General features: G+C 34.6%; 7 protein-coding genes and 1 long non-coding RNA gene across 16 annotated transcripts in view; 6 read left to right on the top strand and 2 right to left on the bottom strand.

The window, feature by feature from the left end:
* Positions 1–2,907, top strand: part of LOC110942401 (transcription factor bHLH96) — a 3,348-nt gene extending 441 nt beyond the window's left edge. The window contains exons 1-3 of the mRNA XM_022184154.2: positions 1–115; positions 1,256–1,669; positions 2,716–2,907. The exon at positions 1–115 is cut by the window's left edge and continues 441 nt beyond it. Coding sequence (XP_022039846.1) covers positions 1–115; positions 1,256–1,669; positions 2,716–2,814 — 628 coding nt within the window. The 3' untranslated portion in view covers positions 2,815–2,907. The remainder of the gene's footprint in view (positions 116–1,255; positions 1,670–2,715) is intronic.
* Positions 2,908–21,693: 18,786 nt separating this feature from the next.
* Positions 21,694–28,997, top strand: LOC110942400 (protein DETOXIFICATION 26). The gene is made up of 8 exons (XM_022184151.2): positions 21,694–22,061; positions 24,342–24,883; positions 25,818–25,904; positions 26,074–26,130; positions 27,426–27,664; positions 27,735–27,853; positions 27,932–28,018; positions 28,726–28,997. Exons 1-8 carry the CDS (start codon positions 21,780–21,782, stop codon positions 28,771–28,773), a joined length of 1,461 nt encoding a protein of 486 aa, XP_022039843.1. The 5' UTR covers positions 21,694–21,779; the 3' UTR covers positions 28,774–28,997.
* An 8,243-nt stretch (positions 28,998–37,240) lies between these two features.
* On the top strand, positions 37,241–42,750 carry LOC110942399 (centlein). The gene is made up of 6 exons (XM_022184150.2): positions 37,241–37,577; positions 39,186–39,458; positions 41,481–41,641; positions 41,919–42,024; positions 42,184–42,306; positions 42,387–42,750. Exons 1-6 carry the CDS (start codon positions 37,386–37,388, stop codon positions 42,522–42,524), a joined length of 993 nt encoding a protein of 330 aa, XP_022039842.1. The 5' UTR covers positions 37,241–37,385; the 3' UTR covers positions 42,525–42,750.
* Positions 42,751–44,374: 1,624 nt separating this feature from the next.
* Positions 44,375–48,706, bottom strand: LOC110942397. 9 transcript variants are annotated; one of them, XR_004893708.1, is made up of 7 exons: positions 48,079–48,706; positions 47,770–47,813; positions 47,533–47,601; positions 46,229–47,209; positions 45,510–45,627; positions 45,072–45,147; positions 44,375–44,796 (listed from the first exon to the last, which is right to left on the bottom strand). It is a non-coding gene; the product is annotated as an uncharacterized LOC110942397 (long non-coding RNA). The 9 variants fall into 9 exon arrangements; XR_002594821.2 differs by lacking the exon at positions 47,770–47,813 and adding an exon at positions 47,376–47,411; XR_004893707.1 differs by having other exon boundaries at positions 46,229–47,601.
* A 1,031-nt stretch (positions 48,707–49,737) lies between these two features.
* LOC110942396 (28 kDa ribonucleoprotein, chloroplastic) lies at positions 49,738–55,377 on the top strand. Its single transcript, XM_035990450.1, has 4 exons — positions 49,738–50,190; positions 52,262–52,360; positions 53,739–54,029; positions 55,060–55,377. The coding sequence occupies exons 1-4, from the start codon at positions 49,828–49,830 to the stop codon at positions 55,204–55,206; spliced, it is 900 nt and encodes a 299-aa protein (XP_035846343.1). The 5' UTR covers positions 49,738–49,827; the 3' UTR covers positions 55,207–55,377.
* A 2,979-nt stretch (positions 55,378–58,356) lies between these two features.
* Positions 58,357–59,788, top strand: LOC118492441 (blue copper protein-like). Its single transcript, XM_035990449.1, has 2 exons — positions 58,357–58,567; positions 59,191–59,788. Exons 1-2 carry the CDS (start codon positions 58,402–58,404, stop codon positions 59,595–59,597), a joined length of 573 nt encoding a protein of 190 aa, XP_035846342.1. The 5' UTR covers positions 58,357–58,401; the 3' UTR covers positions 59,598–59,788.
* A 3,285-nt stretch (positions 59,789–63,073) lies between these two features.
* LOC118492440 (classical arabinogalactan protein 5-like) lies at positions 63,074–63,616 on the bottom strand. The gene has a single exon (XM_035990448.1). It carries the CDS (start codon positions 63,527–63,529, stop codon positions 63,182–63,184), a length of 348 nt encoding a protein of 115 aa, XP_035846341.1. The 5' UTR covers positions 63,530–63,616; the 3' UTR covers positions 63,074–63,181.
* A 6,737-nt stretch (positions 63,617–70,353) lies between these two features.
* Positions 70,354–71,238, top strand: LOC110939507 (39S ribosomal protein L41-B, mitochondrial). Its single transcript, XM_022181075.2, has 4 exons — positions 70,354–70,432; positions 70,530–70,684; positions 70,804–70,868; positions 71,106–71,238. Exons 2-4 carry the CDS (start codon positions 70,540–70,542, stop codon positions 71,187–71,189), a joined length of 294 nt encoding a protein of 97 aa, XP_022036767.1. The 5' UTR covers positions 70,354–70,432; positions 70,530–70,539; the 3' UTR covers positions 71,190–71,238.
* The last annotated feature ends 482 nt before the right edge of the window (positions 71,239–71,720 follow it).

Below are 71,720 nucleotides of genomic sequence, written 5' to 3'. Positions count from 1 at the left end.
GGAGTTGGAGAATCAAAGGATGACTCATATCACGGTGGAGCGCAACCGCCGGAAACAGATGAATGAATACCTTGCCGTTATCCGGTCACTCATTCCATCTTCTTATGTTCAAAGGGTAAGAGTACTGAAAATACTATTATGTTCTTTATGGTACGTGTTTGTTTGTTTGTTTTGTTCTACTCGTAGTACTTTTCTGTGCATGTAAAGATACTAGCTAGCTAGGTGTACAATCAAAAGAACTTTTGAAATTAATCATCCACAAATCAGAAAGTGACTAGCTAGCAGTGGTGTTTTTTTTTTTAAGTTAAAAAGTGTGCTTAAATGTATCTATGCCTCTCTTTTTCTTCCATTCCATGGAAACCAAAAAATAAATTAGTTAATTAGTTGTGTGCTTGGTTGCTTCCAATGATATAAAGTTAGGGGCTGTTTGACAATATGTGAATGGTTATGTGCTAAATTAATATGAGGTTTGAACCATTAAGTGCTGAATTAGTAAGAGATCTGAACTATTAAGAGCCTGTATAATGCTTAACTGTTTAGAGGCAAATGTCTGACCAATTCAGATTAGTGGTCTTAACCATTCAGACTCTGTATAATACTTAATCATTCAGTAGCAAATGTCTGAACCATTCAGACATTTGCTCGTGAAACAAACAGTCTGAACCATTAAAAGCCTCATTAAGAGGTAAACAAACAGCCCCTTAGGCGGCTAGATTGCGCAGATTAGGGTTGGCGGCTAGGATTCGGAAAAGGAGAGAGAAATGATATCAGTCTGATACCATGTAGGGTTTATGAAAATTTACCAAGGATCATTAGGTACTCGGTTCGATTTTCACAACAGGGGTTTCCCAGATTTATTGAGTTTCCTCCTGAATTAGTGTTTAGTCATTATTGTCTAGTGAAGATGGATATGAACGGATGGTTCTACTGGTGACACGGTGATAATCCAGTGGTATGTCAGTGATCCCGTTCAAAAAAAGGAGTGAACTATGTATTATTGGTAACTTTATATAAGATAGCAATTGCGTTAACAAAAATGTGACTTAATCAAATACCATCTCCTATAGAGAAAAGTGATGATATGAAAATAACTAAATAATTTAACCCTTATCTTTAGTAATTGAAACAAACTATAATTTTAATTTTTTTTAAACATGTTTTATGTCCAAAAGCATAAACATGACAGAAATCTGCTTTACATAGTTTCATTAATTTAATTTGTTGTAAGAATAGTATTTGATCATTACTTTTTCAGGGTGATCAAGCATCCATAGTTGGAGGAGCTATAAATTTTGTGAAGGAATTAGAACAACAACTACAAACCCTAGAGGTACAAAAAAGAGCCAACATCAATGGATACTCTCCCCCACCACCACAGCCCTTTGGTGATTTCTTTACATTCCCACAATACTCAATTATTCAACCAGCTAGCAGTGGTGATGGTACTGGTGGTGGTGGTCCAGCCACCATGGCCAAGAACCGGCTACCGGCTATGGCCGAGATCGAAGTGACATTGGTGGAGAGCCAAGCAAACCTTAAGATACTATCAAAGAAACGGCATAGGCAGCTATTGAAACTAGTGGCTGGTCTAAAGTGTTCATGGCTCACTATTCTTCATCTTAATGTCACCACAGCTGAGGAAATGGTTCTCTACACTCTTAGTGTCAAGGTTAGTGTTCATATCCTTAAGCTTTAGTTTAGTACATTAATTAGACCATATGAATTGTAAGTGATAACAATGCCACTAGTTAAGTTAGATGATTATTGATTTCACCGGAATACATGCATCTAGATTCGCATAACCATAATATATATAAATAAATTTCTCTAACTGGTTTTGTATCATAATGAGAAAAAAGAATAAAGGGACAAAACATATTTTGGATTTTCACTTTATCGTTTTCAATTCTCATTCAAAGTAATAGTTTTTCTTTTGTAATCTAGCGTCTTGCTGTACTTAATAATGTTTAGCCGTTCAGACATAATATTTGCTTGCTTATAAAAAATGTTTCAAGATTAATTAATATCTATATTTCAACTAATTATATTCGCTTTCAATTTGACATTTGAGTATAGGAAAAGAATGACCTTAAATATCCATATTAATAGAAATTTAATAGACATTAAAGTATATTATAGATCAATGCAACATCCGGACCCTCTCTTGTCCACCATGTTTTTCTTACCTGTTTTCACTAACAAAGTATATTTAGAAAGATTAAAACCAAAGCAATATTTCCACAAGTTCATATTCTTTATTATATTTCCCTTATAAAACATAATTTAAAAGTAAACGAAAATTTAATCAATATCTTAAGGCTTTTATTTTTGAAATTAGCATTCATATTTAAAAGTAAACAAAAATTTAATCAATATCTTAAGGCTTTTATTTTTTAAATTAGCATTCATAGACTTCTGTTTGTTGATATAGACTTATTTTTCAAAATGATTTTCTTCCAAAAATTTAAAAAGCTGAAAAGGAATTAAACCTAAGGTTTTTCTGATATAACCAATTATAACTTATAGTCTATAGATGGTCTTTATATATTTGTTTGATCCTTACCAGATTTATATATTTGTTTGGTCTTTATATATACACTTAACTTTAGTCAATTCCACACTAACTTCTTAAAAAATATATATAGAATGGAATGATTAAAAACTTAATTAAGTCGGTTCTATTGTGATAGTAATTTGGTGTTATGGTGTTGACAGCTTGAGGATGGATGCCAACTGAATACAGTAGATGACATTGCAGATGCTATAAATTGCTTGCTGCGCAGAATTGAAGAAGAATCACTGTGTTCTAACTAATTAAGTTCATTTAAATTTGTTTTAATAGTATTTTTCTTATTTAACTGTAATCTCTCAAGGTTATCATTCAGTAGAGTATATTTTTCATCTGTCTTTGTTTTTTTTTTCTTTTTTCCTATAATTTCTGGAGCAGAAAGGTGTTGTTATTTGAATTGTGCATGTAGACCCTTTTGACAAATAAAAATAATGGAATACTTTTATGGTTTTAACTTGCTTATGAATAATCAAACCCAATAAATATAACCTAATATATGTTATAACGTGTCATCCGAGCAGGTTGAGAGGGAAAAGAAATAAATAAAATTGCTACACAAGCTGATGATGAGAAAAGAGGTTCCATAACCAACTAGGATTTGGTGTAGGGACATATAATTGAGATTATTATGTATTATGATCAAAAAAATTAAAAATTACAGTAATACAAAGTATAATAAAAATACAAAATATAATAATTATAATAATACGATAAGTATAGTTAATATAATTATCATAATCTTTAATAAATAATGTGTAATAATACGTTATTGTTAATACTAACCATGCATCAAATTATTTGCAACAATTGTGACTAATTTACTATACTAGAATTGATTCCCCGCGTTGCAAGGATCAATTTTATAACCAGATTTGAGCTTGTTGATTTTTTTTCCAATTGCTTAGCTATGAAATGTAGACCAACTAAAAACATTCATAGAAATAAATATCAAAACTTATTATATTTTACATGAACCGTTTTTGAAAAAAAAAATATGTCTAAACGTAAACCAAATTGAACTTAGATCAATACGTACATAAAAATAAGCACGTAAAACTCAAAGGGGTTAAAATATCATTATGTCAAAATGTAAACCAACTTGAAGTTATACCAGCATGTACATAAATGTCAAAACGTAGACCAACTGAAAACGTCAATAAATATAAGCACCAAAATGTATTATATTTGACATGACTCATGAAACGTAAAGTAACTTGAATTTATACCATCTAATAAATTATATTATATTTGGCTCGACTCGATCCCAAATAAAATTTACGTTAAACGTACACTAACTAAATACTTCCTTAAAAATAAACACGAAAACGTATTATATTTGATGTGACTTATTTTTGAAAAATACGTCAAAATATAAACCAACTTGAATTCATGCTGCCCTGTTTATAAACGAAAAAGTCGGGGAAGTCAAAATGAAATTTTCTAAAGATGATGAGATACAATTGTAAACGCTTAAGAGTTAAAAGATGAATTTTAAAATTAAAAAAAAATCATGATAAACGCTAGTATAGCTAAGTGGTCATCTTATATTATATATAATAACTAGGTGTTGCCCCGCCCGTGTTGCGGGGCGATGGCCGAATAATTTTCAATCAATTAAAAAAATAATACCTTAGTTTTGATAGAAAGAAAAAGTAAAAAGAGTGTTAAGCAGCTCCTTGACACGATTTTTAGCTGGGGGCAAAGTCATATTTTTATTTTTACTTGGGGGAAAAACAAATTTTTTCCGAGGGTAAAATCCTAGTTTTTAGCTAGGGGAAAACCATATTTTTATTTTGCACCGGGGGCAAAAAACGCAAGTTTGAATTGAGGGTGATATCGTAATTTTGAACCGAAGGGAAAATCATAAATTTTAGCTGGGGGCAAAAACATAATTTTATTTTGAACTGGGGGGTAAAGACGTAATTTTAAACTGGTGTAAAATCGTAAATTTGAGCCGGGGGGAAAAATAAAATTTTATTTTGAACTGGGCGAAAACGTAATTTTAAAGTGGATATAAAGTAATAAAGTGGTGTAAAATCGTAATTTTGAGCCGGGAGAAAAATAAAATTTTATTTTGAACTGGGACGAAAACGTAATTTTGGCTGAGGGTAAAAGCGTAATTTTTTTATCGAGGGTGAAATCGTATTTTTGGTTTAGCTGGGTGTAAAGTCATATTTTTATTTTGAACCGGGGGAAAATCATAATTTTGAGCCAAGGGTAAAATCGTAATTTTGAGGTAGAGGAAAACCATAATTTTATTTTTAGTTAGGGGCAAAAGTAAATTTAAACTAAGGGTAAAATTGTAATTTTGCCCCGAGGAAAAAATCGTAATTTTGAGCTGAGGCAAAAGTATAATTTTATTTTGAAGGGGGGGGGGACGTAATTTTAAACTGGGGGCAAAACCGTAATTTTAAAGCGGGTATAAAATAAAAAGTCAAGAGTAAAAGCGTAATTTTTGAACCGATGGCAAAATTACGTAATTTTTGAACCGATGGCAAAATCGTAATTTTGAAATGCTGGCAAAAGGGTTATTATATTTTTTAGTTGGGAGAAAAGCGTAATTTTAAACTGAGGGTAAAACCGTAATTTTAAAGTGGATATAAAATAATAAAATGATTGGTCTAATAAAAGAGGGGTGGCGGCCCATTTCGACCAATAGCAGGGAAGCACTGTTCCCTGATGTTGAAAATATATATGTTGAAAATTGAAAATAATAACGTAAATGCAAGAGAAATCGTATATCTAATTTATATTGGACTATTTTTCAATTTTGGTGTTTTAACTTTTTGACCTGTATATTTAATTAGTTTATTATATAAATTTTATCAATCCTTTGTCACTATGTATCTAACCCTTTTCACAGCTGGTGACAGATGAAACAGTGTGGATAACAGTGTTTGCACATTAGTTCGTGCATTAGATGACAATATTTGCAGGCTGGTTTTCTTAACTTAGCATATTATATTAATAAATATTTTATGATTAGTAATTGCCATATGAAATGTGAAAATTAAGTGTTATCCGTATACCTCATGTAAACAAAAGTGGTCTCATCCTTCACACTTGCTAAGATAGGGTGTTGTGGGGTGTCAAGGAGTGTCACATTAGCTATGGCACAGGCGGGATCACCGCCACGGTGAGTGCGTGAAAGGAGGCGCATGAGAGTCCCCACATGCGTGAGGATAGTCACAAGAAACGCTAAAAGACCCTTGTATTTCGTACCAGATTCGCCGTACCGAATCGGGTTACAGAGTCATCCCAATCGTCTCCGGTACACGTACCGGATCGCTAATTTGGACCGTTCCTGATTGTGTACCATAGTAGTGTTCCAAATGTTGAATACACGTTTTTAATTAATAGGAAACGCGTTTCCGTTTGTAGTGTACCGGTGTTCCGGCGTTCCAAAAGTCAGATTCCGAAGTATGAAGATATGCGATGGGAAAACTTAGAAGGAGAAGAACTAGAGGAGAATGGCGACCCAACCGTAAAAAAAACAAAGGATAGATTGAGTTTTATGAAGTTTTTGTTTTGAATTTTGATTATGTTTTTGAAAATTTAATAAAAGATCTATTTTATACTTTTTTATATATATGATACGTGTACCAAACTACGGTGGTACGCCATAGGATACACCATACCATGTACCGAATTAGCATTCCCAAATGAACCTACACCCCAACGTACCGATTTTTAGAAAGGCCCGAATTGCGTACCCGTTTTCGTACCGCGTACCGGACCGTACCGCGTTCCATGTGACTATGTGCGTGAGAGAGAGGGAGATGACAATTGGGGTTAAGGGTGCTAAATGGGTCGTGTTTGTGGATTACCAGACCCGACCCGAACATTACCCAATCCCAAAAATCGTGTTATATATATATATATGAACCCGAACACGACCCGAATTGGTGGGTTGACCCGAACACGGTCCGTTCAACCCGAATTTTTTTAGTTTTTTTCGCAAAGTAATATATTAAAACTAAGATTTATTAGAAAACATAATTGTATATAATACAATTACATTTAAAGTATGAAATTTTATGTCAATTTCTCTTTTTTTAAGTTATAATTATCCAATAAAATATACACTCAATTTAATCTATAATATAAAACATATGGTAAAAAATATAAAAAATATAAACGGATTAAATGGGTCACTCGTCAATCTGAACGGGTTGACTCAAACAAGACCTGTTTAGCTAAACGGGTTAACGAGTTTAACCTAAAACTCACCTGAACCCATTTAGATAAAACCAAACCTGCAAAATTCATGTTATTGTGTCATGTTAGATTTATGTCAGAAATTCACACCCTTGGTGTGCTCGTTCCATGTGTTATGTGTTGACCTCTGTAAAAAAAAAAAAAAAAATATATATTCAGAAATTATATTCAAACCAAATATATTTTCCATTCAAAAATCATGCAAGTATCATCCAATTCAACTCTCAACATTATTTCCTATTCAATCGTCAATTTTTTAATTAAAATAATAATATGGACTTCTCATCATCATCAAATGTTTTCGAGGAATTTGAGTTTTTCATGGAGCGGGTAAAACTATAAGGGGACTGAGGTGGTCCGTGATGAAGGCTTCATTACGCGTGGCCAAGGCCAAGACAAGCACACCGTCGCCACCTACATCCACCACGCGTGGAGTTTGTAACGCGTGGAACATTTGCAAAATTTAAAAGCTGGGCTCTTTTTAACCGTTTTTTTAACGGTTACTTTTAATAGAAAAAAAAAAAAAAAAAAAACCTTTAAACCTTTTATATATATACTTCTCAATTTTAAACCATTTCACCCACACCAAAACACAAACACATTTCACACAATCTACATCTTTCTCAAATCGAGTTTCCTACGGATTCGACTTTTTCGATGGACAGTGATGGCGATACCCAGCCGTCTTCCGACAATGAGACGCTTAAATAATTTGTGTCAGTGTATAACGAACTTGAATCTAGTTCGTCCCGCCCAAAGAAGAAGATGGTAGATCGTGATCGTATACATGCTAACGAAGTGTTAATGAACGATTATTTTGTGGAGAATCCGCTCTACAATGCCGAAACGTTTAGAGATCGGCTTCGTTTACCAAAACAATTATTTTTAAAGATTGTTGGAGACATCAAAGCAAGCGAGGAATGGTTTCAAGAACGTTACGATGCGAGGGCAAACCAAGTTTCACGCTGATACAAAATTGCACGTCCGCCATTCACCAACTAGCGACAGGTAACCCTCCCGATCAATTTGATGAATACCTAGCTATGGCGTCCAGAACTTCCCGTGAATGTCTGCAATTTTTTTGCAACGCGATCATTAAGTTGTATGGTAAAGAGTTTTTACGTAAACCGACGAGCCACGACATCTCACGTATTTACGCCGCACATGAGGCTAGATGGCATTTTCCAGGGATGCTCGGTAGCATCGATTGTACACATATCGAGTGGAAAAATTGTCCAAGAGAGTTGCGAGGGGCGTATGTTAGGGGTGACATCAAGAGACCAACTATCATACTAGAAGCGGTGGCGTCGAATGATTTATGGATTTGGCATTCATATTTCAGTGTTCCAGGTTCAAACAACGAAATCAATGTGTTGCACACGTCGACGTTGTTTCAAACCGTAACGGATGGTACCGCACCCTTCTGTCCATTCTATGTTAACACACGATATTACAGACGATGCTTTTTTCTTGTGGATGGTATCTACCCATCATGGTCTGTTTTTGTGAAAGCTCCTTCCTTTCCTGTCGAGGCTAAAGAAATCGTGTTAAAAAAATTGCAAGAATCGGCAAGAAAAGATGTTGGGAGGGCTTTTGGTATTTTAAAGGGTAGATGGGGCATACTACGCCGACCGGTTCGTGCGATGAACAAGAAATCAAGACATAGCATAGTATATGCATGTATCATATTGCACAATATGATAATCAAAGAAGACGGACGTGCAATATCTCCAGATTGGGTGCCGAATCCTCCTACACAAGTTCAAGTTCCAGAAAATATGCAACAAGACTTGCGTGATGAAGAAACTCACTTTCGGTTGAGATACGATTTAATCGAATTAGTAGGTTCTTTAGGTTTGGAGTTTCATGAGTCGGACGAGGGGTAGAGTTTTTTTAGTACTTTTTTTTTTTTTGAATTGTAGCCTAAAATATTTCTAGTATGTTAAATTGAACTAGTATGTTTTAATATTAATGAAATTTATAATTTTAGTGTTTTATTGTTAATTTCTAATTTAAAAAAACAATTAAAAAAAGTTGTGAGTGACGGAATTCCATCACTAGTGATGATCACCGCCACTAAAAAAAGGCTTGTGAGTGATAGAATAGTGGTTGATGACATGACGGAACTTGATTGGATGTTTGTGAGTGATAGGAATTTTGCAAGTGATACCACCCCCACTCCCCTAATGAGTGTGGGATCTACAAGGTAATAATAGAAAAACAAGGGGTGTGGTGTGACGTAGCCAGCCATGTGAATTTTTTTGTTTAAACTATTTTAAATTTCATTTAATTAAAATAACACACTAATTAAAATAGTAGAGAAGATTACATATAACATTTTAAAAAACTATAAATAAAATAAAAAAAACTACATAAAATTAAAAGAAAAAAGCTACATAAAATGAAAAAAAATACTAAAAACTTTATGATTTCTCCATTATATATTTTATATGATTTCTTCTTTCGTTTCCAACGTCATTGCCAATTATGGGCCGAGTTTAGTAGTGAACAGTTCTTGTGGATGGCCGCGTGTAAGGGGTATTTGGGTCGGGTTTGGTGGTGGACAGATTGGTGACGGGCTAGGGTTCGGGTTTTCTTGGTATCCAAAGGGGTTGTTTCGGTCGTAGCTTTGGTTAAAAGGATGCATTGTAGGATGTTGTGGGTTGATTTTATAAAAAAATAAAGAGATCTGGTAGAAGAAGTAGAGCACTGGTAAAAAATATTAAAGATTGGTGGGTATTTATATTGGATTAATATGTAAAAATTTATTTTTTTAATTAAAGTAGCCGTTTGGCAACGGCTTGCCCCAACGGCTATATTGGACCAGCCAACCAAAGCCAACCATGTCACATTCCCCCTTGCCCCACACCAAGCTCTATCCCCACGCCAGCGGGGCAACGCCATGGCCAACGCAAACCTGGTGTGGTCTAGCCAGCGTTGCTTGGCAACCACCGCCCCAACTCACGCCCCACACCCCACAATCTAAAAATACGATTAGGTATGTTAGAGTAGGTGATCGCCTAATTCCATATATAACACATTCATAGACACCCATTAACCTTTCTAAAAACCTATACCACTTTGTTGCAACATATAAGCATATTTAAAAGGTTCACAAATACTTTCAGAGCTAATTGCAGTTTCATGTCGGTTTTTAGACAGATTTCCGGAATTTATTTAAATACTAAACGAGCTCATAAAATTATGATATTCTAACATAACGTATCGTTTAGTTCCCGAATACTTGTGTATTTTTCTCATGACCTAAATCTTTACAGAAAAATCAACAAAAATCATTCTTTACACCTAGGTCTGATTTACAACTTTCTGATGACAGTTTACGCCAAATATTATTTAAAAATCCTCATTCATTCTTTTATGAAATTCCAGTTTGCGATTTTCATGACTTCTTGGAGCTACCTACAGTAAAAATTTGAGATCATAATTCAATTCCTACATTGAGTTATGACATTCGTAACGGAATGCAAATTCTGACAGAAAGTACAACCTAGACCTTTGACAAACCTCACACCGTGCTGGAGGCCGGGCGTGAACTTCTAACATTCACTCTTTTTTAATGTTGATAGACATTATTGAGGGCACAAACGAAACGTCAGCATTCGGTACATAGCTTAGTCATTTGATGAGGGTTAGCTGCCTGAGTCATACTTAAATCAAAAACATTGTCAACTTTACTTTTATTAAACTCAAATTTGTGAATTCGCCAACTTTATAGTTGACACGTACTTGCATGCTTTGCAGGTCAGTAGGTACAACTTTGGACGAGCATTGCAATCGTCCTTACTACTTATTTCTAAATTTTTAACAACCTATCTTCTAAATTTTAGTGTTTTGACGTATTGATAGTTAATTAATTTTGCAGATTATTATATTTTAGGTTGAATATAATTAGTTTGTAGTAGTTTAAGAAAATGAAAGTAAAATAATTTATTGTTTAGGATGAATTTGAATTAAATCGAATTTATTCGAATTCGAGTCGAATACGAATTCAGGTAAAAAAATAAAAATTCGAAAAATTTGATTCGAATAGTTCGAAAATTATGAACACCCCTACAAGCAGGTATAAGACTAAAAATTAGCCATACCCGACTCATTGGCTTCCCTATGCATGAATGAATGTATGTTTATGTAGTGGAGGGAAGCCATAATTGAAGGCACAATGTGATGTTTAGAGAATAACTAGCAATTAGGGGATGAATAAAGGCGTAACTCAACGATGTTGGTGGTCGTTGATGGTGGTGTTGATGGTTGGCTATGCAATTCAACAAAAATAAACCAAACTGCAATCCACAGAAATATAATATGTCAGGATATAGAGTTTGGTTATTTAACTTGGATGATGGATAAAACATAAGTGTTAAGAAAACAAAATGATTTTAACGAGACATGAAAATTTCAATAAATGCACGTGACGATAGACATAATTTAGCTGTATTTTACGTAGATGAGGTATCTAGAGTTCAATTTTTTTAATCAAGAACAGGAGAATCAACTCAAAGTGTAATAATTGAACTTTTGAAACATTTTATGTCCGTACACATTGGGTTAAAACTCAAGAAAAGTTAAAGCCATATAGTGAAACACTCCTTTTAACATCAATAATGAATCCATGTTCCATAATGTTGTCATACTCAATTATTTTAAACCATATCTTAATATCAAGGTTGTTATATGTTTTCTTTCTTGCTCGTAATATTCTTTGTAAATCTTGTGGAAAACATGATGTCCCACGTATATTATTTGTTAAAAGCAATTTACTTTATAGTAACATCATGTGTCAGTCGTCGAACAGATAATATTAATTCCATAATTGTATACAGTTTATTTCCACACGAATGCATGCATGCACTCATACTCTTTGTTTACGGGCTTCGACCCTAAGTGAGGGTTTTCCCCGGTTCGAAGGCGAGTGTACCTCGATGTGGTGAATTTCGTCAGTAGCCCATTTGAATGATTCGTTCTCCGTTAAAAAAAAAAAAGCTAATGCGAGATTTTTTAATTTTGTAAAACTGTGTGACAAGAGAAAATAAATAGAAGATTAATAATAAAGAGTATGGAAGGAAGAGATAAAACTAACATAGTTACATATTTTATGTTAGTAACATTTTTTGTTGATTATGACCGGTTATTAGTGTACATTTTCATATTAATGATAATAAGAAGTAAAGATACGGTTATATTCGGTCAGTATTGTTTCGGTTCGGTATAATAACGTTATTAAAAAAATACTTAAATTTTGTAAACCACTTCGTTTTAAATAAACATTTATATCCAAATGTATTAGTACATTTTTATATTTTAAATTGTTATTTATATCAAGGATAAAACTAAATTTGCACGAAAGCCGAAACAATCAAAGGAATCTCTTTTTACTATTAAGATCGCCTTGGACGACATAAATTCACAAGAAAATATTTGGATGGTACTTTCCACGAAATGAAATAGTTTAGCTTCATGTTCAAAATCAATTAAAATTAAAAAAAAAAAAAAAACATGCATGAAAATGTCCATTTATGATTACATACATTGCTCCTTTCTCACGGTACAAATCTAAATCCTATATTTTCAAATGTTAATTGATTAGGACGGTTGATAATTAAGGTTGTCACTGTCATATGCTTATATCCGTTGTAATTGTTTAAAACAATTTAATTTTTAAACAAACACAAAAAAAATTGCATGAACATACATAGGGGCAGTTAATGTACAAGAAAATCACATTATCAAATTGTAAGAAGTGGACAAAGGCTTAAAAGACAATGGTATATTCGTATTATAGTAATATCTAATATTTTTGATTTATAAATTCATTTCGTCACTAACACATATAACTTTTTGATATGATAATATTTTTTTTTAAAACCAATTACAAACATTAAAGAGCATGTCCATTACTTGAGTAGGCTATTCCTTTAGAATTTTTATTATTATTTTTACAAGATACGTGAGTACGTGTTTTGTATAAGATTACGGGATTACAAGATTATGGTACCAGTACGTGACGACGAGGGCTCCCGAATGGGCTCCTCTTCTGGGCTTATATCTCCAAGTCCGGCAGGCCCATTACCGTTACATGAGAACTGGGCCCTAAGTGATGGAATAACCAGCTTGGTGGATTGAACAAAGAATCCGAAAAGAGAGCATGACTCTCATGGTAGGTCAAGCCACTGTTTCGGTAAGAATGCCCGGTGACAGGACCCTTCAGTGGCATTTATTATGCGAAGAGAAAGAGAGGACCAAGGCGGCGTGGTTACGTGGAGAGAATGGCCAACATTTAATGTGGGGATCTCTTGAGATCCCGGGCAGGGGACAATGGGCCAGTCTGTACCCGGACGTTCATTTTGTGGGACCCGACAGATAAGTAAAGGGCTCCATATAAGTCAAGCAGGAGATCAAGAAAAGGTAAGCATTCAGAAAACCCTAGCACAGACCACAAGCATTTACTCTTAATACAACATCCTCTAAAAACCATTGAATACGTGAATCGGGAATCCACACCATTCACTCCGACGGATTCATCGAGTCAAAACCCTATTTACCTCCGGCAAGTTTTCTTATTCTCACGCAGGAGCTTAGTCACGGACCCCCCCCCCCCAGGTCCTCCGTGGCGAGGCTAACGGTGTTCTTTTTTGTAGTTACCTCAAAGGTTGAACTTGGACGTAGACGAATCTCCATAGCAAGGCTTAGAACTTCTGGGATTCGATAGTACATAATTACGTAATATGCATTTTAGTCGTAAACAAATATAACCTTACGTTTGTAACGTTATGTGATTATGTACCCGTAGGTAGTTCCGTGATCGCTTAGTAGATATTCACAACTATTATAATAAAAATCACATAATTGTGTAATAATAGATAATCATGTAGTGTTATGTAATTACGTACTGGTACATAATCACGTAACGTCATACTTGTTACTGAATATAATGCATACTACGAATTATGTAATGTTATGTAATTATGTATTCACGTAGCTTGTAATTTTTTTTAATTAAAAAGAAAACTATATCTATAGCCTACTTAAATTAAAGAGAATAAAATGTTCGTTAATATGGTTTAATTTTTTTTATAAAATATCATTGTACGAAAAAGTTATAGTTGTTAAAAATTAGTGGGGGAAGTGGGTTAAAAGTCAACAATATTGGTTGTTCATATTTTGCCCTTTACCACTTGTTTTCACTTACGTGATTTATAGATTTGGGCATCACTCAATCTCAATCATTATATTTGCTTGATCAAAGGCTCACATTCTCTCATATATTGCACGATTTCACCCTATTATACAAAACCCTCTCCCAACATATATATATATATATATGTATATATATACCAACTGAAGCAAGCAACCAGCAGTGATATATGTAAGTACTGTAATTACGCTATAACTACTTGTATTAACGTAATTATAATTACTCTATCATAGAATATTAGAGAAACTATAATTATGCTACTTCAGTGTTGTAGTGTTATGTTATTGCTTTATAACCAAAATGAACTAGCTTAATAGCTATTACGCTACAATTTCGTTATAAAGAATTTTGTTACAACAAAATTATAGCGTAATAATAATTACACTATAAAGTTGTTGTAGTGTAATTTTTTGCTTAATAACATAGATTCAATATTAAGCAAAATACTATCATTTCCTTTTTCTCTTTATATATCTATATATTTAGAGTTAGGTTCATTTGTAAACAATCCCATTGGTAATGAATTGTGTGAACTAATACTAGCCCTTGATTTATCAATACACATGTGTAAATCAATGACTAATATTTGATAATGAAAATACACTAGTTCATTTTACAATTTGATGGTGTGTTTCACACCCTTAGATTAACATGTTTAGAATGTAACACCCCGTGTTTTCGAATGTCAAAGTCAAAGTCAAAGTCCAAGTCAACTTTGACTTCCTCTGACTGTAGATAGTCGATTTTGTGTTTTAGTTGTATTATGTGGAGTAAGTGTTGTAATCAGCAAGAATCGAAGTAATCGAATGTGTTGTAATGTGAACCGATCTACGACGGTGAATGATAGGAAGTAACAATGCGATAAAGTTAACCTAATCAGCAATCAAACCGGTCTAACAATCAAACGAACTCGAGACTCGAATTATGTGAATTATGGTATTGCTATACGTGTGTGTGTGCCTTATGTGTTAATTGTGCGTGTTTACTTTATGTTTGGTGTGGTATTCAAGCAATCAAATCGAAAATCGAATCGAAACTCGAAAAGCAATCAAACTCAATCGAAACCGGCATCGAAACGTGACTTAACGAAGATTGTATGTTAGTTATAGTGGTTGGGATTAAAAGTAATTTGACTAGGAACTCTATCGGAATCATAACATCATGCGTCGGAATCAAAACGTCGAAAATCGTCGCAAAATACTCAAAGTGTGTGGCGGATCGAACAGGAAGCATCCTGATCGAACAGGCCAGCCGATCGGCTAGCACCTTGCGAGCCGATCGAGCAGCCCACTCGATCGGAACTCCCAGCCGATCGGCTGCCACTTTCCTCTTTTGGAAGCCTATAAATAGGGCTGTCCTTGTCTTCATTTCCACTTTTGGAAAGTTCTGACCGGCCAGCTCCTATTCTTCACCTTTTCTCAGATTTCTCTCAATCCCGGTAAGTTTTCACTCTAATTCTTGTACGATCTTGATCATTACTTGATTCTACACCTTTCTATCTTTCAAAACTTGGATTCTAACCGTGAAATCACCAAGATCTAAGTGTTCTTGGGTGATGTCATCATGGTGTTCTTGAAGAACATCATGTTTTGGCCTCATTCCACTATGATTAGCTTAGATCTAACCGATTTCCACATAAACAAGTTAAGATCTATCAAAGATCTAAATCCACAAGTTGTGAAGGATTGAAAGAAGGAATTCCAACTTTCTTTCAACTCTTTTACACTCAATGCCTTCAAATCAATAGAAACAGAGCTTGAACCGGCTAATTAATCATTCAAATAGTTAAAAGGTTCAAGATTCGGGTTCTATATACAAGGTTAACCCGATATCGGTTAAACTCTAAACCGACATTCCAAACCGTTCAACCGGCCGGACTTGGGTGATTCCTGTTCGAGCCAAGGGAACAGGTGGGAACGAAGGTTATCATAGTTCAACACGTTGTCAAGATACCTTGAAAGAATGACAAATAAAAAAAACAACCAAGTGTTAGACGAAAGGCCGACCAGGTCAGAAATGCTGGCCGAACGGCTAGGCTGTCGAACAGCCCAGCCGATCGGACATGCCAGCCGATCGGCTAGCACATGGTCCCACACTCCCAAACTTTTGAAGTATAGTATTGACGAAGTAATGTTCAATCGAATGGGTCACTCGATGGATAAACATTACTGTTCGGATCATGAGATACTATGCTTCAACACTTAATCGTTTTCACAACTTGTTCGTAGTAGGGAATGCCAGCCGATCGAACAGACTATTCGATCGAGTGACATTCAGTTGAGGACTAACCTTGAAGCTCCTAGCCGACCGAGTGAGCTAGCCGATCGAGCGAACCGCTCGATCGACCGACTTGAAAGGTAGGAACACTTCAGTGTTCTCAAATACTGCAACAAAAACTTCCAAAGTTCAAATCCTCTAACACAAACACACCAGAGGAAGAAACAATCCACTCGAATGGTCCAGCCGATCGAGCCAACCGGCCGATCGAACAGGACTGTCCAATCGGATATACCAGCCGATCGAACAGGCCGTTCGATCGAACCTGTCGTTCGATCGACCAGTCCATTCGATCCACCCATACTTGTTTACTTTTCCGCGTTACTTATCGTTATGCTATCGAACTATTCAGGCTAATCTTACTCTCAGCGCTCCCTTCAATCCACAATCAATCACTGTGAGTATACTCGAACCCTTTTTGCTTTAGCACTTTTGGGTGTTACATACGTTACCTATCAAAAAAATCACAATCGAACACACTATACAAACTATTTGAACGCTAACCGATCGCATGTATTACGTGATTAAATGTATGCTTGTTATTATGTTTACACGTGGAAAGCTGTCTACCTGCCTTAGCAACGTAGTACTATAGTTTGGACTCAGCACCCGTTCACACGGGGGTTGTTAAGGACAATCTACTTGCATGATTTACGGTGGTGATCATGTATTGCGAACTGTCTCGGACAGTCAACTCGCAGTCACTGGTATTGATAGGTCCATGTCGATAATTTACATGCATCATTGCTCTCTGTGTACGTGCTGGTTATGCGTAAACTATTCAAACTCTGTATGCTATTATCAAACTTGTATGCTCACCTTTACATTTTATGTATTGACTTTATTTTAACGTATGTGACAGGTGCTTAAGTTGCTAGGATGCTTAGACGTGTGGTGATGAAATCGAGGCTAGGAAGAGTCTAGAAACCAAGACAATTTATATTTATATGTTTAAATCTGAGTTGTCGGAACATGTTTTGTTTGAAGAATATCTATGTCTGTAATAACTAGATTTATCTTATGGGTCACGGTATGGGACGTGATATTTAAAACTATTTGGTAATGTTAGTTGTTATGGAATTTCTTTGAACAATCTGTTTCGCTCAGTGCCGCGCCCCGATGATTCCGCCATCGGTTGGGGTGTGACATAGAAGAACTGTCGTAAAAAATAATTTTTTTTTCGAAATTGTGTTTTTCGGCCCCTTATAGCAGTTGTAAAAAGGTGATTACATAAGCATGACATCACTTTTTATAGCATTTACAGCTGTCGTAAATGAGTTTTATTTTTTTCGGAAAAATTGATTTTGTTTAGGATTGTTGGTAAAAAGAATTTGAAAAAACCTTTCGTAAGGCCGAGTTATCGAAGTTTTCACAACTCGTATAAGTTTTTGTTTTACCCTAACCCTATATATAATAATATATAGGGTTAGGTGTATTTGTGAACAACCCTCTTGATAGTGAATTGTGTGAACTAATCCTAGCCTTTGATTATCAATACAAGTGTAAATCAATATGCAGGATTTGATTATGAAAATATACTAGTGTATTTTACCATTTGATGATGTAAATCAATGGTCATGATTTGTTCACTCAGTTCATAAATACACTAGTGTTCACTGTGTGTCAGTGTGTATATATGGGAGAGATATATGTATACGGGGGAGATCTTTTAAGAAGGGTTTATAATATGAGAACAAAAAAATTAATTTTCATCTTACATTAATAAATTCAAAAGTTATTAATGATGGTGACTATTTTGTAAATGACGTCGCCATTTGAACATTATTTTTACTACCAAAAGGGCATTTTGAATATTTCCGTGGAAGATTTATAAATATAATAGTTAGTTATTATCTATTCAATTAGTTACTCAAAAATATTTTATGTTATACATGTTTAAATGTATTCGACATATACAAAAATTTATCCTACATATATTGAAACGTTATCCTACATTTATCCTAGATCTTATCCTACACATTACGTGATTGATGATATATGATAAAAAATAAAAATAACTTTTTGATTTGTTAATGCAATTGATGTTTTTTTATTTTTTGTAGTTTTTTTGTAATATACGGTTACCTAAATCTTATTTGAATTCAATATTTTGTAAAAAAAAAAAGGAAAGAAAAGGATACAGTTGGTTCTGAACGGACCTTGGTAACTCAACCCTTTAGCTGCTTATTCAATGAGTCCACTTTGGTTATCCATTAAGAGAGAAGGGCCCAACTGGCCCTGTGTGATTTTATCAATTACTCATCATTAGTGAGTCCACTTTGATTATTTTTATCTCTACTGGGTCAACTCAAGTTAATAAAACTGAAAAATAGCTATAATGAAAACGGGTCAAAATTAGTAAATATAAGTATTACATTGTATTATAACTTTTCTTTTTATAAACTGTATGTTGGATTAAACTTGACGGGTCAAGTCGGTTAAGTAGAAGTATTTACTCTAATTGGGTCAGTAGGTTTTTAATGGATCAAGTTTTCTTAATTAGTAATGTGTATTTTATATTGAAGTGTTTAGCAAGAATAAGTTAGTGGGTTATTGGCCCTAATTATTAGTTAGTGGGTCTTTGTTTTATTCTATATAATAATGTAAGTTTTAGCATGGATGAAAGGTTTTTTTAGGAAAGCAAAGTACACAAGTTTTGTTTACATGAGTTTTAATTTTGTTCTTGTGTGAGTAAAGCTGGAAAATCCAACACTGTATTTATTTCTAATGTAAGATTTAGGAAAAACATAAAGTAAGATGAGAATATGGATTTGGTTACTCTTGGTAGTATGGTGACATGCAAGTAAAAGATAAAACATATAATATTGGCCTTATGGGCTATTTGTTTACCTCTTAATAAGACTCTTAATGATTCAGACCTCTTACTAGTTCAACACTTAATGGTTCAGACTGTTTGTTTCACGAGCAGATGTCTGAATGGTTCAGACATTTGCCTCTGAATGGTTAAGATTTATACAGAGTCTGAATGGTTAAGACCTCTAATCTGAATTGGTCAGACATTTGCCTCTGAACGGTTAAGCATTATACAGGCTCTTAATGGTTCAGAGCTCTTACTGGTTCAGCACTCAATGGTTCAGACCTCTTACTGGTTCAGTACTTAACCATTCAGATGTTGCCAAACAGCCCCTTAGTACAAAACAAGAAATGGGCTACGATTAAAAGCGGGCTTGAACTAATAATAAAGTGGAAAAAACGGGTTAAGTGTAACAAATATGGGTGGTTATTTGGATCAATCGGATTAAAATAATGGTAGATTTTGAAAACCGAATTAATTACTCAGTTTGGCAAAGCGCCGTGAAACCACCACCTCATGTAATTGCGCCACTTCAGACATGGTGAAGCGCCAGAACCAGTGGCTCAGGTGTGAGACACACTTTTTAAAAACCAACTTTATATGTTACCATATATCAATTATATATCTTCTATTACTATAAGAAAATATTACAAATTTAATATATATATCTAATGCCAAGCTTCATTAGATATGATAGGTATTTTTGATGTACATGCCTCAATAGTTAGTTTTGGAACCATTCTTCGAAACTTGAATCTAAAACCAGTTACACAAAAATGATAAATATTGAGGAAACATATAGAGCCCACTTAGGCATGTCAATGGATCTTAGCTACTATAATCTGTTCCATAACTAACTAAATGGAAACATAATCTTGAGATGTTTACATGTCTGAGCCTATACAGTCGTGGTGTTGTCATTGATAGTTTTTTGTCTTTCTTTCAAAGCGCTTGCATTTGTAATTTGTGGGTAAACTTATTGCTTGATGTTTAAAGTTAATTGCACTTGTTGGCCGGCAACATTCCCAACTAACGAATTGCACTTGACCACTCCTAACTTTCAACTTATTTTACTCTGGCACTCCCAAACTAACCAAACCCTAAACCGGTTAATTTTGTTGCTAATGTGGCACTTGCTTAGTGATGTGGCATCTAATGTGGACTTTTTAATGACGTGCCATCTAATGTGGCACTTATTTAGTGATGGGGCATCTCACATGGCCTTTCTAATTCTAATAGCGTGGCATCTGATGTGGCACTTGTTTAGTGATGTGGCATCTAGGGATGTGCATGGTTCAGTTATTACATTAACTAAAACCGTAATCAAAGTCATTAGTTAATCTATTTTATTAACCATTCAATTTTCGGTTTAATGGTTCAGTTTATTTGGTTATTTTTTTGGTTATCGGTTCGGTTTGGTTATTTTCGGTTAATAACCGAAACCAAACTTGGGCTATACTTTTTACTTTAGAAATACATGTAATGGATGTATAAATACATGAAATAGATGTATAAATACATGAAATGGAGGCAGTGTTGTAGAAATCGGATTAGGCGGCCGATAAATCGGAGGTTCACCGCCCAGATTATCCCGAATCGGTCAACTTAGGCGGCAAAAGTCAAAATCGGTCAAAATCGTCTAAAATTGGACTAGTCGGTCAAAAAACAGGTCAAGATTGGATCATAATGGGTCAAAATCGGACCAAATCTATCGAGTAGAATGAGTTCTTACCTCGATTCGAACCAAAATCAGACCTGCATCCGTATCCATTGTTCAAAATCGAACCCCATTGAAGAAATAATTGTTTAGATGAAGGGAATTTGGGGATTAGGGTTTGTGTTTTGTTTTTGTATCTGATGAACGATGAAGATTTGCAAAAGAGCGGTGTGATGAATGTGGGTAAGGGATTGTTTTATTATGTTTGGGTTTTTTTAACATTTTACATCCCTCTATCTTTCACTAATTTACATATCTTTCTCAAACTTGTATTTTTATATATAAAATGTATAAAATTAACTATATGTTTTTATAAAATAAAGTCCAATCCGATTAATCCCGATTAACCCCTATTAATCCCGATTAATCACTAGGCGATACCTCACCGCTCGACTAGCGCCTAGCGATTTCTACAACATTGAATGGAGGTATAAATAAATGAAATGGAAGTATACATACATGATATGGAGGTATAAAAAATGAAATACACGAAATCGATGTATAAAATCTAGAAATATATGAAAACATGAATGGTTCGGTTCGGTAAATTTTAGTTAATCGAGGGTACGAAAAAACCGAGAACTGATTTTCGGGAATCGAACTAACAACCCCACACAAGGCCTATTCCAAATCCTTCATTGCCTATATCCACCCTAATATGACACAAATGGGAATTGAACTTGATTCTTCGTTGAAAAGCCAAAGTCTCCTACCAACTATACCAATCATACGCTATACTTTAATGTAGTATACCTAACCATCCATATACGTGTTATGTATAGATATTTTTTAACATATTTATTATGATGAAAGAACGTTGCATTAATTGGTAGATTCTAACATGTGTGGAATATGGACCGTAATCATAAATAATTTTCAAACGAATTGAATCCTCACCATGTAATTCACACTAGCCACACATAAAAAAATATCACATCCTCCGATTCAGTGTGATCACCGGAAAGTTGATATGGAAGAACACAACAACCACCACCGGCAGCCTCTCTTACCATCAATCTCCGACAACCACGAAGAACAACAACAATTAAAACTCGAAGTGTCGGTAATGGAACGAACATGGGTAGAATCAAACAAGTTTTGGCAAATCTCCGGTCCATCCATCTTCGCCCGTATTTGTTTATACTCCCTTGCTGTCGTAACACAGTCATTCGTTGGCCACATTAGTGACACCGACCTCGCCGCCATCTCCATCGCCACCACCGTCATCACCTACATCACATTCGCCTTCTTGGTAATTCAACAACATATTTTTTACTTTTAAGAACAATGGTGTTTTAGTTTCAATACTCTAAAAAGGGTGGACTCAACTTTTATGGGAATAAAGCGAATTCAAAAATTGGAGTCTTTTCGCAATAAATATTATTACTGGTTTAGAAAAAAGATCAATACGTACGAATAGGGTGAAAATGTAAAAAAAAAAAAAGCGGTGACATTTTTCGTAATTATTTACTCTTAGAGTAATTATCAAAATTGCTCTACAAATGATCTTTTAGGATACTTTTAATCTTGTAGAGTAATTTTGTTAAATGTTCTTTTAAGGAAATTTTAATCCTATACAGTTATTTTGTAGAGTATGATAAATACTATACAAATGATCTTGTATGATAATTTTGATCTTTTAAGGTAATTTTGTAGGGTATCATAATTACTCTACAAATGATTTTGTAGAATAATTTTGAATTGTATATGTTGTATGATAAATTTGCAGAGTAATTTTGTTATACTTTTAGAGTAATTTTGATACACTTGTAGAGTAATTTTGATAATTACCATACAAGATCAAAATTACTCAACAAGATACACTTGTAGAGTAAATTTGATAATTACCCTACAAGATCAAAATCAGGCCCGGCTTTGTGGGCTGGGCAGCCCGGGCAGACGCCAAGGCCCAAAAGGTTTATAGGGCCCAACAAAAATTTAGGGTCAAGATTTTTAAATGAGCACTGTTATCTTAAATGTTTAATAAATGACTTTGGTAACAAAGATGAAGCTAGTTCAATGGTTAAAATACTCAAATTTGAAAACCAAGGTCATGAGTTCTAAACCCTTCTTTTACATTTTTATTTCCTAAACAATTTTCAGTTAATCCCATGCATTTTTTATTTCCTAAACTGTTTTGAACTATCAATTCATTTAATTAATTGACTTTTCGATCTTGTTAACAAGATGATTATATGACTAATTAGTTAATGTTTTGGGTTATAATCTTGAGGTCATGAGTTCAAACCCCATGATTAGCATGTCGTATTGTGGTTTCTTGATATATATTTGATGAATTTATATTATACCAATTTTTTTGTTTCACCCAGGGCCCAAATTTTTTTTATCATTCTCGGAGACGGCCCTGATCAAAATTACTCTACAAGATCATTTTTAGAGTAATTTTGATAATTATTCTACGAGCAAATAATTACGAAAATGTCATCACATTTTTTTGGCTTTTTCATACATTTCGTACGTTTTGTACGATAACACACTTTATACGTGAACTTAACCCTACTAGTTTAACACGAGTAAAAAGTGCAAACAAACTAGTCGTATTAGAGTAAGGCTGCACGACAATATTTTTTGTATTAAAAACAATTAACACAAATGAAATAAAAAAATCAAATGCTTATTTGGAAAGTTTAGGTTATTCTAGTGCTTGATGTTAGGCGATATACGTAATGGTTAATGTCCCCTAAGGGGCATTTTTCACCACATCAACATTATCACGCCCTTTAAAAACGTGTAATGGTTAACCTCGCTTAATGCTCTCATTCCATCATTACTTTCCAATCTTGTTATCCTCATTGGACGTTATACTAGATTTTTCTTCCTCTTCATGCCTATATAAAGCCTACGGGGGGTGTTGGGGCATTATCAAACCACTTCACACCCCTGTAATACCCATTATTCATGATCTTATGCATATGCATTTATATAATTATGAGTAAAATTAAAGGTTATGATTTTGCAGTTCTTAAATTACAAGTAATTTGTGTCTGATGTTTTCAAATTTAGTGATACCGGAAACGTTTACAAATATCGGCCTATAAGAGCATTCATGATGGAACCCTTATATATTTGTGAGTGTATTAGTTATATCATATGGAATGGATGTGACTATTCGAGTAGAAGAGAGAGAAAATGTTAATTAATCCGTATATTTGGTACACCTCAATTTTCACCTACAGAATATCGTACATTAGTTGGTACCCTACAATATTTGTGTCTCCCGTAGTGGTGGATCCAGGATTTTTTTCCTAGTGGGATCGTGGGAACTCGGTAATTGGGGCTAGATCCGCCCTTGGAGGCCTAATATATCTTTTATAGTTAGCCAATGATCTTAATTTATGCATGATCCTACCTCTCTTCATTGAACAGCCTTAAAACGGTTTCTACAATACTTGCACAACACCTTGTATCATGGCATTATCAATACATGTTTGTTTACGACTAGAACTCTAATCCTTAAAAGCAATAGTTTTTTTTTTTTCAATAGTCGACTAAATCGTTAACTTGTTTGTAGCTAGGACTGTCAGGCGCTATAGAAACTCTTGGCGGCCAAGCGTATGGTGCAAAACAATATGACATGTTAGGAATCTACTTGCAACGATCATGGGTTGTTTTGCTTGTAGCTTCGGTTTTATTGCTACCACTTTTCATCTTTGCAACTCCAATACTCAAGCTAATCGGACAACCAGAAGAGGTGGCAGAGTTGGCTGGAATGGTGGCGATGTGGCTTATTCCGATGCATATGAGCTATGTTTTCCTCTTTACTTTGCTGAAATTCTTGCAGTGTCAGCTGAAGATGGCGGTCATTGCTTGGATGACCGGTGTAGCTCTTGCAAGTCACCTTTTTGTTAATTGGTTTTTTGTTTATAAGTATAATATGGGTGTTGTTGGGGCGGCGATCATGCTTGATGTGGCTTGGTGGGTGCCTGTTTTTGGGATGTTTGTGTATGTTGTGTTTGGTGGGTGTCGTGAATCTTGGACTGGTTTCTCTATGCAAGCGTTTTCAGGGTTATGGGAGTTCTTTAAACTCTCAGCTGCTTCCGGTGTAATGCTTGTGTAAGTTACACACATGCACACGCGCACACACGTATACATAGGACCAGATCCCTCATAAAGTGTTGATTATGTGCGAAGGCTGCGAAGCCACAAAAAGATGATATATGTACTTGAAGTCATGGGTATAATAGTCCATGTAATCGCGTAGTGTTACGTAATCACATAGTATTATATAAATCATCTAACGTTACATTTGTTCTGAATACGAGGCATATTACGTAAAATTACGTAATGTTTCACGTAATAGATTAAAATAACTTTTTTTAAATTAAAAAAAAAAACTATAGGAATAGTCTACTCATATTAAAGAAAAAATAGTCGTTTTTATGGTGTGATTTTTTTGAAAAGTATTAATTAATGAAATTATGACCGTTAAAAATTATGGGGGAAATAGGTTTAAAAGTCAACAATAGTGGCTATTAGTCTTTTTCCCCGCGTGTTTTATTTGTTTTCGTTACGTGATTATATGATTCGTGTAAGATTTAATCTTAACCATTGGATATCAAGATCATCGGTCCAAGCCCCAACCTAGCTTTCACACGATAATTTCCATTTGTATTTGATCTGATCCCTATATATATATATATATATATATATATATAGGATAAGGATCATGTGAGAAGTGGTAGGCTAATTGAGAAACTTGAGAAGCATTCTGGACCACACATTTTCTCTAAGCTTTTCGTAATATACACATATGTATAGTTTAAAATTGACTATATACATATGTGTATAATTCAATATACATATATGTATATACTCAATTTTAAACTATACATATGTGTATATTACGAAAAGCTTAGAAAAATGTGTGGTCCAGAATGCTTCTCAAGTTTCTCAAATAGGGTGGACTTCTCTTAGGATCCCTACCCTATATATATACTACACATTTTTTATATAAATTTAAACTTGTTAATCTTGTTACTGTTTATAGGCTTGAGAGCTTTTACTATCGAGTATTGGTTATAGTAGCTGGAAGCTTGGGGAACAATGAGATCGATATCAACGCGCTTTCTATATGGTTTACTTCTATTTTCATGGTTTTTTTTTTCTCGAAATTGAAGTATGAGATCGAATACCATGTTTGTGAACATGTTTATGTCCGATGTTTTTTCCACTCAAATAACAAGTCCTCTTGAAAAATCTGTGATCTGATGATTAATGAGCTTTATCTTTTGTTGATTCTATAGCATCACTGCTTATGGTTGGGAGATTATGATTCCATACGGATTCTTGGCTGCAACAGCGTACGTTTATTGTCCCAAACTACTTTTGTCATAATTGTAACATGGGTGAGGGAGCAGAAGCTAGGGATGTTGGGTCCACGACGGGTTAAACGATATAAATATTTATTTGTGTTAAAGACAGTCTTAACCTATATACACTTACATTAGTGAAATCCAAACGCATGCTTTACCCATTTATCTAAACTAGTTAACTAGTCAAACGTGTTACGGTTTGTAAATAAAATGCAATGAAGTTGTAAATGTGTTAAATGGGTTGTTACTTTGTAATAAATGGGCTGATATAAAGGGGAAAGCACCAAATTAGACATATTTCAAATTCTTTTACAAAATAGACATTAATTTTTTTCCCATTCCAAACCTGTGTTTAAAAAGGCATACTTAGGTGCGAGGCGACACTTGAGGTGAGGGTCTGCGCTTTATACAATAGATGGATTTGCGCACCAAGATGTTCTACATATAAATTGTAGGTTGTACATATAGGTTATATAGATATAAACCTATATAAAGTTTAGTTGTTGTGGCAAACTTTGGGTAAATGATACTAGAAAATAAATAAATAAATTATGCATCGAGTATGAAAAGCGATGTGGTTTTGCGCCTAGTGCCTTGGTCGGGGACCCTGTCGCTTTTGTGCCAAGCACTTTTTAAAACCAAGTTTCAAAATAAACATATCTAAAAGTAATCAATCACATCACACCACATCAGTGATACATGCTAAGAAGGCGGCTCTACAGCCCGCGGATTAAAGTAATCGGCACCATATAGGCTTGGCCTTAGCCGGAAGAGGTAAGAAGCGCTTAGCTGGCAAAATGTAGGCAACGGTGGCTTAGCCAGCAGGCAAAGGCATAGCAAGCGTGAACATGTTTACTTTTAGAAAAACTAAACCCTAGTAAACTTGTCTATTTTGTTGATTTTCCCTTACATAAGATGTGCTTAAACGGGTTAGATATGACAATACAAAATGTGATTATTTTATTTTTGTGTTTCGAGTCATATCAGGAATTAATACTCCTTGCGGGTGGGAGGTGGGTGTTGGGTCTAATTGACAAAGCCATTAGACTTAGGTGTTAGTCTGGTGTTGCTCTCTTTGAGGTCAAAGCAAACGGATTTTGTGTAATTTAGTTGTTAAAAAGGAAAATACCATTCCTAGAAAAAAGCCACAAACCTTTATCATTTCCATCTGGGATGGGTGGTTTAAGATTTATTAACATGATTTTATTCTATTCTTATTTATTCAACTCAAATGAAATGAAATATACGAACATATGAAGTTTAGTAATGTTTTATTAGAACAGTGTTCGTGTAGCAAACGAGCTCGGAGCAGGCAACGCAAAAGGCGCGATATTTGCCACCAAGATATCGTTGCTAACATCAATCCTTGTCGGCCTAGTGTTTTGTGCACTAATCGTTGCATTTCCCGATAAACTAGCAATGATCTTTACTTCAAACAACATTGTCATTAGCATGGTGGATGAACTCTCGGTATTGTTATCGCTCACCGTTCTTTTTAGTTGCATTCAACCAATTTTTACAGGTGATTTAGACATTCATATACGGTCCAATATTCCAATGTGCCAAACTAACAAGATTTTTGAATTTTGTAGGAGTAGCACTTGGTTGTGGTTGGCAATCCCACGTTGTCATTGTTAATCTTGTAAGCTGCTATGTTGTTGGACTTCCTCTTGGTGTTGTACTAGAAAGATTTCTTGGTTTTGGCATTAAGGTTCAACATTTAGCCCTTTGTTTTTGCATATTGTTTAAGTAACCCTGCTAGATTTAACTCTTTTGTTGGTTTTAACAGGGTCTTTGGGCCGGAATGTTGGGTGGGACACTCGTCCAAACGTTGTTACTAGCCATCATAACTATTAGATGTGACTGGGATAAACAGGTATCATAAAAAATATGTTTGTCTTAATGAGCCATATGAGGTCTTTGAGTCGTGTTGTGATATATAAATATAAAGGCTTTTTTTAACACAAAAGTGTATAAATGAGTTAATCATCTTTATGTGAAAGTTGTTGGTAATCAAGTTTCTCAAGCGTTCTATTAGACCACCCGAAGTGGGCGGTATTTTTAAAAAAAAAAATTGAAAAAAACGCCCCAAACCCCCCCCCCCCCCCACCCCATTACACTAGGCGTTATTGGGCGTTATTTTTGAAAAATTTGCATGTTGGCGTTTTATTTAAAACGCTGAAGTGGGTTGAATGTGGCCAATGGGAGTGGTCCAAGGTTTGACTAGCCAATGAGCAAGTGTTTCCTTTTTTTTTGTTTAATGACTGGAAGGTGCATTATTAGACATTATTCCCACTACGGCACTTTTGCAATAACGCCCCATGCTGACTGGACTGCCACGTGTCGAATAATGCCCCATGGTGGGGGCATTATTTTGTTTAACCACTACACATGGTCTTAAAGTCACACCAAGTTTTTTTGTTACTTTAAAGTCACGTGTGAAACTAAGATTTTTTAAAACTAAGTGACCTAAATGAAACAACCTATATAAATTTTAGTTATTGTTAGTGATTATTTTCTTTTAACAAAAACAATATTTACGTCAACTCTTGATATCTTTAAACTCATGAAACTTGCTCTCAGGCGAAAGAAGCACACTCTCGTGTTGTAAATCGAGCAATATCAAGTTAATCAAAGTTTGTGTAAAATATGGCTACTACTCGGTGAATATGATACAAGCCAAGCAACATTGGGGTTTTCTTATTTATGTTGATCAAATAATTAAAGTTAGTGATTAAAACAAAAAAGGTTCCTGTTGTGGTTATTACATGACTTGTTTTAAAGGTATTGTATTCGAATATGTATTTATGCTAAAAGCATATTAATAGACACGTCATGAGATTTTTACCTTGGAATGATGTTCTTTCAAATACATTGATGTTTCTTCTATTTGGTAAAGGCGGAGAATGTGATGGAAGAAGTAAAAGCTATGGGATACCTTTGGCTAAGAAGCCGGTCAAAATTTTATGTGTTAGAGTACGAAAAATGATGGGTGTTTGATTTATCTTGTATGGGGATTTAGTGTATGGTTTGTAGTGTATGGTTGGTGTAACAATGTGTAGTGTCTAACCAGCTTAACCATATGTTGACCTTTGTTTTTTTAATAAATTTTAGTTGGTTGTTAAAAAAAACTATTCATAATCATAAGTAGTGGTCGATTGTCTTCAACCATCCAGTTTAGACACCACAATTGTTATTAACTACCCTAAGTGACATTGTTTATGTAAATCGGTAATTGTGATAATAATATAACATATAGACTTTAGGACTAATTATTAACATAATAATGATTTGTCACTAAGTTATATTTCCAACACTAAGAGAATCAACATTGTGACGGTTTGGAATTGGAGTCTAAAACCGGACCGGGAAGAAAGCGGGTGAGTGCGATGGAGGAGGTGACGTGGCAAATATAGTATTGGGGGAGTTTGGTGCACCGAACTCATCCGATTTAGGTAATGGTGAGCCCCAAATCCCTAATTTATTTAATATCCGATTTAATTAAAAAATTTGTGTTTAAATAAAAAATACTTATTTGTTTTTTAATTAAAAAACTGTAAACCTGATTAAATTAAACATAAAATATATAAACCTTAAAATATTACACAAACATATTTAAAATAGGAATATTGGAGTTTAATAATCTCAACTATTCGTTGTTGGCCGCCGACAGTCCCAACTTCAAAAATAACCACTCGTAGTCCCAACTATTAACATATTGGCCTCCAATGGACCCTGACTAACAGAAGCCTAACGTCGTTAGTCTCCGGTCGCCGGAAAAACGTTTTTCACCGGAAAACTCATTTTTTGCCGGAAAACTCAACATTTTTGTCCCAAACCTCTTTCTAACCTTATTACGGACCTTTAGTAACATTTTTCTAGTAAAAGCCCCAATTATTTAAGTCGCAAGAAAACTTCTTTTTCGCCGGAAAACTTATTTTTGGTCGGAATACTCAACTTTTTGGCCGGAAAACTCAACATTTTCGTCCAAAACCTCTTTGTAACCTTAGATCGGACCTTTAGAAACCTTTTCCTGGCCAAAAACGATTTTCCGGCGACCGGAGACTAACGGCCTTAGGGTTCTGTTAGTCAAGGTCCATTGGTGGTCAATATGTCAATAGTATGGAAGCAACTAATGTGTATACTACAAATCAATCAACATACTAACTAAGATACTAATCAACATACTTAAACTGGTGATCAACACGGCAACATACTAACCAAGATACTTTATCATCATACTAACCAACATACTAATTGTTGATCAACATACTTAAATTGTAAACAATCTAACATAACAATACTCAAAGTATAAAGTCAACTACCATACTAACTGTCGTCAAACCAAAAAAAATTGTCATCAAACCAAACTAACTGTTGTGATCAACCACAAATGTAACTGTCATCAAACCAAACTAACTGTTCTGATCAACCACAAATGTAACCTCCTACTCTCGTGCATCGTATTTACACATCACCAATCCAGCAGACACAAAAACGAAAATACCATAAGCAATGGATAATCCATTTGCCCACATCTCCGGGTAATACTGCCTTAGGAAGGCTATCCCCAAAGCCCCAAGAGCCGAAACGTAGCAACTAATGACCAACAACCTGATGACTAGATATGCGATGGCTGGGTTTTGGGTAGCTCCATGATAACGAGAGTAAAGTATTCCTCATATTACGAAGGAATATGCAAGAAGACACGCTGCAACATACATAACCATCTTGTATCCCGGGTTTTGCATGTGAGCATGAAGATAGGTAAGGATCCCCACCTTGTTGCCCATCCTAAGAATAGAAACGTCACCCGCTCCTTAAATCGCGTACGAAACTTTAGTTCAGGGCTGAAAGTGAATCAAAAAGATTAGTTGGCAATATCGTAAATATTTTATTTTAACAAAATTCACCTAAAGAAGTACCTAGGAACTAGGACAACAACTTGCGACACATTGGGAGGCTGATACATCATTCAAGTTCAGGTGGCTGAATCACCACCTGAACTAGAGGTGCATCCACCTGACGTGTAAAACATTGGAAACCTATTGTAGACAAGTTTAACGCTAAATTATCGGCGTGGAAGGCAAAATGTCTTTCTTTCGTCGAAAGAATGGTTTTGGCAAAAGTAGTAATGGAGCAATATCTAATGGGTAACACATTTTTTACCAAACCCGGTTACAGGGCTGGCCTAGGGGGTGGGCGAGCCGCAACCCCGGCCAAGGCCCGATTTCCAAAGGGGCACAAAGATTTGCTTTATATATACATCCATCCGCCAATAACGTGGAGCTTAATAGGGACAAGTAGGGGAACGTGGAGCTTAATAGGGACGGGTAGGGGTTGTCATGGCCGGCCCTGGGGGTGGGCGGGAAGGACCACTGGCCAGTGTCCGATATTTTGAAGGGCACATCATTTTACGTAAAAAAAACTCGATATGTATATGTTAAATATTTTTTTAATAAGGTATACCCGTACAAACACCAACATAGGCTCACTTACAAAACTATTCTTATAGGTTAGATTAGTTATTAGCCCATTGGCATTACGTTTAGACTTTTAGTGAGCTCAATACCCAATTTCATTAAGGCCTAAGGGCACGTTTTTTCAAGCTCGAACAGAGTACACAAATTCTCAGGGCCGGCCCTAGGGTTGTGCCTTCGTGAATGAAGTATAGATAAAGAAAAAAGAAAATTGAAGAAGAATAGATGATGAAAAAAAGTTGCAGGAATATGAAATGCAAGGAAGAAGAAGTGAAGGGGGAGAAAGACAACATTTAAAATAAATAAAAAGAACAATATGCAGGTAGTTTAATTTATTTTGTCTTAGAAATTAAACTTATTATATTATGTATGATATATGCTATATGTTTAAAGCTATAATAACAAATAATTTATTGGGCTCTATAAAAAGTTAGTGCAAAGTTAACAACACCGCCACGGCTCCGCCGTGTGGTGGTTGGATTCTGGTCGACGGATCTTGTGTTCTAGAGAGAGAATGTAGAGAGAGGTTAGAGAGAAATGAGGCAGAGAGATAAAATGTTTGTGAATAATGAAGGATGTGGAGGTATATAGGGGTTTATATACCTAAGTTTTGGTGGAGTGGGCTTGAACTTTGAAGCCCATCAGCCAAGCTCATCCTTCTTCAGCCCAACATTGTCTGCACACAACTCCTTTCCAGCTTGTTTTTACGTCAGAATTCTCGTTTTCTCGCGTAAAGTTCAATACAAATTAGTTGATAAATTAAAATAATTATTCTTATGCTCAAAATATTAGTATTTTGCTGATATGGCATTAAATGTCGCGCACACGCGCTACGTATTGAAATCGAGTAAGTTGATTTCCTTGCTAATTCTTGTCGTTTCAATGACCCGAAAGTTACTGTAACTTATAAACATACTTTTTCAATAATACATAAGTATTCTAAACATATTTATTACGATTAACGCACGAATTCTTGTTATCCCATGCGCAGTGTTGACCGTATACACGTCAAAACACTATGTATCTCTCCTAAATGCTAACTTTTAAATCTTAAAAATACAATTTCTTTCTTAATCATAAAGTTTAAAATAGAGAGTCAAACATTTGTCTTGACTTATATTTTCGGTTGAGTCTTTGTTTTCCTGTACACTAATAGGGTTTTTCAATGTTAGTGTGTTCACATCTCATCTTAAGATGGTGTTTGTTTTTCTAAAAAAATATTTGCATAGGCTCTTCTGTCTGTTCCACGCAGACATTGCCATCTGCAGGCTGTTTGTTTTTTTCAAATATGTTTCGTTAAAAAACATTTTCATGAGCTCTTGTTGGTGCAGACTTGGACCAACCACTTTTAAGATCTTCTAAGGTTTGTAGAGGATTAAACACCACCACCGTCCATCACCATCACCATCACCACCGTCCACCACCCTCGTCCAACACCACCACCCATCATCCACATCCACCTCCCACCACCACCGCCACTAGGGATGGGATTGGTATCGTACCCGTACCGGTACTGGTACCGAAAATACTGATATCGAATTTGAACAAAACTGGGTACCAAATACCGTACCAAATATATAGGTACCGTACGGTTTTGTAAAACTGGCGAGTTCACAGTTTTATAAAACGTTTAGTTGCCAAGTTTTTAATTTCAAAGCATGTTGATAATAACTCGATACCGTAAGACGGCTGTTGTTTGCCCTTCCCCAATGCCTATCAACATTGGTCAAGTGGTTAAGGTCATTAGTTCACGCCCGTCCTATCCAGTTGCCCTTTCTAGTTTAATGTCCGCCAATACAAACATGGCTATTATTTTATTAACGGAATTTACCCGACTTGGTTTATTTTTGTGAAATCTTTTGTTTGGCCCTTCGAACCGAAAGAAAAAAAGATTTAATTTTCCACCTCTAAATCTAAGTAGTTTTGAGTAGGGCTGTTCAAATTGCTCGATGCTTGAAACTCGTTCGATGCTCGATCGAAAAATGTTCGGAATTTACTTGTTCGATTCTTCTCGATTGAAAAAGGTACTCGGTTTGGACCGGTTTTGTTTGAAACGAACCGAGCATGAGCAAAGGTCCACTCAGTTCGGTTCAACTCGATTGGCTCGAACTATTTTTTGACATATATATATATATATATATAGAGAGAGAGAGAGAGAGAGAGGGAGTTGGCTACAAAGTCATATTTTTCTAGAAAGTGTAGGAAGTGATATGGTTATGACATGTGTCATCTAGAGAATTTTAATAAAAGGGTACAATGGTAATTCACTAAATAAGTTATTTTTGAAAAAGATAAATCTAAAACAACAAAATGAGACTTTTAAGGAAACCCTATATCTTATTTATGGAATTGCATCAGTTACGCAGAATCAAACGTGCATCATTCTCTTATCCTTCAGATGATTTTTTTTTTTTTTTTTTTGCATATTGCGGATCAAAAATGTTGATGTCTAATGCAATGATTGATTGTGATCATGGTAAATGCATCCTGGTTTAGTTGTTCGAAATGCCAGTATTTGATTAAGTTGTTTTTTTTTTTTTTTTTGCATGTGCATGTATTCTTGACATTGTGTTTTATTTGTTTTATGGTTTCTTCACATGTAACACACCAGTTTATCGTTCTTGAACAATTTCTTGACGTTGTGTTTTACCAGTTATAGGTTTACTCATTATGTGTTATAGCAGTTTATGTTTCACGAGGGACACATTTTTGTATTTATTGACGTTGTGTTTTACAGGTTAGTTATTGGTTTCTTCACAATGTGTTTTATCAGTATGTTTTATTAACTGTTTCTTCACAGTGTGTTTTTCTTCACAATGTGTCTTATCAATGTGTTTTTCTTCACAGATTCGTCGCAGTGTGTTTTATCAGTGTGTTTTTCTTCACATGTTTCTTGTCAGTGTGTTGTATCAGTTTCTGGTCGTATTAGATTTTTTTCGCAGTTTCTTCACGATGTGTTTTATCACTAATATAAAACACAATACTTGATTAAAAAAATTGAACTCCGATTCTTTTATATTCAACTTCATCCATAATTTTAGTAAATTTCAGATTTTAAACACAATTAAAATCTTTTATATTCAACTTCATCCATGATTTTAGGAGATTTTGTTTAATGAGGAGAGAGAATGTGGAGAGAGTTCTGCAAGAATGAATGAATGATGAGTGTTTCTTTTTTTAAATCATGCTCAATTACCAAAATGTCCTCAATCAATTAAATCAATCATTAAATAAAATGCATATATTACAAAAATGTCACTCATCTAATCTCAACCATTAAAACCACTTATCCAATGGCCCAAAACACTTCCTACACTTTGTAGGAAAAACACACTTTGTAGAGGAACCCCACCCGATATATATATATATATATATATATATATATATATATATATATATATATATATATATATAGAGAGAGAGAGAGAGAGAGAGTAGGAGTTGGGTGGAAAGTGTGTTTTTCCTAGAAAGTCTAGGAAGCAATAAGAACGCGACATGTGGCATTGAAGGATTTTATCTAAAAGGACATTTATGTACTTTCACAATCTATTTTTATTTTACGAAATTATCTTCAATAACTAACTATACATAAATTTCAGAAATTTTTTGTTTTCGATTTCTGATCTCACGTAATATCAATCATTCCTTCGTTTTCTTGCTGGAATCTATCAGCATGTTCTTGGTACTGTGTTTTAACAGTTTGTTCTTGGTGATGTGTTTTAACAGCAAGCAGATTCATACAACTGTGTTTTATTATTCAGATTCATACAGTTGTGTTTTAACAGCAAGCAGATTCATACATTTGTGTTTTAGCATTCGGATTCATACAGCTGTGTTTTAACAGCAAGCAGATTCATACAGTTGTGTTTTAGCATTCAGATTCAAATAGTTGTGTTTTAACAGCAAGCAGATGCATACAGTTGTGTTTTAGCATTCAGATTCATACATGTGTGTTTTAACAGCAAGCAGATTCATACAAATGTGTTTTAACAGCAAGTAGATTCATACAGTTGTGTTTTAGCATTCATATTCATACAACTGTGTTTTAACAGCAAGCAGATTCATACAAATGTGTTTTATCATTCAGATTCATACAGCTGTGTTTTAACAGCAAGCAGATTCATACAAATGTGTTTTATCATTCAGATTCATACAGCTGTGTTTTAACAGCAATTCAGATTCATACAGCTGTGTTTTAACAGCAAGCAGATTCATACAAATGTGTTTTACATCAGCAGATTTCGCCCCAGCTTTCGATCGGCTTCCGATAACTGTTCCACTGCTATCTATCCTTTCCAAAGTTTCCTGCTTTTTGAATCTCTTCCCTGCAATCAGCAAAATACGGTCAATTACAAACAAGAATCACCCGTAATCGCTTTGTAAAACACGCAGTACAATGAAAGCTTGATCTTACGTATATGGAACAAGGAAAATCTCTTATCTTCATCCATGATTTTAGGTATTTTTGGTATGATTTTGGGGGTTTCCGAATTTGGGTTTAGAGAGAGAAAGAGAGAGAGAGGGAAATTGGCGTGTATTAAGGAGATGTGATATCTCTGACGGTTATTTTTGATTGGTTTAAAACACACATAAGGACGAAATTGCCCCTACTCATTTAAAACAATCTATTACATATAGTTAATTATTACAAGATTGCCATTGATTTAATCTCAACCCTTAAACACACCAATCGGATGGACAAGATCGCTTCCTAGACTTTCTAGGAAAAACACACTTTCCGTAGGAACCCTACTCTCTCTCTCTCTCTCTCTCTCTCTATATATATATATATATATATTAATAAAATAACTAGAGGCGCATATTAACAATGTTTGGTCCAAGATCCAACTAGAGCCCATTTAATTATAGAATTGAAAACTGATACTAGTACATTGTCTAATAATCCAAAGTAATTGAGTCAAAATGTCAATACTGAAATGTGAAGCGTCGATGGATACTCAAGTGTCAACCCGCCATTCAATTTCAGACGTACATAATCCTAATTAAAACCCCACATCAACCATCATTGTTCAAATTCTTCGTCGCCGAGATGCCAACTCCCTAAGGTTTTGCTTTAGTTGATTCATACGATTTCAAACTTCTCATAAATCAAAGGTCTGCTTCAATCGATCAACGATTCATCTTTCCACTCATATGATCTCGATAGAACCAGTTAAGTGTTTTTTCTATTCCTTGTTATTTCGTAAATTTATACTTGTGTTCTAATTGGACGAAACTGCACTTTACTCTAAAAACTAACAACCTCATCGTCATTTTTCTATTTGTTATGCGACGCTCGATACTCGCTCGACGTTCTTTCGAAAAATACTCGGATCGAAAGATGCTCGTTCGACTTTGGCTTGGTTGAAAAATTGCTCAGTTCAGTTTGTAAACGAACCGAGCACGAGCAAAGATCCGATCGATTCGATTCGACTCGTGAACAACCCTAGTTTTGAGGTGACGGAATTCAACTCGTTTTCCTAACTCCAAAATTTACGCGCTTTTGTAGATGATTTGAAAGATAGGGGGCTAAATTTACAAATCTTATGAAAGCAAATATTTTGAAAAGGCTAAAATGCGCACACACCCTTTTTCTAACGGCTCTTCCCCAATTTCAAATAAACAAAACCCTATTAATATTATCATTCATTCACCTTCAGACCAAATCCTCTCAATCTTCACCTAATCTTGTCTTGCTTCCATCGATTTACACAACAATTAACTCGATCTAGGGTTTCTTTCTGTTCAATTTCACACCATTCAATGGATCTTCCACAAGAAACCGATGATTTCATCCGTGAATCGATCGATTATTCGCTCGGTCTTCCGGTATCCACAAGTACTCTCGAGTTAAAGCTTCGATCTTCTGAAGAAACAGAGCGGCAACTTCGCGATCAGTACTTGTATTTGAAGTCCAAATTGAATGAGAAAGATGACGTCATCGAGCGTGTTAGGGTTTGTGTTTATTATACCTTATTGTTACAGTTTTCTTTTAGTTTCACTTGCTTGTTATGGATTGCTTGATTAGGGTTTAACGATTTTATTTCACCTTGGTTTGATTTAGTTGTTATATTTCTAGGTATTTAGGGTTGTTTTGAATTGCAGTTAAGCTGTTTGTTATTGTGTCTGAAAGAGATTATGATTAATTTAGGTCAAAATATGGAGATTTTTTAGAAGTAGAGAATGTATAGTTACTTACATATAGTTGGGGGGGGGGGGGGGATAGTGCACGGTCCTCTCAACCGCCGGAGTGATACTCCGGAAGCCGCTACCCGACCAAGCTAGCTCCACGGTGACTTCCCCATGCCAAGTTCTTACCCTGGGCGACATATGCCACTCCCAAGACTCGAACCCGGTACCTCTGGGAAGAGGTGGGTGTCGGTGGCCAACTGGGCTACCCCAGTTGGTTTACTTACATATAGTTTGTTACACTTTTTATGCTCATTAGTTAGATACTAGCTATGTAGTTAATATCCCGATATATCAGTAATATAAAATATCGGTCGGTACCGATAATAACGGCGATATTGACCGATGTTTGACCGATGTATCACCGATTTTCTCGATATCAGTACCTTTCTTCTTATTACTACTATTAGTGTTTTAGGTCTTAGTTGTTAGTCGTTACTGTTAAATGTTAGTGTTTTAAGTCTTAGTCAGTTCCTACTTGCTACAATTGTTAGTGTTTTGCAAGTTGCAAAAGGTTAATTTGTTACTGATATGAGAGTATACCACCGATATACCACCTCGATAACCGATATCTCAAGTATCGGTCCGTGACCGATATCCTAGATTTCAAGTTTGTAGCATATAGTATAAGTAGGAAATGTTGGTGTTAAATTTCAAAGTAGCGACACACTTGTCTTGAGTTGAACATGTTGATGTTCGTTCAGTTTGTAAGAAATTTTAAATAATGGATTTCGAGAAGTGGATTGATTGTTGAGAATGTATAGTTCTATGTGGTTAATGTGGTAAAATATCAGATATCGGTCAAGGACCGATATTTGAGATATAGGTTATCGCGGTGGGATATCGGTAATTTTGATATCATGCAGAATTTATATATATAGCAATTTAACACTAACAATTTAGTATATACTCTCCTACCCTTAACAAATTAACCTTCTGCAACTTGCAAAACACTAACAATTGTAGCAAGTATTAACTGATTAAAACTTAAAACACTAACAATTGACAATTAAGACTTAAAACACTAATGGCAGAAATAAGAAGAAAGACGAGTGGTAGAACTAAGAAGAAAGGTGCTGATATCAGGAAAAAGAGATCAGTGATATATCGGTCAAATATCGGTGATATCAGTCAATATCGCCGATAATATCGGTACCGATAAACATGGGATCGATAACCGATATATCACTATAGTTATACGTACTTACGTATCCTTAGCTTTAATCAACAGATTATGCTACGAAACATAGAAGTCGAACTAATCGCTGTTGCAGCACACGCACCTAAACACCCCTTAGAATATACTTCATTACGCTTATGTTCATGATGATTATTTTAATTTATTTTTTCCTCTTACATTGAATTTGTATGTAGGCTGAATCAGCCTTGAATGCACAAGCCGTAAAGAAGTTTGTGGAAGAAAATCAGAAGTTAGCAATGGAATGTGCTAATCTGTTAAATCAGTGCAATAAATGGGAGAAAGAGTGTTCGCTATACGACCACGATCGAGAAGCTTTAATGGACTTCGGAAATGAAGCCGATAACAGAGCTAAGGAGGCAGAAACGCGTGTCCGTGATTTAGAACAAGAATTAACTAAATTGTCAAAAGAACTAATGTTCTATAAGCATCAATCCAAGGGTCAACAGGTAATTCATCATTTCACTTGAATATTAGATGGTATGGATTTTAAGTAAGATTGAACGATTTTTACTTTTAGCATTATTGAAATAACACAATACTGTCACATGCTTGCCTTGTTTAATATTTAAGGTTCTTAATTTTTGCTTGTTCTTTGGCTAGTTAGGACCTGATAAACCGTTTATATGCATGTATAGGCCTGTAAACGAACTGAACATTCATGAACTGTTTGTGGACTTGTTCGGCGGGATGTTTGTTTATTTAATTAAATGAATGAACATGAACACACGTTTTTGTTCATTCATTTATGTTCGTGAACATCCGTTTATGTTCATTCATTTGTGTTCATTTATGTTCGTTTATTTACATTTCGTTAATGTTCGTTTTAATTTAAATACATAAGCAGTTATATTTATATAAATCTATACTATATAATAAAAGAAACCATTTTGGGGACACTTGTCATCATATTAGGCCATGTTTTATAGATAAGTATTATTTTAGTTTAATCTTTTCTAATTAATTATAGATAATTCTCTTACTAAATATTATTTAGTTTAATTTTTATGGACAATTATTATTTAGTTTAATCTCCTTCTCATTTATAATATTATTTATTTTACTAATAGAGTAAATTACGATTTTGGCCCCTGTGGTTATAGCACTTTTACTCTTTTAGCCCAAAAAGAATTTTTAACATCTGAGCCCCCAACGTCTTTTTTTCTAATCTTTTTGGCCCCTAACGTCTTTTTTCTAACCCTTTTAGCCCCTAACATTTAATGGATGGGTTAGTGTTAGAGGCTAAAAGGGTTAGAAAAAAAGACGTTGGGGGCTCAGATGTTAAGAAATTACGAATAAAGTTCCATAAATTATCTTATAATTTATTTATATTAATTACTAGGTTAGAAATTATATCTTAATAATTAAAACAAATATCGAGCATTTCCATAACCAGGGTGGAGGGAACGATTTTCTTCTTTATATTAATTACTAGATTAGAAATTATATCTTAATAATTGAAACAAATATCGATCATTTTCATAACGAGGGGGAAGGGAACGATTTTCTTGCATAACAAATAATTTATTTATTTAATATATTTAAAATACAAGAAGAATAATAACTACATTTATCATACTAATAAATTTATCCAAAAACAACCATCTTTTTAAGATGCAACTCAAGTCTATATGTTTAAATTTTAAAGTTATATAACTTAATAATTACCGATAATTTATACTTATCTAATTAATTTAAATATTATTTTGTAGCTGTAAGTTTATCTAATTGGCTAATTGCTATATGCCTAATCTAAACATTTTAACAATATTTTTAGAACTAATAAATTAAGACCACTGTTATTTAAATAAAACTTGGGTTCACGTCGTTAGAAAGTCGATGATACAGTTTATCTTCTAATCGATGGTTCAAATGTTTTTATATATATAAACTTGACAAACATCACAAGTTTTGATCATACATAAAACAAAATTTTGTTCGGATATCAGAAAAGTGTCTTAAAATATCGTTTCATAGTTGTTAAATCTTCGCTATTAACTATTAGATATTTTATTTTCTCAACCCGTGTAATGCACGGGGTTATAACCTAGTATTAAACATAAAAGGAACTTCCAAACTACTTTATAAAAATATAACTAATTGGTAATTGGGCTTTCTAGTAATTAAAACGGGTTTTCTAATGGAATTTATCGTAATTAATCACTAATTTATATAAAAAATTACTTTATGTTCGTTTATGTTTAGTAAATTATGTTCATTTATGTTTCTTCAATTATGTTCATTTGTGTTGTTTATTGTTTTTTAAATTAAGTTCGTTTAAGTTTGTTTGTTTGTTTATGTTTGTTTACATTCATGAACTGTTCGTTTAGGTTTTAAACGAACACGAACATGCCTATTTTCTTAATAAACAACCATGATCAAAAAAATGTTCATTCGGTTCATTTACAGGCCTATGCATGTGATTATTTTCGACTCTTAATGAATAATGAGAAACATTTTCTTGATTTAAGGTTGGTGAGATTACAAAAACTGCATCTACCGAAAATCTTCTTGTTGATACATTATTATCAACTTTGATCAACAAAGATGACGTGGAATCAACGGCACGTTCTTTCTTGGAAGCAAATAGTGGGGTCGAAGTGTGCCAAAAGATGTTGGAAATTTGGGAAAGGTTTGTGATAAACGTTTTTTTGCTCGTCAGCAGGGGCGTAGCATTTAAGGGGCCGGGAGGGGCGCCCGACCCCCCGAACTTTTCGCTCAGTAGTGTTGTACATGTAGTTTTCGTATAGAAATTTTTTGGGTATATACGTTTTCGACGCCCCGGTTCTTTAGAAATTTCTGGGTATATACGTTTTCGAACCCCCCCCCGACGAAAACTTCAAGCTTCGCCACTGCTTGTCAGTAGTACATTTATCAAATATCTATTTAATTTAACTTTGTTATTGTAGTTTGAAGCCATCAACTCAAAAGGTCTTGGCGTTAGTTTCCACATTGAAGATACTGCAGAAAGAAAAGGATCATTTACGGAATAATCTCACTACTGCCGAAGAAGAGGTGCGTTTATTATATTGTACTAATATTGTTTTTAGTCATATTTAACAAGTTATTAGCCCAACCTGACCCGTTCGGCTTAGTACAAAAAAATTGGCCCATTACCTTTGTTGTGTGTGAGTTTGCGAGTTCGTATGACTAACCAAACCTGGGTTTGACTAGGTCAAAGTCTTGTTTGAAGAAAACAACATATTGGACAAGGAGAATCGGAGATTGATGAAGTCACTCCAAAAAGAACGACAGCTAAGCAATTCCGGAGGAAAGAATAATAGTGCATCCTTGAAGGTGAGTAAGCTAACAGAAAGCCGAATGCAATTGTTGTAAGGAATATTTTTCTAACGGAAATAGTATGAATCGTTCTGCAGAGTAATAAACGGAAGTCTAGTCCTAGAGATTGCAGTCCAATTGAGAACAAACTTGACTTCATTGAATCTTGTTCACCAAGAAAAGCATTGTCTCCTTTGCGACACAACACCCCCGAATCGCGATCGCACAAAAAGTAACCTTTGGAAGATTCTATGGATTTTTACTAATCTTTCGCCAAGATTTTAATTCTGGTAACGTTAGGATGGTTTGGAAGCGATAAGGTTTTCTAACCGTCGTCCTAACTTCAAAGCGTAGTTTCTGTCCGGAAACTATCATTGGTTGTTTTAAATGAACAGTTGTGTTGATTTGTATCTAGATTTACATTTTTTAGCATCTTATCTATTTGGCATTTATACATGGTTATTTAGAACTAGTTATTGTACCCGCCGCGCGTTGCGGCGGCGTCAAAACATACAATAACTCGAATTTATTTCGACGAATAAAAACGTATTATATTTGACCTGACTTGTTTTCGAACAAAATTTACGTCAAAGCGTAGATCAACTGAAAACATACATAAAAATAGGCATGAAAACGTATTATATCTGACCCTAGTAGTTTAAAAAAAATGATGTTGAAACGTAAACCAACTTAAGAAAGAAGAAAACGAAAGCGACACGTGTATTTTAATTATCAGTACGAATAGCTACAGTAATAAATGAGTATTACCTTAGAAAGATGAAAGAAAAAAAAAACAAAAGTAAAAGGATTAAAGTGTAAAAATTAAAAGGAGGGACCAAATTAGAAATTGGCACCGACATTCTTCTTTCATATATAGATAATTGTTTGTTATCAAAAGCAAGTGTGTTTTTATACTATAACACACCTTAGACAAATGTTAGATTTATTAGTAAGGATGGGTCTCAAATACCATGTGATGCTTTGAAAATGGACTAAAAATGAAATGTTCATAGCTATGCATGTTTGACTTTTATAAGTCTCTACTCATATAACCAGATATTGAAATAAGGCGAAACATACGTTAGTACAACATAAAAGGTAGTTCTGATCTCTTTTGGAGAATAGTTTTAAAAGAATATAAAAACTATAAAAAATAGAATTAGTCATTTTTTATATATTTGTACGTCGGTATTCATTTAAGAGATGTTTTTTTACCTCTGTAATAATGAAATACGTCAAACAATTTCATATATTAAACCATGTTCGTACATCACCATAAGTATTTTGGAAAGGGAAGCTAACAAACACTAAACCTTTTTTAGCTTCGTCAAGTATGGGCTATGATGCAGGAGCATCCATGGGCTTAATGGTGGCCTTAAAGTTTAGCGGGCCATTTGATCCGAGTATCGCTTTAGTGGCACAATTTGCCTCATGAAAAAGCTTTCGGTTCGAAGGGGAAACTAATTTGGGCCGTGGGCCGGTAATACTACGGATCGGAGATTGGCACGTCAAGAAGCAAGAGATCAAGATCTAGAAAATTCATACTCAAGTCTATTTTGGCTATTTAATTTTTGCTAATATTTAGTTTCCTAGCTTATCATTATGTTTATGTTAAACTAGTGGTATACCCGCGCGCGTTGCGGCGCAAAAACTACCAAAAAGTTTAACGTTATCAAAACTCTATAAAATAAAACCAAACCTTTAAGTAAACCCACGTCACATCTTAGTTGTTGTCGAACCGTGGATTAAATTAACATTGGATATGTATGATCTCGAATATGTATACAACTTTCACGTGTGCATAATAAGTGCTCAGATGAGATACATTATTACGCACAACTCAGTTTTGAACCAAATATATATCGAAACGTGGATAAAAATATGCATATCGCTATGTATATTGGTATTCTATAAAATATAATATTTTGAAAGCTATTTGCTAATTGTAGTTATATCTTAAAAGATATACTCACGAGGTTTTGTAAAATCAAAACTGACCGTTGATGTATATTCTAATGTTATGAAATGAAAACGACTAAGGCGTTTAAAAAACTTAATAGCATGACCAACATTGTAAATGGTTAAATATATCATAAGCAAATTACTTTGCTATTTATCAAGAAAAAGATTACAAAATATAAAATCATGTTTCATTTGAACAGTTTATTGTACTCAATTTCGCTAATCTCTAGTGACATTGAGGAAGTCACGGAAAGTGTTGTTTCAAGAGAAGTAAAACAGTTTCCTCTTTGCGCTCTATCTTCAATAGGCTATCTTTTTCTCCTAAGTTATAATAGATGAACTCCAAGCAGATTTCTGAGCCCTTTTGATTCATCTTTCTTTTCCAAATAACAATAGATGCTTCTATTTTGTCCTTAAGATCAAGAACGATTAGCTCTATTGAGAGATCCATTGTTGATAAAAACTACCCCGGGTCAAAGTAGTCAACCGTAATTGCAATGAGATGTGGGCCATTCAAATCCCCAAGTGTCCCTTTTTCATCCGCCCCTAAAAGATCACAACAATTTAAATAAATATAAAAAAGGAGTGAAATTTAAAAACGACAAGAATAATCAGGAGCTAAGTGTAAGAGTTCTGTTACACGCATATTTGACTGAAAAATAAGAACTGAAATTATCTTGCAACCTAAAGAAAAAAGAAAGCTAGCAGATAACCAAATAAAAATAGGGAAAAAAAAACATTGAAAGAATGCAAGTAATTAGTTCCTTTTAAAGATTAGGATAAAAACACATATTTAATTAAAAAGTAGAGAAATGGATTACTTGATATCGATGGGAGTATCTTTCCAATGAGGTCGGGCCATCGTGGAGGGGGAGCAATATAGCCAGGTTGTTAAGGCTGCATCAATAATCAAAAAAGAAGTCTAACTTCATGTACATGTGCTACCAAACGGTTAAACCGCCTATTAATATCTAGATTTTAGAATCAATTAAATGGACTTATCATAAAGGTTATCGTAAGTGCTGACAGTTACTTAAGAGCCAAACATGCTTCTTGTAACAACAGGAAGTTTAAATAGAATGATACGATGGTGGGATTTAGAATGCAAAACATTCTACTTAAGATTCGTAACAGCAGGTAGTTTAAATAGAATGATACGATGATGGGATTTAGAGTGCAAAACATTCTACTTACGATTAATTTCAAGTAGTAATTTGATTAAAAAGTTTGAAAATTAAAATGTTTTTTTAAGTACATACAGTTATTGCGCTGGCAGCGAGTCCTGTTCACTCCCTTGGATCCTTTTGATAATAATTTCTGAAGTACAAGGTTGTTGCATAATACCAAAGCAAAGGGAATATGAACCCAAATAACAGGCTGCAAAAGCACATACACCCGCATTAAGATGTTATGTTTTGTAGATATTGCAAGATGGACGGGTCACAATGTAGGGTGGGATCGCGGGTTCGGTAATGTGGGGGTTTTATGAATGATTTATGTGGTAATTATGTTTATCAAAACAATGTTCTTATAATAATAACTCAAGTTCTTCAAAATAATGGTTAGGAGGTTGTATGCAATAAAATAGACGTCTGGCGATTTTCAACCCATTTACCCATTCGAAAATACACGACCCAAAGTTTACTCAACCCGCTTAAGATAAAACACAACCCAACCATATGAGATAAAACACAACCCAAGGTTTATTTGACCCGTTTGAGATAAAACAAAAATCCAAGGTTTATTTGACCCGTTTGAGATGCAACACATCCCAAAGTTTATTTGACCCGTTTGGGATGAAACACAACCCAAAGTTTATTTGACCCGTTTGAGGTGAAACACAACCCAAAGTTTATTTGACCCATTTGAGATAAAAACAAAACCCAGAGTTTATTAGACCCGTTTGAGATAAAAACACAACCCAAAGTTCAAGTATTAAACCAATGTATACATTAAAACAAATAAAAAATATAATCACCTTTCCGATAGCAGCAGTGTGTTTCCAGCAGCATCAAGTGCATCGGTCCGCTCATGGATGCGATGGCTCATGACCGCCATCTCAGCAATGCCGCCAGCATTGTCACTGATCGGACCGTAAGCATGGATAGCTAGACCGGTGGCAATGGTGCTCGGCATTCCAAGAGCAGCAACCGCAATCCCGTACATGGGTGCAAGGCTAAAGCTCACAAAAATGCTAATAGCTATTGCAAAAATTGGAGTAATAACAGATTTGTATCCCAACGCAAGCCCGAAAATAACATTTGTTGCAGCTCCGGTTGTACATGAATCAACAACATCTTGCACCGGGCTGCGAAAAAAAAAAACATATTATTAATTTAACCTGTCTGACTCAACCAAATAGCATTAGCTTTGGCTCCGTTCGAACACAATAGACAACAAAACCATTTTCTTTTGTTTAATTAACCCACTGTGTTCTGTCTTCCTTTTGATTGGACACCCAACACCAAGATGGTGTTTCCATTCTTGTTCCATTGAATCAAAACAACCCTTTTGCTTTTGGATTTCAATGGAAATAGTAAAGAAAAACACATATTTCTTTGAATCCGAACAACAAAACTAAATCAGACAATAATCTTATTTTAATTCTGAAAATGACCAAACTTTTCAAAATGAATTACGCCTGCGTTTATCTTACTTGAACCGAAAACGATTTAGTAACAATTTACTTATAATCTAAACCCGTATGGATATAGAATACGACAAAATTTAAAATTTAGAAACAATTGAAACTTAGAACTTGTGAATTCCTTCTTAAGAGTGTGGAATGGTGTGTTATTCCATTGTTTAGATTCCGTTTGCACAAACAAAATTCCCAAAGAGCGGAACCATTCCTGCGTTTTTGTCTTCTGGTTCGTCTCCTGATTCCTCACCCCTATAGTGGTTAATCAAATAACGAAAATGATGACCAATTCTAAACTTCCTTTCTCCGATTTGCACACTACAACCAAATCAAATTGTATAAATCCAACATAAATCATAGAACCAACATATTATAATAAAAAAAATCAAATAGATTCTGGTTATCTAACCCCAATCCAACACAATAATAAGCCTTGAACACTAACCTAAACATGTTCTAATAGAAAATCCAAATTAACACTTACATGACTGCTTACCCCAATCGGTGATCAATCGGTGATCTGTAAAACTCATATTTTTAGCACTATAAATTACAATAAATCCCTTTCATTTCACAATACGTTTGGAGGTTAGAACCAAAACATGAAAAGAAAAAACACTGAATAAAAAAAGATAGCTTACTCCTTAGAAGCTGACTCCCTTAGAACTACATCAAGAGCTTGTATAGTTTCCTGTGGACTGTCGTGTTGACTGCCAATCAGTAACATAAAAAGCCATACATCAAGAACCAGAGTAACATTAAAAGCCATACACATGCTTATGAGCCATAAATTAAAAATATAAAAAAAAATTCAAGATTTCTTTATTATATAAAAATAAAACTCACCAAATAACATGCCTAAAAGAAATTAACCCAACCTGAATTAAATGGTGATCATCAAAGCATCTTCATAGATTTATAACTAAAAAAAATTACAAATTCAAGATCAATTTATTTTTTCAAGATTAAATATATAAATATCTGGGCAAAAGATCTAAAAACCCTGAAAATATTTTTCCCACAAAAAACCTTAAACTGGTAATGGGATGATGATCAACCATCAAAGATCCTTCATAAGCATATAAACAAAAAAAATAAAGACTATACACATATGTCATAAATTGGGGTAAAAATTAAAAATAAAAAAAAAACCCACAAAAATTCTGTAAATAAAATAAAATTCTAACCTGTGAAAAAAAAGCAAAGAACTTTACCGGAGATTGTTGAAAGCCCAGACAAGAACCGGCAACAAGAACAAAAAATTGAAGAGAATGCATACTAAAACTTATACTGGATTTCAACTAACTTGTACTTGCACCAAGATCCTCTTCTCGTTATACATCCTTCACCAGGAACCATATTCGCTTCGCCGGCAAACCTTGCCCTCCGCCATCGCGACCTCTACCTCTACCTCTTCAGCACCGCCTCTGCTGCCGCCGAACCTTTCGACTCTGCCGCTGCCATCTCCACAGCCGCCCCTAAAGCCGCCACCACTCTTGTATTGAACCTTTCCAGCAATGACGTTTTATAAAAACAAAATCAATCTATTAGGATTTGTTAAGAAGCGCCCCAAATAAGGCCTACGGCCACCTTTCTGGACATCTGTGATTCCATTGAAGGGTTGCAGGCTCTTAATCTGCTCCAAAAAGAAAACATAAAAGAGACTTTACGCTGTGTTCCAGAGATCTACTTAACAGGGGGAGGGGAGGGGAGGGGAGGGAAAATGGTGTTCCAGAGATCCACTTAACAGGGGGAGGGGAGGGAAAATGGGGTTTTTTTTGCCTGAAAATAGTCTTTCCAATTTGGAAAGACATGGAGGGGAGGGGAGGGGAGGAGAGGGAAGGGGAGGGATTTTTAACTCGGGAACACACCGTTAATGCAAAACTGAAGAGACGCTTCATTTGTTTCTAAGGGTAGGGATGGAAAGGATTTTGAGGTTGTGAGTATGGGTGTAGGTATAGTTTACTATTATACCCCCATAGTGTCTTAAAATATTCACCTCTTTACAATTTTACCCTCACAAAACATGCATTTTTTACTTGTACATATTGCATAAAATGATGGACGTCATGTAAAATTACATGTGTGTACATCACTTCTCCTTTTTATAGTATTATAGATTATAGATATTATGAATTTTCATTGTTTTAGTTGGTTGATTAGAAACATGTAACCTTTAAGGTTATGATTCAGATCGTTTAAATATGATCAATCTACTTCGTTTATCCTTTCGTCGTTCACCTACCTACTTTAGTTTCATGTACCCATTTTATTTTCTTCCAAGGTTATATATTATGGGTTAAAGTTTACGTACAAACAACCTTATCGTACAAAACGTACGAAAGACATCAAAAAGCAAAAAAAAAAAAAATAAAAAAATAAAAAAAAACGCGGTGACATTTTCGTAATTATTTGCTCGTAAGATAATTATCAAAATTACTCTACAAATGATATTATAGGGTAATTTTGATCTTGTAGGGTAATTTTGTCTATGCCTAACCACGTTAACGTTTAAATTACTTTATCCTAACCACGTTAATGTTTAAATTACTCTACAAGAACATTCTTATCCTTTTTTTATCTATGCCTAACCACGTTAATGTTTAAATTACTTTTGCAACTTTACACTGCTATATAAATTACTTTGACGACTTTGCACCACAACATCCAAGACATACACTTTTAGACATAATGTTAATATCACGAACCTAACAAACATAACATTAAAAATGCGTAATATCATATGCATGCACCATACGTTAATGTCATCATCGTTACACGTGTAACGAAGTTACAAACGCCACGTTGGCTAGGTTATAACTTCATAAATTTACCCAAAAAATGCTTATATGATTTTTTGGCGGAAAATATCAAAGCCCTTATCCACTCTTTGAGCGCACACAGAAACAAACATCTATCTATCTATCTATCTATCAATGGCAGTGTTGCTCCGTTTTGTATGTTTTCCTTCATCCTCCTCCATCTTCTCTTCTTCTAATCAACAACAATTCTTCATCAACCCCATAAACCCTAATCCTTCTTCATCTCTTCAATCTCTATCTCTCTCTGTTTCACTTCCCAATCGACGACCTCAAAGACCTAATCTTCTCATTTTCCCAACACAATCCGCCGTTGAATCACCTCCAGTTGAGAACCCAACAGAACAATCAGGAGAAGAAGAAGAAGAAGAGGATGAAGGTTCTAGAACGAGATTGCTGGCTCAGAATGTTCCCTGGACTTGTACTGCTGATGATATTCGTCCCCTGTTTGAGAAATACGGCACTGTTGTTGATATAGAGGTTTGCTTTTTCTTTTTTTTAATTTATATATATCTTTTTGTTAGGGATTTGTTTGATTACTGTTATATTCATCTGGGTTTTATCCTAATTCGATAAAGATTACATTTTGTCATCTCAATTGCAATTTGCAACCTGTTTCAAGATTTCATAGGGGATAACTTAACCCATTGAAATCAATGTAAATACAGAAAAATATGTTCAAATGCTGCAATTCGGGTTCGCGGGCAGGGGCGAAGCTATGAAGGGGCCGGGGCGCCCGACCCCCCGAACTTTTTGCTCAGCAGTGTTATGTATGTACGTTTCGTATAGAATTTTTTTAGGTATATACGTTTTCGACCCCCAGTTTTATAAAAAAAAAAATTTAGGTATATACTTTTAGGTCCGGTGACTTCCGACCCCCGGTGGAAATTTTCAAGCTTCGCCACTGTTCGCTCGCGGGTATGGTATTAGGTGATGCCCGGCCGTATACCCATAAATATTTGATTTTTCGTCATCTTTGGGTAAAAGAATAATCTACAAATTCATTCATCTTGGATAAAGGAATAATCTCTGAATAGTGAATTCATTCATTTTTTTTTATATTTTCAATTTTCCTGGTTAATAATTTATATGAAAAAATAAAATAGCAAGGAATGTATTTCGAGGATCCAATGGTAATATTTAACAAACTAACGGGTATACCTGATACCCAATAAGTAATTACCCAATGGGCATTGGGCCAACTTTGGGACACGTTTTTACAACCGGGTATGTTACTTCTATTGCCATCCTTCCTTGGGATGGCCAGGATATGGAAGTTAATTTCGGGTTTTCTTTTCAATTTGCTTGCATAATTTCATGTTGGGTGCTAAGCAGTTAAAGCGGTAAAATAGCGGATAGCGGCCAAGGTCCGCTATACGATATATAGGTTATAGCGGTGGTATAGCGGTAATTTTTATACCATGCATAATTTATATAGTAATTTCAAAATTCATAGTAATTTCAAAATTCATAGTTTTATCATTCCAATTGAAACATTTAGCTTGGATTCGGATTATGAACAAGCTTCATGATGAAGAAGTGCTTCCAGCGACCTCAAACCAGTGTGCGCTCCAGAACATTGGTCGTCGTACATCATTAATTTAGGTTTAATTGGTCGTATCTAGGTTTGATAAAACATTTGGGCCTTTTATTGTTATGGGTTTAATTAATAAAACTGGGCTTTACATTAAATTTGGGCTGACCGCTAAAATCGGTCCAGTAGGCGCTATACAGGTCTTCAAATAGCGGGCTATAGCGCCGCTAATAGCGGTTCCGCTATAACCAACCACTATTTGGACCGCTACAAGCCCAGGTGTCCGCTAACCGCTATAGCACCGCTATAGCGCCGCTATTAACTGCATAGGTTGGGTGTTTGAGTAGATTCAACTAAAGAAATGTGCCCAATATAAAGGAATGATACAAAACCAGATATAATATAATGTTGTTTTGGCATAGAAATGTACTCCAAAGTCCAATATATCCCAAGATATTATTGGAGGATACATTCATTAAAACTTGTATTGTTTACAATATCATCATCATCATCATCAGTAAATCCCACCAATAGCAAAAACTAACATAGGGTCTGAGGAGGGTAAGATGTAGACAGCCTTACCTCTACCCCATAGGAATAGAGAGGCTGCTTCCAGTGAGACCCCCGGCTCGATAGTAGTTTTGCATCAAGCCTTGGACATAAGGCACATAGCACTCAGCAATTAAGACAAAGGCCGATCAGTGCATGTACTCCCTTGTCTTTCAGCTATCAACGCCACCACATGATGCATGATTAACCATTCCCCTCTTTTAATGTTATTTTCACGAAATTAGTAAAATAACGTTAAAATTAGTGCACTTTCACTTTTGCCCCCCGAGCGCCCACACATATATACATTACATGCGCATACTGCAAGCGGGGCGTATACTGTTTACAATATCATTCATTCAAATAATTTGTTTGTATAATATTTGTTTGTATTGACAGCCTATACACTTTTTACTCTTTTTAGTGTGTTCTTTTGTTGACTAATTTAGTTTGTTTATCCTCATTCAGATTTCGATGTATAGCAAAACCAGAAACCGAGGATTAGTGTTTGTTTCAATGGGTTCGCACGAGGAAGCATTGGCAGCTTTCACAAATCTTCAGTCATATGTGAGTATGGTTTATTGAACATGCTCTTTTCCAAATTGATTGCTATGAATTGTGTAGATAGGACTAGCAATCACAAAGTTTTGAATACTAATTATGAAATACATCTTTATTTAGCAATTTGCATACTTTATTGAGTAAACTGCCAAAATGGTCCCTGAGATTTGGTCACTTTTGCCACTTTAGTCCAAAATTCAAACCTTTTGAATCTGGACCCCTGTGGTTTCAATTTTGTTGCCATTTTCATCCAAAATCAAAATTTGGTCAGATTTTTCAGTTAACATCCAGCTTTTTGGTCTTTTTCCTCCCTTTTAATGAAGGGCAAAATGGTCTTTTAACGTTTTATAATAACAAATTAAAAAAATCTGGCAATTTTGCCCTTCATTAAAAGGGAGGAAAGAGACAAAAAAAGCTGGATGTTAACTGAAAAATCTGGCCAGATTTTGCTTTTGGATGAAAATGGCAATAAAAATGAAACCACAGGGACCCATATTCAAAAGGTTTGAATTTTGGACTAAAGTGGCAAAAGTGACCAAATCTCAGGGACCATTTTGGCAGTTTACTCTACTTTATTTCTCCCATGGAAATTGTAACACTTTCTTTATTGGGATTTATACAAAAATTACAACGTTTTCTGGTAACGATTTAAGTCCACATGATATGTTTGTATGTCTTTATTGAAGGGTATTTTATACATTCAAAACCATGCGTTGAGGTAGATCATAATTCATAACCTTTGAAGATTCAATCTTTTTGCTTTTGTTGACTTCTTTGACTATGAATGTCAAGTTAATGATATTCTTTTGCCATAAAGACGAAACTTTTGCCTTTTTTCAGGGGCAAATTGGATTTAAATAATCCCAACTTTCTCAATATGGCCGGATAATAATCCCAACTCAGTTATTTGCCGATAATAATCCGAACTGGTCCACTTTTGGCCGATAATAGTCCGCCGTTAAAAATAGCTTAACGGAGTTAAGTTTTTTTTCGAATTACAAACCGTTGTTTTAGGGATTTTGGTCAGAACGTGGATACGAGTCGATTTATGTAAAACTTACCTCGAAACGGTGCTCCAAACGGCTTGATTTTTGTTAATTAGAAGTTTAAACACCCGAATTGAAGCACCGTTTTCGTCGTTTGTGGCAGTATTTCGAGGTAAATTTTACACCAATCAGCTCATATCCTCGTTCTAATCAAAAGTCCTAAAACATCGGTTTGTAATTCGGAAAAAAACTTAACTCCGTTAAGCTATTTTTAACGCAGACTATTATCGGCCAAATTGAGAAAGTTGGGATTATTTTAATGACTATTTTAAATGTTTTACACTATTTTAGCATATGCGTATTTACTTTTTTTTTTTTTTTTTTTTTTTGGGATATAGGAATTTATGGGTAGAACACTAAACCTAACGTGGGCAAAGCCAAAGAAGACGAAGGAAGCATCTTCCCCTGCACAGCCGAAACCAGCTCCCATACACAATTTATTTGTCGCAAATTTATCGTTTAGAGCAAGATCAAAGGACCTTGTGGAATTCTTCAATGCTGAAAACAGTAATGCCGTTTCTGCTGAGATTATCTTTAATCAAAATCCACGAGGTTCTGCTGGTTACGGTTTTGTTTCATTCAATACAAAACAGGAGGCTGACGCTGCTCTCTCTGCTTTTCAAGGAAAGGTAACCACGAGTTCTCGACTCTTTTACCTTAAAATGGCTTGATATGGATTTTATTACTTTTTCTTTTTGGGCCAAATGGGTAAATTTAAATTAACCGAATTTAATCAGAGTAAAGTACACGGATGGTCCCTGTGGTTTTTACTAAAAGTTTGGATTTGGTCCCTAGCTTTCCAAAAGTACACGGATGGTCGTTGTTGTTTACACTTTGTAACATATTTAGTCCTCATCTTTTTTCCAAAAGTACACGGATGGTCCCTATGGTTTGCACTTTGTAACGCATTTAGTCCCTAACTTGGACCTGCTAAAACCTTTAGATTTGTTGGTTGGGGACTAAATGTGTTACAAAGTGCAAACCACAAGGACAATCCGTGTACTTTTGGAATACTAAGGACCAAATCCAAATTTTTGGTAAACCACAGGGACCATCTGTGTACTTTACTCTTATTTTAATTACTAATTATTTTAGTAGTTTTAAAGGATAGATATAAAGGGTAGGGTTCATGCGAGAACCACCTTTATTGCGAGAACCAATGTGAACACAACAAAATAAACCCACTACACCACCCAAAACCTAAAAAAAACTAACCCCCCCCCCCCCTCCAAGCTAAATGCTAAAAACTAAACCCGGCTAAAAAAATCTAGAAAAACACACAAAAAGTTTTTTTAATATCTTTTTATAAAAAATCGCTAATTTTCGTCATCAAAAAAAAATTACTGACGAAAAGTAGCGATTTTTAATAAAAAAATATTAAAAAAATTGTGTGTTTTTTAGATTTTTTAGGTATTTTTGGTTATGTTCACATTGGTTCTCGCGGTTATCGCAATAAAGGGTGGTTCCTAACGGATCCTTCTCCTAGATATAAAACTATGAAATTTGGAATTCTATTGCAATTATATTCATTAATTGGATTAGCGGGTATGACCCATATTAACAATTACCCTTTCTGGCCCGCAATTTAACAAATTGCCGAACCCATCTGATCTTGTTCATTTTGACACCTCTTGACTCATTGATTATATTGTGCTGTAGATGTTTATGGGGAGGCCGATTCGAGTGGCACCTAGCAAAAGATTTCTTAGACAATCTACAAAAAAGGTTCTTGAATCGAAAGACGAAGCAAGCAAATCAGAAAGCGAGGGAGGAGAGCAAGCACAAACAACTGAAGTTGAAGCTTAATTAATCTAAACATAGCCAGTTTTTTGTTTATTTATTTTTTTTTTTATATTTTTGTTTCAGTATATTAAATTCGTAAGAGTTATGATTTATGAATCTAAACATGGGGAATCTGAGAACCAATACCATCAAGATGTAATGGCAACGATTATAATAGCGCTTTTTTAACGTCAACTCTCTTCATGTTTAATGTATAAAAGTAGAAAGAAAGTTCTTTATTGTACTGGTTCGCGTTCAGACACGCTCACTATTTGGTTTTACGGATGGGTCTAAAAACCATCCAATCTCAAACCGGAGCGTAACCTTAATCCTGGTAATATAGCAAGACTCATAATATGCGACATTGTCGCATAGTTTTAGAAGTTTTTTACTTGATAGTTATTTTTCTTTTCATTTAAATTGTATTTTCTGAAAGTACACGGATGGTCCCTGTGGTCTGCACTTTGTAACACATTTAGTCCCTAACTTGGACCTGTTGAACCTTGAGATTTGTTAGATGGGAACTAAATGCGTTACAAAGTGCAAATTATATGGACCATTCGTGAAGTTTTGAAAAGATAGGGACCATATCCAAAATTTTAGTTAACCTTAGGGACCATTAGTGTACTTTATTCAAAAGTTTGTTTATTACTTAAAACTGAATATATGCTGGGATTTCAAATCTTTGCTCCTAATTTGATGGTGAGTTATTGACAGATTGCTTAATATGTTGGATTTAAAGTATTGACCACAACTCAATTCTTGAACTAATGATAGATAGTGTTGCTCTTTTCAAAAATTAGTGATAACTCACTACACCTACTACTTTTATTGTAACTTGTAACTTAAGTAACCAAATTATGTGTCCATGCTCCATGCAAAAGTCATTAGAGTTATCATGAAAAGACAGGATTTTCACAAGCTAATACTTCAATCATGAAGTTCAAGGTACATGCACATAAATCTGAGTGGTGGTAAAAATAAGAAGTTCCGACGGCTTTGATACCGGTTTGGAAGATTGAAACTCTTTTTTGATTAAGCGAAAATTGTTCTTTTACAGAGTTGATGATGGTTTTGTGGGGGGGGGGGGGTGTTATTTACTTGGGACTTTTGAATGAGGTTCAAACATAATGGGCTAAACTTACACTTCTAAGCCTAAAAATAGGGGCCATGAGGTCATTCGTAGTCATAAAGCCCTTTGTAGGGCGTTATGCGACACGTGTCGTGCCACGTCACACAGGGGCTTTATGGGGCGTTATATCACTAGAGCCCGTAGTCATAAAGCCCCTACTCATCAATACCTAATTATTAATTTTCGTTTTTATTAATTAATTATAAAAACACTAACTAATTTTTTATTGGTCCAAACTTTGAAATCTTCCCCATACTTGGCGTTATATATATCACGCTCCACTATTTTTTTTGTCTCATAAAGCCCTTCGTAATGGTGTTTGGGGCTTTATAGGGACTTTATGTGGATGCATAACGCCCCACTACACATAGTCTGAGCCCATTTTAGTTCTTAGTAAGTTCCACAAGTTCAACTTGCTACCATTTAGGTAATTACTCTAACAGTTATTATGTGTGAATTTTAAGCGTTCGATATGTGTTCGTTTGACTTTGCCGAACATTCCCCCACCCCCAAATTGATTTCACATACAGAAAAGTCTTATAATCGGATATTTCTGTTTAACTCGTCAGATATTTCTGTTTAAACGATTTACTACTAATCAAGCCTTTTTTTGGTTGTTTTGATGATACAACTGATTTACTACTAATCAAAACTGTTTTTTGGTTGTTTTGATGATACGATAAAATGTTGTGGTGTCTTTAATTATATGTAAAACCAAGGTAATATATATTACATGTTGATATAATAAAGAGTGTAAACTTTTGGTTACATTTTAATTTAATTTAATAAATCCTCATGAGAGAAAGTAGTGTACGGACAAATAGTGGGAAGTGCAGTTGTTACATATGTTGTAGTATAGACCCCGCCTCACATGATTTTCCCATGTGGTTGGTTCTTTATCATTTTCGGCTATAACAGAAAACCTAAGCCTAAGACACGTATTTAAATTTAAAAATGAAACTAATTATCATATTCATTTTATGGTAGAGGATCCTATACAAAGTCCTACTTTTGTGAGAAGGGTGAGAAAATCACCCTTTATTATAGGAATTCGAATTTAGGAATTAATCTACGAATTTGTGTAGTGTTATATAATTCTATAGTGCAACAACCATTCAGAACTGTATAGTGTTATATATTTTTTATATAGTGTTATATAGTGTTACTTAGTGTTATATGGTGTTATAATATGGTTTTTGGTGTTATATAATTTTGTAGTGTTATATAATTCTGTAGCGCAACCATCAAAAAACACTATATAACACCATAAATTATTAATTTTGTAGTGCAACTACCATTCAGAACTGTATAGTATTATATATTTTTTATATAGTGTTACATGGTGTTATATAGTGTTCTTTGGTTATATAGTATTAGATGATGGATGCATAGTGTTATATAGTGTTATATTTTTCTGGTAGCATGTCTATGATGGATGTATAGTGTTATATATTGTTATATAGTGTTATATGATAGATGTATAGTGTTATATGATAGATGTATAGTGTTATATGATGGATGTATAGTGTTATACGTTTCTTGCAGCAATTACATATTTTTGTATTTTTAGAATTGAGGATCGATATAATTTAGGAATTAAATTTGAATAGCTAGTTTTTAGGAGATTAATGGGGGGTTTTGGTTGTGTAGGATACGGTTACCATACTTGAAACATTGGAAAAGACACTATTGCCCTTCAATTTTACATAATGTCCCTCTAATTAAAATACAATTTACATTTTTATACCCTATTGATCTCAACCATTAGATCAAATATCCAATGGTTTAAAACACTTCTTACCCTTCTCACATTTTAGACACTTTTTACCATATCCCTACCCTTATTTTATTGCAATTGATAATTATATAACTGAGAAAAAGATATTTCGAGTATAATTTTGAGACAATGAAACTTTATAAGTTTTGTTTTTTTGTCCACAATAAAACTAACCACTTAATCTTTTAAAGATTAGGTATGACTTCCAACCCAAGCATAGTGAGTGAACCGAACCCAATCAAATCAAACCAAACTCCCCTATATTAACCCATAAATACTCTCACTTCGTTTCTCACAAATCACACAAAAAATGGCAACCTATGGTGTTGTGGTGGTTTGCTTGATGGTAGTATTGAGCAATGTATCGTTCGGCTCAGCTAAAGATTATACGGTTGGAGACACAGCTGGTTGGGCATTGAGTGTCGATTACACTAAATGGGCTAAAGGAAAAACTTTCAAAGTAGGAGATAGCCTTGGTAAGCATATATGTATTTTCAGTTTTACCTTACCATATATTGTCAAAAAGATACAAACACCGCTTGTTTAGTCAATGTTTCCATTACGCCTGCTAGTGACCTGATTTTCACACATTGAGTCACTACCAAGCGTAACTTTTACCCAATGAGTCACCACCATGCATAGTTTTCGCTCAATGAGTATGCGTGTTGCAATCCGGTTCACCCGCCTTAGTATACGTAAACTTCTCTTGTACCCAAATATGCCATGTCTAGTTGTTTTATTAGTTAAAAATTACAATGTTTATGGTTGTAAATAAATGGGTGTACCTGGTACACCCAAATGCCTATTGCCACACTAAAAAGGGTTTTTTTTTTTGTCCTATATGCACATCCTGCAGTGTCGAGCTGTGTCTCCTCCTAAATAAATTACTAATGTTTATTTTTGATAACTTTGGTGGTCAACTTATCATTTTTGTGATTTTCAAATGCATAAGAATTTTTTTTTAAATATGTAAAAGTTTAAAGTATGGTTTTAAATGTACTATAAATGTACTTTTGGCATTTGGTGTAACTTTTTATTAAGTTATTGACTTAGTAAAAAAGAATACAAAACTAACAATTTCATTATGAATTTTGGCTAGTGTTCAATTATGACACTAGCCACACAGTGGATCTAGTGAGCTCAAGTGACTACACCACTTGCACCATCGGCAATTCCATTGCATCCTACAACTCCGGAACCACCACCATCGCCCTAAACACCACCGGATCTCATTACTACATATGCGGGATAATGGGACATTGTAGTGGCGGCATGAAGCTAAGGATTAAGGTCACTAGTGATGGCAGTCCCTCTCCCTCTCCAACGCCATCATCCATACCAGCCGATTCTCCCACCACCACGTCTTTGGGAACCGCCCTTCCCCCTCCTACAGTAGCCGGAACAACTAGTAATGTTCCAGTGGAAAGTTCATCAGCCACCATCTCGCCGCTTGTAGCAGTTGTTTTCTGTTTGGTTGCATTTATGTTTGAGTTGATTCATGGTTGAGTTTATCGGTCAGGAATGAGGCAGTGCACTATCTCTCTAGTCATTTTTTTATGTTAGAACATCATTTATGTATTTGGAGTGTGTATTTTATCATTGTGAATGTTTATTGTCTTTATAATATTTTTATTTGGTCATTGTATTTCATGCCAGATTCTTGATTTGACTAAAAATACAATTAGATGTGTTTTCAACTGACCTTTTTATTATAACACACAACCGTCTAGTGTCTATATAGGGCTTCAAACGTGTATAGGGCTTTGTGGGTCTTCATTTATCTAATGAAAATATAATACAAGTACAAGTCAAATTGGAACAAATCGACAAAGACAAGATATTCACAAGATGATGAGACTAGAAGAATGATCGATGATTAAAAAATAAACAGATAAGAAGGACGGGCCCAACAAGGAAACAACCCTGATATTCTTTTCTTTCATTTGGTTCACTCCTAGTCCAAGAGAAGCCCATCTAGAGATGTATGCAAAATAAAATGTGCAACAAATCATATAAAGTGTATCCTTGACATGGCTAAGTTTATTGTAAAAAAAAGTTAAAAGTGTGGGAAATGTGAGAAATATTGTGGAGATGACATATGTTCTAAATCTAAATTAATTTAAATGGGTAAACAAGTAATTTTATCATTAATTCAATTAATTAAAAACTTCCCATAACCGCCACCTTAATTATAGGAACTGGATTTTTTTAAAAGATCTATAAAAACACTATTCAGCAAGTATATAACACCATTCAACAAGTATATAACACCATTCAGCAAGTATATAACACAGTAAGTATATAACACCATTCAGCAAGTATATAACACCATTCATGGACTAAACATCTGATCGAAACATATTTTTCTCTATATAAGTATAGCATTATGGTACTCATATTAAAGATAAAAAAAACGCTTGTTATTATGGTGTAATTTTTTTTTTTAAAAAATTACGTATAAAAAGTTATTCACGTTTAAAAAAGACGGGGGAAGTTACATGTGCATTAATGTTAGTTTCTTAATTTAAAAATGTTAAATTTACCTATATACCCTTAATCTAGAAAATTAATATGTTTAATAGTAAACATTATTTACAATTTTGTCATTATGATCTCAACCATTAGATCAAAAGATCTAATGGTGTAGATTCTTTCTTATCTTTCTCACAAAAAACTTTTTTTTACAGGAACCTCTACCTGTTTGACATTATATATTTCAATAAAGGTGCATAAATCGGGTTTTTTCAAATATCTGGGTCTGGGTACATACCTAGGTATGGGTATGATAGGGTTTTGAATTTTCGTGTAACGCCAATACCCGGGTCAGGTTCGGGTCCGGGTATTGGCCAGGAAATTCATACCATGTGTACTCGGGTTCGAATTTTCTATAACCAGGTATTAGAATACCCTATTTCCGGGTTCAGGTAGGGTTCGGGTATTAAAAAAACCAGGGCGGGCATTAAAAAAACCCGGATGGGTGTAAACATGAACTTTGTAGTTTTTTTGTTTCCAACTTCATTTTTGGGTTTATAAACATGAACTTTAATTATATAAAACTTTAATTTAACAAGATTACATGTTACTAGGAACTATAATAATCAAAGTGCCTACATTCCTAAAACCCGGTATCAAGTATTCGTAAAACCCGGGTACGGGTATATAAAACCCGGATATACAAAAAATCCGGGTTCGGGTTTGAGGATTGGGTTTAGAAAACCCGGTTTTTTAAACCCAGCTTGCTCGAAAACATTGTTCACCGAATTTGTGCTTGCTCGAAAACATTGTTAAATACCCGGCTTGCTCGAAAAACCGGGTTAGGGTTTTTTGTGCACCTCACACAGACAAGAGTTAAGAAGACCATATATGACCAAGATTTGTGCTTGCTCGAAAACATTGTTAAATGATGGTCCAAAAATAAGCAAAGAAAACAAAAACATTTTGTTCACCGAATTAAAAAATGAGGTTACGAAGTTAATCATTGTTTTTATTCGGTCATAAAGATTTTTTTTTTTTTTGTTTAAATCATCTCGTAGTTTCATATTTCCAATCGAACTTTCAACGGTTACTTTTCATTCCATCCACCCCTAACCTAAACTTTAGTTAAAATTAATCATCAAATATTTTTTATTATGTATAAAATGACAAGTGACACCCTTAGTAGAACAATAACATGTAGAGTAACATGCCTCAAACCTTGAACCACGGACACATGCACATGTTCATCATGATTCCATGTTAAACCACAACCCTTCATTCTAGATTCTTCTTAAACAGTTAAAACCGACCCAATTATCATCGATCAGTTCAGCTTTTGAGATTTATACGGTTTGATTCACGGTATAAACGGCCTAGCCCAACATTTGGAACTTAGAATCTATAACGTAAACAACTAGCACTTTTTGTTTATTACTTTTATTTTTAAATGTTCATTATGTAAAATATAACACTTCAAAAAAAGCTATTTCAAACATGGGCGGCTCTTTAGGTGTGCGGGGAAGACTTCCGCACAAGGCCCGTTTTTTCGAGGGGCACAGGATTTTAAAAAAAAATCGATATATATGTTTTTTTTTTTAAATTGTACACACATAACAAATCCAATATAGAGGCCCATTATCAAAAGATTTGTATTTTTTTTTAAATTTACCCAACTTAACACTAGGTTTATTGGGCCCAATCCAATACTAAAATGATTAATATGCGCAGCACATGTGCCCATTTTTCGAGCTCGAACAGGGTACATGAATTCTTAGAGACGTCACTGAATTTTCAAACAGTGAAACCTCGTTAAGGTTACAATGAATGAATATTTATAAACTTATATTTACATAATAAACATTTAACCATCCATAATTACTTTCATTATATTTACACAATGAATGTTGTAAACCGATAACACTAGACGGGCAGCCGAGCCATCGATTGCGGCAAGTGTCGTGTAGCTTGTTCGTTTTCTTAAACTTTAGTTAGCTATTTTGTAGACCGAACGATCAAGTGATTTGTTGATATGGTTCTTGCCCTACACAAAAGTATGGGTGCAAACAAGCCGAGCGGCTCGGGATAGGCTTGAGAAAAAAACTTGAAACAAGCCGAGCTATCGAGCCCAAGCCGAGCTTGAGCCTAAAACAAAATCTTGTTAACTTATCGAACCTGAGCTCGAGCCTGGCATGTGAAGCTTGTTAGGCACACTGAGCCTTATTGAGCCCTTAGTGTAAACGAGCCAAGCTTATTTAAAGTTGTTTACGAGCCGAGCCTAAACCTAAAAACAAGCTTATTTAGTAAACGAGCCAAGCCGAGCTCGAGCTAGAGAAATTACCAATGAGCCAAGCTCGAGCTTTGAAAACAAATTTTAAAGCTTAAACCGAGCCGAGCTCAAGCTTAGATCAAGCCTGGTCGAGCTCTAGTTAATCGAGCTTGATCGAGCTCTAGTTCGAGCCTGGTCAAGCTCAAGCTCTTCTGATCACTAAACCGATAATTCAAATATATAATTCAAAGGATGAACAAATGATTATATAATAAAATAACAATAATAACAGTAACAAATCGAATAATAACACAACAAATGTGGTAAAATCAAGAACAAAACAAGATCTCTAGAGAACAAAAGCAGCGGCTAAGACAACCACAGCAACAGATCCACCAACAGCAACTCTGTTCAAGCTACCGGAGTTTGGTGAACCGGCAGGAGAACCGGACGGAGTGGTGGAGATCGACGGCGGCGATCCAGTCGGAGACGACGGAGCAACAGAAGTAGGAGGAGCCGGCGGAGAAGCCATCGGAGCTTCAGTCGGTGATGAAGTAGGCACTGCAACAGGCGCCGGAGGTGATGCCGTCGGACTAGCCGTCGGAGACACCGTTGGGGCCGCCGTAGGCGACTGCGCCATTGCAGATCCGGCGATCAATGCCAACAGTAAAACCACCGCAACTCTAACGTACGCCATTGTTATGATTTCTTTTTTTTGTTTTTTACTTTCTCTTTCTATAACAGATTTATGGTTTTAGAGAGAGAAAGTTATGAGATGATGAAGGAGAATAGAGGAGGGTGGTTTATATAGTTGTTAGTTAACAGATTAGAAGTGCTGATGGTGTACACGTGTCGGTGTAGGTGATTTTGAGCCGTTGGATTGAGTGTTTAATTTTTTTGTTTAAAATGGTTTAAGTAGGAAGTTACCGTTATAATGAGGCACGTTGTGGGGTTTAAATATTTTAACGGTAACTTACGGCAAATACAGGTCATAGCTTAGCCTGTTTTTTTTTGAGTGATTTTCACTCTTTTAACTTTTAGACATTTTATACTTGATTATTCGTTGTCAACCAGGATAAATTAAAAATTTATAAATTTGGAATTTATATTGATATATTCATTTATCACAAGTTAATTATTATTTATCACTTGAAGGATTTGAAGCTTGAAAAATATAGACAAATAAGTAACCTTTCTGTTAATTACAAATAAGCTCAAAATATTAAGACAAATAAATAATTTTCATTCTATAGTGAATTGTGTCACTCTGAAATCTACTTTTGATAAATAAGAATTTCAAAATTCTACCTTATCAAGACGATCCTACACCTATACGACACGTATAGAGTAATTCGGGTCGTATAGGATAATGTTGTAAAAAAATGTCAGAGAATGTTTTTTTGTCTCTATGTATACGAGCCGTATGGCATTATACGATCCGTATATATTGTTGTACAACTCAAATCTCATATAATGTTATACGACCCGTATAATGTTATACAACTCTTATAGAATGTTCTACGACTCAATATTTTATCCATCTATACGAGCCGTATAACATTACACGAGCCGTATAGCATTATACAACCTAATATTTATCATGTCAAAATATTCTATACGAACCGTATAACCCTATACGAACCGTATAGAGGATGTGAAAACAAGATTTAAGAGTGTAGCTTTATTTACACCCTTTAAAGATCGCTATCGATTTAACAGAAATTTAACGATTTTCGATAATATTTGTGAGATGAAAAGTTGTGATTATAATTGCTTATTCGTACATTAACTGACGAAATGTTTTTAAAAGAGTAAATTACGTTTTTGGCCTCTGTGGTTATATCACTTTTATTAAATTGGCCTAAAATAAGAATTTTTAACATATCTGCTCCATGGTCTCTATAACTAACCATTTTGGCCCCTAAGTCTAACCATTTTAGCCCCCATGGTCTCTATAACTAACCATTTTGGCCCCCATGATCTCTAGACTTAGGGGCCAAAATGGTTAGTTATAGAGACCATGGGGACAGATATGTTAAAAATTCTTATTTTAGGCTAATATAATAAAAGTGATATAACCACATGGACCAAAAACGTAATCACTCTTTTTAAAATAAGAAAAGGTATATAAAAGGCACTATGTATATTAATCTTACTTTCAAAATTCATAATTGTTATTTTTATGTTTAATGCAATGGAAAAGATTTTTTAGGGTAATAACTAATAAGAGTAGTTACTTATAATAATTTGATGTATACTTTTCAACAAATTAAAATATCATGAGCAAAAAATATATAAATAATATATTCGAATGAATCACCAATATTCCTATCCTACGCTTAATGGGCCAACTGGAGGTCTCCACCTCCCACAACATAAAGCTGGTGATCATGTTGCCCACATCATTTAGAGCATTATTGCTCAATTTTCAAATATAAAACAGTTTATCTTTCAATGTTCTCTTTGTAGATTGTAATATTGTATAATGAGTAATTGAGAGGTATAAAATGCAAAATCAAATTATGCAATTCTCTTAAATATTATAATTATAATTAAGACTATTTTGCAACATAGTAAAACAAACATTTGGTAGAGACAAAATATTCACAAGCCTGTTGAGTTTTGCCCAAAGTGGTGCCATAGAGGGTGAAACATTGGGTTCAAGCTTCTTGTTTATGTTTTCGTCCTAACGTTCCAATAGAGGATGAAGCGACCTTTACTGGGTTCAATCTTCGCATTTACGTTAAAAACACTTTAAGTGTTACATGAAGTGCCCGATTATACTTGAATCTGAGATATACACCCAAGATTTTGGACCGGAGCCGTTAAATTATTTGTGTTTGGATGGACGATGTGGTTGGAATGTATATTATTTAAAAGAATATGAAAAAGAGAAAAGAAGATACTATTGGAGGGGTTGATGTTTCTAGTAAAAATTAAAGGGATATTGGTCTCTAATAATCTATACTAGACGTCATTGGCCATTGGTAGTCCCACATTTTTTTATTCCCTCTGATAGTCCCGCATTTCAACTATTTTTCCTCCACCAGTTCTCAGTTAAAAAAACTTAAGCGAAGTTAAGTTTTTTTTTTTCCAAATTACAAACTGACGTTTTAGGGCTTTTGATCAGAACGAGGATACGAGTCGAATGATGTAAAACTTACCTTGAAATTGTGCTCCAAACGACGAAAACGGTGCTTCAATTGGGATGTTTAAACTTCAAATTAACAAAAATCAAGTCGTTTGGAACACTGTTTCGAGATAAGTTTTACATCAATAGGCTCGTATCCTCGTTCTGATCAAAAGCCCTAAAACGTCAGTTTGTAATTCGGAAAAAAAAAAAACTTAACTTCGTTAAATTTTTTTATCTGAGGACCGGTGGAGGAAAAATAATTAAAATGTGGGACTGATAGGGGGAATAGAAAAAGGTGAGACTGCCAATGGCCAATAGCGTTTAGTAGAGATTATTAGAGGCCAATATCCCAAAATTAAATTTATGGTTCTTATTTTAACGCTTTTTTATGAACGACAAATTTGGATCACTGATGGACCATTGGAGTATCATCGTGCCACCAGCGAAACCACCCAATCATATCTGTTTCCATTGGGCAATAATACTTATACACCAATTAAGGAGGAAACCTAATAAATCTGGAAAAAAAAAATCCCATATTTTAACATATCAACTTTTTTTTTATATCCGGGCTTGAGAGAGGTTGACCAAATGGGCTTAAAGTAAACTTCATGTCATCCTTGATGGGCTTTTGATCAAAACTTGAAAAGCAGGTGAGGCCCATTATAGCTAGTAATTCGGATTGTCCAAAGGCCCAAAATTATCAATATTTCTTGTTTAAATTGGGTAATAAAAACATGAGTAAAATGCATGGATAGTCCCTTTGGTTTGGTGAAGTTTCACCTTTAGTATCCAACTTTTCAAAATTACACTCTTAGTCCCTGTGGTTTGACAAGTTGCTACCCGGATAGTTCCCAAAGCGGATGAAGGTTACTCGGATAGTCCTTGTGGTTTGACAAGTTATTACTCGGATAGTCCCTGTGGTTTGACAAGTTGTTACTCGGATAGTCCTTGTTATTTCACACCAACTTAACCAGAAAAACTAACCTCCATCCGATTTGGGGACTATCCAAGTAACAACTTGTCAAACCACAGAGACTAAGAGTGTAATTTTGAAAAGCTGGGGACTAAAGGTGAAATTTCACCAAACCACAGGGACTATCCAAGCATTTTACTCTAAAAACATAGTCGATCAAATCGAAACCACTTGATCTTCTCCACACTTGAAAATTCAATTCCTTGCTGCAAGTAAACCTTTTTGTAATAAAGATTTTGATTATTAATAACTTCTTACTTTAAATGGATGAAAAACGAAAAAAGTATCAGTGTGCCAACCCTGCGTGTCTTGACTTGTTTTGTTTTGTGTAAAACGACTTGTTTTCACCTAAACCCATTTTAATGGGTGAGTGCGCCGAGGCAATAGTGTCTTGGACCAGAAATGTTTTTATCACACCCACATAATCATTACGAATCATCTTATTGACCATACATCGAATTTGGTTATGTTTGAAAAAAGCGGAAAATACATTGAATTTTGTCAATATTCATCCAATGTTGAAGTCATAAGTTTTGTTTTCCTTATTTTAGTATGCGATAACTTAGAAGAATATGGTTTTATCAAGATATACATGAATATTAGACTTAGTCAATACCACGTCTTTTCTACAAAGCTATATGTACAATCTTAAACCACACTGGAATCGGCCATGCTACCGGTTCAACTGGTTACTCAACTCACAAAACGAGTACTTGTGATACTATACTACGACTAATATAATCGGATTTAGGTCGTTAATAATAATATAACACAAAAACAAAGAAACTAAAAAACAGTCCAAAGCTTAATACTATTACAGGCGTAACTTATTTTCCGTATACCTCTCATTTATTTGTAGTTTGTTAATTTGGCACTTTTATGATTAAATGAAGATTATAACATACATGGTTCACATGATGGTACTTACTTATTAGTTATTATTATTGGAATCATTTTATTAAAAGTGCCACTCTTGATTGAAGAAAACCATAAGAATAGTAGTTATTAAATCAATATATTATTATTATTATTATTATTATTATTATTATTATTATTATTATTATTATTATTATTATTATTATTATTTTGTTTTTATTGGAACCGACAACCGACTTATGAGTTATGACCAAGTTATTGTTTTTATTTTGGACGTGATCCACACTCAAACTTGACTTCCAAATCGTTTACCAGGTGTGCCCACAAATTAACGACCCAACATTCTAAGTTTCACACAATCAATTCTTCTTTATCCTCCTATGGGGGTATCTGACGTTGTCGTTTTGTTAATTGCCGAAAATGTACAAAAATATTATACGGTTACTTCCTACTTAAAATTATATGGTTCCACTAGATATGTACGAGACAGAACGGGTTATGTAGTTCTCCATAACGAGTACATATGATTGTATACGATTATATGTGGGATAATATAATTTGTGAGAAATCAGTAATATATACCAGAAACGTGTAATTCTTGTAGGGGCCTGGACTTTTCTGGCCTTTTCTTAATATAAACTTGGTGCGAAGAAACGTGTAATTCTTGTAGGGGCCTGGACTAGATATGTACAAACTGATAATTTGATATGAATTGACATTCTTAGTTAATTAGTAGTTGTAAATTTCATATTTGCCAAATGTTAGGTTTTGTGAAGCCTTTGGGCTTGGATTAATTTGCTTGACAAGGCGGACTATCGGGCTGGTTTAATTTATATAATTACGCCCCTATTTAATTTTTAAGCCCCCAAGTTAGAAACCCTTAATCCTTGGTTATTTATATCTCTTGTAATCTTGATTGTAATCATGTAGTGTTCTTAGCTAAAAAAGAGATACCCAATTTAGCCGTGGACTATGGCTCACACCAAATCTGAACCACGTAAATTCTTGTGTTGATTTTTTTTATTGCTTACGTGTTTGTGATAATGTGTTCCGTTGGGTGTTGCTCTAATCGGTACCTAACACCAAACTACCAAATGGCTTATAGCCTCCTGGTATCTTAGTGTGTGGCAAAGGTCAGGGCCGGTTTTGGGCCTGTGCAAGAGGTGCCATCGCACAAGGCCCAAAACATTTAGGGGCCCAAATCGTTTAAAAAATAATATAAATTTTATATATAAATTTCTTACAGGAGAAAGTGTACATATTAATCTTTTTTCTCAATGGATGCAAAAGTTAAATTGAGTGTCGTAGACTTCAGGTTCGAATCCCCATATCCTCTTTTTCATTTTTAATTCATGTTTCGTATTTGTTTTTCATTTTCAATTTATGTTTTGTTTTTTATTGGAGCTGATTTCAACTTGTAAAAAGGCTATTTTTTAGTTTTAATTTTCACATCTAAATTTGAGCCTCCACAAATTTGCAAGTTTATTCATTTTTTCTTCTTATTTAATCATTTACCTAACAAACTTTACATGTTTTCTTGTAGGTTTTTTTATTTCTCATTTAACCATTTACTTTGAAGAACTCAATAAGTCAATATCTAGTTCTATTATTTTTTTTTAATTTATATGAAAAGGTTCGTGTTGTCAAACTAATTTAGGTATGTTTATATATATTCAGTTATTTTGCTACACTACTTTTATTTTGTTTATTTTATAATCATAGTCGTATTGTGGTTTTTTTGATGTACGGTTGATGGGGAGGGGCCCAAAATTTTTTTTCGCACGGGGCCCAAAAGTATTTTATCATTTTCGGAGACGGCCCTGGCAAAGGTGTTCATCGACAAGTAGTTGAGGGTTCTAACCCATAGTGAACATAGGTATAGATTTAAGACTTAGGTGTAGGTTCAGAGGGTGTGTGGTTTAGTTGTATGTTATTAGCATCGGGTGTACTAGTTCTAACTTCTAAGTGACCGGCTCGGCCTCAAAAGGTCTCAACTCCAAATTCAAGGTAGTGAGTATTGGGATCATATGACACATGCATGTAATCCTTCTTTCATTGCCTCAATCCCTAAGATTAGAGACTAGATTGTAATCAATGATTGATGCTCCATTAGCCTTGGCGCGTGTTTACAAACTCCGCTTCAACGTTTTCATCATGGAAATAGAACGTCTAGTTACGAATACAATTGTCAATTATATTAATAAGATTGGTGTGAAATCTTTAGGACATAATGAAGCATTTGTTAGACCTCAATGGTCAATGGCATATTGCTTATAAAAGTGATTTCAGTTGTAATTCAAAGCTTTTGAAACTTATATTTACTAAAAAAACATTGAGAATAATATTGTAAGAACTCATATATTTAAGTAATTTAATTATTTAAACAAACATCATAACATGGGCTTAAGATCAAAACTTACATAAAATTGGCAAGCCCACTAAAGTATTTGTTCATATTGACAATATTGGGTATCAAAAACCCGGCCTATATAGGTTGTGTAACCGTTTAATAAGAATTAATATACTACTCAAGGATCAATAATTCTGGTTTAAATCTGGTATCAAAAACCCTAGTAAATCATATCATATCCTTGATGCAATTGAAACACTTACTGGTTAGTTTCATCGTACCAAACCTTATATTAGTTTTGTTGTACTTTTTGTTCTTTCGAATCTAGATAGATTTCTTGTTTGAATTATCATTTGTTTCAGTGAAGCAAAAATGGGTCTGGGATTAATACTTGGCATAGGGAGGGCATATAGACGAAAGCGAACATCATCACTTACTATTCTCACTTCTAAGACTGGACCTCGTGATTATTACAAGGGTAAAAATTGTAAATCGACCGGTTTTCACACGCGCAAAGGTCTACTCTTTGCTCTCATTCTCTCAATACCAATAACAATTTTATTGGGTAGTTTTTTTTTTTTTAAATTTAACTAACGAAGATGCATTCGTTTATGATATTGTTTTACATTTGTGTAGGTGGTTATGTTGTGGTGCAACAGAAATTGCCAAACTATGTTGTTCCATATTTGACTGATTTTAAGGTATTCATACTCGTCTTTGTTTATAGCTTCCTATATCGTTTTATGACATTTATCTAAAGATGTGTTTTAAACTGGTCGAAAAAGTGTTAGCGTGTCATCCCTGCCCAAGTTGGTTTGTTCTGTGTAAAATGAAATGTTTTGACCCAAACCCGTTTTGACAACGGAAACTTAATTTTTGATTAACCTATGTATTTGTGTAATACTTTGGGTTACTGACTAAAGCCATATTTTGTGCAGTTGAAACCTTATGTTTCCCAGTGTGCTACTAATGCCAATACAACTGATCATGCTGGTGCTAGCAAGTCAATAAGTTGTTCTTAAGTGTTCTAATAAAAAGTTCAACATTTTAGGGTTTTTTTTTTTTTTTTTTTTTTTTTTTGGAATTAAGCTGTAGCAGTTTCTACGATGGTTATAATACTTTTGGTTATGTATTATCATTTTGGTCCAAGTGGAAATTCAGTTAATCTGTATTGAACCATAACTGTTTTGAAACAAATTATGTTTTTTTTAAAACCCACACCACAAAATCTTATTCTCACACCCTCTATACGGGTCGTATAGGGTTATACGACCCGTATAGAATAATCTGACATGACAAACATTAGGTTGTATGATGCTATACGACTCGTATAGATAGAGAAAATATTTGGTCGTATAACATTATATGAGGCTTGGGTCGTATAACATTCTATACGTGTTGTATAATGTTAGACAGCTCGTATAAATGGTGAAAAAAAAATTCTCTAACATTTTTTTTGCAACATTCTCCTATACGACCCATATAACTCTATACGAATTGTATAGATGTAGGGGTGTGAAAATAAAATTTTAGGGGTGTGGGAATAGTAGGAG

Source organism: Helianthus annuus, chromosome 5, assembly GCF_002127325.2.
Source record: "Helianthus annuus cultivar XRQ/B chromosome 5, HanXRQr2.0-SUNRISE, whole genome shotgun sequence".
Taxonomy (NCBI): domain Eukaryota; kingdom Viridiplantae; phylum Streptophyta; class Magnoliopsida; order Asterales; family Asteraceae; genus Helianthus; species Helianthus annuus.
This window is presented reverse-complemented; position numbering and strand designations above follow the sequence as displayed.

What these genes read in the sequence shown, in the direction of transcription:
- LOC110939507 (XM_022181075.2), top strand. Translation starts at nt 70,540, where the DNA reads ATGGGTCTGGGATTAATACTTGGCATAGGGAGGGCATATAGACGAAAG. An exon ending in CGGTTTTCACACGCGCAAAG is followed by an intron (nt 70,685 to 70,803) that starts GTCTACTCTTTG and finishes ACATTTGTGTAG; the next exon opens with GTGGTTATGTTGTGGTGCAA. An exon ending in CATATTTGACTGATTTTAAG is followed by an intron (nt 70,869 to 71,105) that starts GTATTCATACTC and finishes TATTTTGTGCAG; the next exon opens with TTGAAACCTTATGTTTCCCA.
- LOC110942399 (XM_022184150.2), top strand. Translation starts at nt 37,386, where the DNA reads ATGGATCTTCCACAAGAAACCGATGATTTCATCCGTGAATCGATCGAT. An exon ending in ACGTCATCGAGCGTGTTAGG is followed by an intron (nt 37,578 to 39,185) that starts GTTTGTGTTTAT and finishes ATTTGTATGTAG; the next exon opens with GCTGAATCAGCCTTGAATGC. An exon ending in ATGTTGGAAATTTGGGAAAG is followed by an intron (nt 41,642 to 41,918) that starts GTTTGTGATAAA and finishes TTGTTATTGTAG; the next exon opens with TTTGAAGCCATCAACTCAAA.
- LOC110942400 (XM_022184151.2), top strand. Translation starts at nt 21,780, where the DNA reads ATGGAAGAACACAACAACCACCACCGGCAGCCTCTCTTACCATCAATC. An exon ending in ATCAACGCGCTTTCTATATG is followed by an intron (nt 25,905 to 26,073) that starts GTTTACTTCTAT and finishes TTGATTCTATAG; the next exon opens with CATCACTGCTTATGGTTGGG. An exon ending in GGATTCTTGGCTGCAACAGC is followed by an intron (nt 26,131 to 27,425) that starts GTACGTTTATTG and finishes TTATTAGAACAG; the next exon opens with TGTTCGTGTAGCAAACGAGC.
- LOC118492440 (XM_035990448.1), bottom strand. Translation starts at nt 63,529, where the DNA reads ATGGCGTACGTTAGAGTTGCGGTGGTTTTACTGTTGGCATTGATCGCC.
- LOC118492441 (XM_035990449.1), top strand. Translation starts at nt 58,402, where the DNA reads ATGGCAACCTATGGTGTTGTGGTGGTTTGCTTGATGGTAGTATTGAGC. An exon ending in CAAAGTAGGAGATAGCCTTG is followed by an intron (nt 58,568 to 59,190) that starts GTAAGCATATAT and finishes AATTTTGGCTAG; the next exon opens with TGTTCAATTATGACACTAGC.
- LOC110942396 (XM_035990450.1), top strand. Translation starts at nt 49,828, where the DNA reads ATGGCAGTGTTGCTCCGTTTTGTATGTTTTCCTTCATCCTCCTCCATC. An exon ending in GCACTGTTGTTGATATAGAG is followed by an intron (nt 50,191 to 52,261) that starts GTTTGCTTTTTC and finishes ATCCTCATTCAG; the next exon opens with ATTTCGATGTATAGCAAAAC. An exon ending in TCACAAATCTTCAGTCATAT is followed by an intron (nt 52,361 to 53,738) that starts GTGAGTATGGTT and finishes TTTGGGATATAG; the next exon opens with GAATTTATGGGTAGAACACT.